The sequence below is a fragment of the Tenrec ecaudatus genome, chromosome 4 (assembly GCF_050624435.1).
Source record: "Tenrec ecaudatus isolate mTenEca1 chromosome 4, mTenEca1.hap1, whole genome shotgun sequence".
NCBI lineage: Eukaryota > Metazoa > Chordata > Mammalia > Afrosoricida > Tenrecidae > Tenrec > Tenrec ecaudatus.
The window spans coordinates 155209007-155280660 of NC_134533.1; the positions used below are offsets into that span (position 1 = coordinate 155209007).

General features: G+C 42.8%; 2 protein-coding genes, 1 long non-coding RNA gene and 1 other non-coding gene across 7 annotated transcripts in view; 1 reads left to right on the plus strand and 3 right to left on the minus strand.

The window, feature by feature from the left end:
- Positions 1–636, minus strand: part of LOC142447182 (uncharacterized) — a 3332-nt gene extending 2696 nt beyond the window's left edge. The window contains exons 1-2 of the long non-coding RNA XR_012784055.1: positions 370–636; positions 151–224 (exon numbers count right to left, since the gene is read on the minus strand). This is a non-coding gene — a long non-coding RNA (uncharacterized LOC142447182). The remainder of the gene's footprint in view (positions 1–150; positions 225–369) is intronic.
- A 17286-nt stretch (positions 637–17922) lies between these two features.
- Positions 17923–31027, minus strand: CCNL1 (cyclin L1). Of its 4 annotated transcripts, XM_075546960.1 has the most exons (11): positions 30621–31013; positions 30310–30384; positions 29683–29792; positions 23618–23738; positions 22390–22454; positions 20591–20690; positions 20375–20479; positions 20140–20281; positions 19706–19817; positions 19521–19619; positions 17923–18707 (listed from the first exon to the last, which is right to left on the minus strand). In XM_075546960.1, exons 1-11 carry the CDS (start codon positions 30930–30932, stop codon positions 18359–18361), a joined length of 1590 nt encoding a protein of 529 aa, XP_075403075.1. In that variant the 5' UTR covers positions 30933–31013; the 3' UTR covers positions 17923–18358. The 4 variants fall into 4 exon arrangements, 2 of the variants coding, with proteins under 2 accessions (XP_075403075.1, XP_075403076.1); XM_075546961.1 differs by lacking the exon at positions 17923–18707 and having other exon boundaries at positions 19517–19619; positions 30621–31017; XR_012784004.1 differs by lacking the exons at positions 17923–18707; positions 19521–19619; positions 19706–19817; positions 20140–20281 and adding an exon at positions 22146–22159 and having other exon boundaries at positions 20461–20479; positions 30621–31027.
- Positions 31028–39818: 8791 nt separating this feature from the next.
- LOC142445284 (uncharacterized) lies at positions 39819–42553 on the plus strand. Its single transcript, XM_075546962.1, has 2 exons — positions 39819–40678; positions 41638–42553. Exon 2 carries the CDS (start codon positions 41655–41657, stop codon positions 42465–42467), a length of 813 nt encoding a protein of 270 aa, XP_075403077.1. The 5' UTR covers positions 39819–40678; positions 41638–41654; the 3' UTR covers positions 42468–42553.
- Positions 42554–42649: 96 nt separating this feature from the next.
- LOC142447738 (small nucleolar RNA SNORA48) lies at positions 42650–42790 on the minus strand. The gene has a single exon (XR_012784395.1). It is a non-coding gene; the product is annotated as a small nucleolar RNA SNORA48 (small nucleolar RNA).
- Between the last annotated feature and the right edge of the window lie 28864 nt (positions 42791–71654).

A 71654-nucleotide genomic window follows, 5' to 3' on the forward strand; every position in this document is an offset into this window, starting at 1 on the left:
GTGGGTGGTGGCTACCGCGAGGTGCATTCACAGTGCTCATTGGGACGTCATGGGCCAAGGTCAGGTCAACAGGCCTGAGCAAGCCGACCTTGACCGGGCGACATACCAGTGCATTGATTTCACCATGCTCTCTCCCCAGGTCCCTCTCACCTGAGGCGTTGAATGGGATGGCTGAAGAAGATGAAGGTGAGCCTGCTCCAGCATGCAGCATTTCTGTTTACAGTCTTCATATCGAATGCAAAATGACACGAGGCAGTTTAGTTTTTGCTTGATTCACCCCTCCCCTCCCCCCCAGCCCCCTTAACCAGTGGAGTCAGCGAATGGCCATAGCCTGGATGTTGGGGGAGGAGTTGTTGAAATCAGCCTCACCCTGCTTCGATGGGTGCTGCTCTTTGTAAGCTCAGTCACCACCCCGGACTCCAGGAGAGTTGAATCCTGTGTTCTATTTCCGTCTCATCCCACGTGACCAGTGGAAGCAGACTTTTCTTGTTCAAAACTTGCAAAGGATCCTTTGGATCCTGCTTCAAACACTGGCCTTTCAAAAGGGTCCCATGAGATGACCAAATGGTCCCTTTTCACCACCGTGAATCTTTATGAGGTGCCCACACCAAGGTTGCTGCCAGGGCTGAACCCAGATAAGAGGGAGGGAAGGCAGGCTGCCCAGGAGGGGTAACCACTCAGTAAACTGCATTTCTTTCAACTTCTGAAAGCCTTCCTTTGCCTGGTGGGGTGGAGGGGGGCAGGGATGTCGTCTTGCTTTTGCAAATGAAAGAGTCAAGCTTTTGTTGACAGTGTTTCCCTCATTACCCAGTCGGCTTCCCAGACAGCTCTTGTTTTCTGAAACCCTCACATTCCCTTATTTCTGGGAGCTAAAAATAGTCAGAGCCAGCCACCCATCCACTGAACTCATGACTTGTGGAAACTTGTGAATTCAACAGATGGTTTTCATTTCTTTCTGACCCTATCATCCACTCCACCCAAGAACAAATCATTCAGATACCGGGTGGCTAGTGACTCACAGGAGGACGGTGCTGACTGTATTCTCTGCCTTCCTGGTCTCAAACGGACCCCACGTGGCGAGGAGAGCCGCTGGCTGGCTCCCAGGCTCAAAGTCTCTTCCTCCAGCTGAGACCAGCAGGACTGGCTTGTGAAGTCACTAGTGGCCCTACGGTCTGTGAGTATGCACTGCCGTGTATTCCAGGGCTTGGCTTTTGCCTCCTGTTTGAAACACCGTGAACTAGATTGCCTCAACAACCAAATAAATCATTCCTTGGGAATTAGGTGTTCAGAACGGTTTGTTAATTGTCCCAGGCCCTTGCAGAAACGTTTGGCCAGTTCTGTCAAGGTTACAGGGCTACTGAGGAGGAAGACCAGACTCAGAATCCAGGTCTAATTCAAGAACCTCCAGCCAAAGAGAAAGGGTCATGAGTCATACCAGATCCCAGGGGACCTCATGAGGAGCTGTTTCTTAAGCAAGCTGATTCAGCTTCTGAGAAGCAGCAGTACGCTCCGGCTCTCTAATGTAACAGAGCATGGAGTGGGGGCTGATCTCAGGACCTGGCTTCATTTCACCTACAGTGGGCAGGCTGGTGGAATGTGTGACCATCACATGACTCTGGCTCCGGTGGACAAGTTCCCAGCAGGGCACAACTGTTCGGCAGCACCCACTGCCAAGCTCCAATGACCTTTCATTTTCAAGTCTCCTTACATGGATGCATGACAAGAGGCCAGTGTTCCCAGAGTTTGATATGGAAAGACTTGAGTGGAGTGAGACGCTCGTGCAATAGACAGTGTAGTGGGTTAAACATACGGACTCTAGAACATACTGTCAGTGTTTGAATCCTGGCTCGACCACGATGTGAAGACACAACCTTAGGGGCCTTTTTTCCTATGGGATTTTCAGAATGCTATATGATTTGGTCCTTGTCCAATAGAATAGCGCATGCATCAATAAATCACGCTGCTAGCAGACTTTAGCAAAGGCACAAAGGTGTTCTGGTGGGACTGTGGGTAGGTATTGGGTTGCTAACCATGAGGCTGGCAGTTCAACTCCACTGGCACTCCAAGGGCTTTCTGCTCCCATAAAGATTTACACTCACAAATTCTACCTACCGTACGGGCACAATGAGTAAGAATCAACTTGATGGCAGTTCTGATGAAGCTTTATAGTTGCTATCAAGGGTTCAAGTCTGGAATAAGAACCTAAATGAGTCTCACATGGACCTGTGGAAGGAGGACAGGAGTCTACCTCTGGAGATGACAGAACTGCCCGGCTCCTGGCCTAAGAGAGCTTCAAACACATCCCTAGCCAAACAGTGACCTCTAGTGGTCAGAATACTTACTATCGATTTTGACCCTGACTGCTACTCCAATGGGCTCAAGTACAGCAACAACTCCAGGATCAGGCACATAAGTAAGAGCAGTTAATTTGCATGACAGAATAAAAGGGCCTGTGAGGGAAAGGGCTGGTTGGAGAACTAATCATGGGAACTAATCATGCAGGAAGCCCGTCCTGCGCCAAAAGTCAGCTGTTCTGGAAACGGGAAGCCCTCTACATCCACAGTGAAGTTACCTTGACCTTCGACTTCCATTCCTTCTAAAGCCAGTGCTGGGGAGGCAATGTTCTTGTTCTGCATGCCTACCGAGTACAGCTGGTGAGTTTGGGAAAGTCACTCATATGAAGAAACACCATGAAAAAGGGGAACTAGTCTTCCCATTGGCTAACTCAGGCCTAATGATTCTCTCCCTCCCTCTCCGCCCCACCCCCACCCCATGGAGTCAGTGCTGACTCATAGTGACCCCTGTGGGTGTCTGAAATTAGTGGGCAGAAGTATGACGAAAAGTAAAATATTTATATGGTCCTGAAGTATCTTTTCCCATAAGATACTTATTAATTACAAAGAGGGAAACTGATTTTTTTTTTTTAGTAGAGTGTCCTGGGAGACACCATGTAGACCCCCTATCAGCATTCCCACCACTAATCACAAGACAAATCAACATCATATATGTCCCAACACGACACAGCCAGGAAGTCTCCACCTCTCACTGTCTGCCTTCCCCAAACCCCATCAGACAGCGTGAATGAAGGGACTACCTGCAAACAATATTGCGGCTCACTCTTCAAAGTATCCAATCGATGAAAGGCAAGGACAGGGACTGAGGACCTGCTCCAGATGAAAAGAGACTAAAAAACATCACTGCTAAAGGCCACCGGTGCGTCTAGACTGGGTTCTGGATGAGAAAAAAGAGCATTAGTAGGAAATTTTGCAATTTTTGAATAAGATAAACAGGTGATAGCATTGTCGATTTCCTAGACTTGATGATTGGATTGTGGACATGTAAGGGAACACCCTTGATTTTAGAGACTACACACTGAAATATGTACAAGGAAAGGGGCAACATCATCATGAAATAGAGAACGATAGAGCAAAAGTGGCTTAGGGTTAACATTTCTAGAATGTGGCTGAAGGGCATTTGGGAAATCTTTGTACTATTTTCTTTTTAAAAATCATTTTATTAGGGGCTCTTACACCTCTTATAACAACCCATATATCCATTATGTCAAGCACATTTGTACGTATGTTGCCATCATCCATTTCAAACATTTTCTTTCTACTTGAGCCCTTAGATTAGCTCCTCTTTTTTTTCTTCCTTCCCTACCCTCCCACCCTCATGAACCCTTGATAAATTATGAATTATTGCTTTTTTCATATCTTACACTGTCCGCTGTCTCCCTTCATCTATGTTTCTGTTGTTCATCACCCTGTGTGTGTGTGGGGGGGGGGTATATGTAGATCATTGCAGTCAGTTCCCCCTTTCTCCCCCCCACCGCCCCTCCCCTCCCCTCATGGTGTTGCTACTCCCATTATTGTTCCGGAGGGGTTTGTTGGTCCTGGGTTCTGTGTGTCGAGAGCTCTTATCAGTACCATTGTACATGCTCCGGTCTAGTCAGATTTGTAAGATGGCACTGGGGTCATGAGGAATGTGTGTGTTTCATTGGTGCTATACTGCACCCTGACTGGCTCGTCCCTTCCTTGTGACCCTTCTGTGAAGGGATGTCCAATTGTCTACAGATGGGCCTTGGGTCTGCACTCCACCCCTCATTTGAATCCATATGATTGTTTTGGGTCTTCTGATGCCTTATACCTGATCCTGTCAACAGCTTGTGATCATACAGGCTGGTGTGCTTCTTCCATGTAAGCTTTGTTTCTTCCCAGCTAGATGGCCACTTGTTTATCTTCAAGCCTTTAAGACCCCAGATGCTATATATTTTAATAGCTGGGCACCATCAGCTTTCTTCACCACATTTGCTTATGCACCAGCTTTGTCTTCAGCTATCGTGTGGAGAAGGTGAGCATCACAGAAAGCCAGGTTATTAGAACAAAGTGTTTTTGCATTGAGGGAGGACTTGAATAGAGGTCCAATGTCTATCTGCTACCTTAATAACTAACATTTAAATATGTGTACATAGATCTATGTCCCTATCATTATATATAAATATGTTTACATATGTACATGCCTGTATTTATAACTCTATAAATATCCTTTGCCTCCTAGTTCTTTCCTCTATTTCCTTTTACTTTCCCCTTTTCCCACTATCATGTCTGACCTTCATTCGGCTTTCAGTAATGGACTACACTGCACTTGATCAAACCCACCAGGCATCCTATGCCCTCCTCATCATCAATTTATATCACTTATTCCCTTGTTACTGGGTTTATTGGCACCCCTCTTCCTTTCCCTCACCTCCCCCTTTCTCATGTACTCCCGGAAGCATCAGTCCCATTGTTTTCTCCTTGGCATTGTTTATCCTGCCTATACATTGTTCCAGGTCTGTCTGTTGACCTTTATGAACATTTTCCGATTGAGTCTGGTGAGGTGTCAAGCTCTGACCTTGAAATCTGTTTTGGGGATTCCTTGGAGACTTCGTTTGCTCCCCTTGCTGTTCTGCACTCCCTTCATGTTTGGCCCCGGTATGTGGAGGGTCAGACCGGGCACAGTTCCCACACTGTGTCTTTAGTGCTGCCCAACATAGCGATAGGAGTCAGTAAGTGTACTATTTTTCAAAATGAGGTTGGGTTTTTGTTTGTTTGTTTTTAAATGTTCACTCCAGTTTTTTTCAACCTTATTTCTCTCAAATCACTTACCTGCTGAAAACATTGGCTGTACATGATCTAAGTCCACACATCTTAGTCTGGCATTCACAAGCTTCTGATGATGCTAATAATAACTACAAGACTTATTGACTATTTACTATATGCTTATCGTGGTGCCAAGCAAAATTTTCTTTAGTCCTCGTAACATCGGAATATGCAAATAGTAAGTTCAATTATGGTCTCTTCACAGGGAGCAAACTAGATCATTGGACCATTGGCATGTGCTAGGTCACATAGCTAAGAAGCATTCAATCCAGGGAGTCTGAGCCCAGGTCCTCCCTTTGTTTGTTCCATTGCTTTGGTCCAACAGGCCCCACGCAGGCGCATGCCCTCAACCTCATCCTGCCTCTGTTCTAAGTCCTTCCCATCCCAGCCGCAAGCACATGGATCGCACACTCGAGGAAAACTTCCCAGGACCCAGCCTATGCCCCTTTTGAATTTTTTTTTTAAGCTTACCTCAGCGGACTCATTTTGTACTTGTCCTTTTGTGCTTGGCTTACTTTGCTTAGCATGATTTCCTCCAGTTCTTCCCACGCAGCGATGTGCCTCATACGTTCATCACTGCTTTTTAGTGATGCGTAGTACTCCATTGTATGTATGTACCACAGTTTTTTAATCCAATCGTCAGTTGATGGAAATTTGGGTTGTTTCCAACTCCTTGCGATTGTGAACTGTGCCGCAATGAACAATGGAACACAGATGTCTGGCCTTGGTTTGTTTCTTGCCTCTTCTGGGTATATGCCCAGTAGGGGGATTGCTGGATTGTAAGGTAACTCGATTTCCATCTGTTTTAGGTATCGCCAGATCGATTTCCATAGTGGTTGTACATACTGACAGGTCAACCAGCAGTGGATGAGAACTCCTGTCTCCCCACAGCCCCTCCAACACTTGTTGCTTTCTGGTTTTTTGAATTGGACTATGTTTGAGAGTGTTAGGTGGTACCTCATTGTTTTAATTTGCATTCTCTTATGGCTACAGATTGGGAACATTTTCTCATATGTTTGTTGGCCATTCAGATTTCTGCCCCTGTGAAACTTCTGTTCAGGTCCTTTGCCCACCTCCTCAGTGGGCAATTAGTTTAGTTTTGTTTATTTTTTGGAAGCCAGTAGAGTATTGTAGATTTTATTAATAAGGCCTTTGTCTGATGTGTCATTGCTAAAGATGTTTTCCCAGTCCGTGGACTCTTATTACTCTCTTGGTGAATTCTTCCGATGTACACAGGTGCTTTGTCTTCAGTATATCCCATGTATCAATGTTTGTGTCCTTCCCTATTTCTGTTAGCCTATGTATTCCCTGTGCCAAAGTTCTCAAGTTGGTCCCAATTCCCTCATTGATGGCCCTAATAGTTTGGGGTTTAACTTCAAGGTCTGTGATCCACCTTGAGTTTATTCTTGTGCATGGAGCAAGATAAAGGTCTTGCTTTATTTTTCTGCAGGTAAATATCCATTTTTTTCCAGCACCACTTGTTAAAGAGGGCATCTGCTTCCCCAATTTTATTTTTCATGTTGTCTCTCTAACCCAGTTGTAAGGAAGGACACTTGGCAGACCAGGAGCAGAGATGTAATCATTTGCCATTCTTGGTGGAGGACGGGCATGGAGGCCATGTTGCTTCCACTCCACAATTGAACACAAAGTTCAATGGTCACACAAGAAGTCAAGCTGAAGCTTCCAGATTGCTCTCCTGGGACAAGGCGATGGCTGCTCAGGCAATACACGTGGCTTCCCTGCCATTCTCCCATGCAGGAAGGGGTGACGCCTTCTCCTCATCAAAATCTGAGGAATTATGGCTCAGGAGCCCCACCTACAGGCACCCCGCACATACACACACAACGGAGTTCAATCTATCAGTTGAAACAGCAGCGATACATCCATGAAACACCTCAGGACATGGTGGACCTGGAGAACATTACGTGGCGAGAAGCTGGTCAACCACACAAGGACAACTATTGTATGAGACGACTACTACAATGATAGAAACAAGACAAACTTGCACACCAAAGGGGACAGACTTTGGAGATTCTCACGGGAGGGCAGGTCAGGGTGGAAAATGAACCAATGGCTGGAAGGTTGACAGGTGATGACTTGGGTGAAAGGGGTGATGGAGTTCCCTAAGAGGGAGGAGAAATCCGGGGTGCGGAGTAGAATCTGCTGGTGGAAAGTTGAGGAGTTGTTTGAATGACTGAATGCAGAGTTGGTGGTCTGAAATGTAAATCCCCACCCAATTCACAGTAAAAAAATCATTAATGAAATAATAATAATAGTTTACAAATTAACAAAGGTTCGTGAGGAAGGGAGGGTCGGGGAGGGAGGGGAAAATGAGGAGCTGATAACACGAGCTCAAGGAGAAAGCACATGTTTAGCAAATGATGATGGCAACAAATGCACAAATGTGCTTGACACAATGGGTGGATGGATGGATCATGATGAGTGCTATGAGCCCCCAATAAAATTATTTTAAATAAATACATAAGGTGTAACAATAGAGAAAATTATATACTATGATGGAAAAAATTCATTAAAATTTTTCTTTTTTTTCCTCTCTAGTTCTTTACTGTTCAAACATTATTTCTTCATTTTCAGCTACATTAAGCCTCTCAATATTTCTCTGCTTTGCATTAGATTTTTAAAACCTGGCCTTTAATAGTATAATAAGCTTGCCTTCATAGTGATCAACCATGGTTCGTGATCAGAAAAGGCTCAGATGATAATGCACATTTGATATTATGAACTTATCTTGCTTTTAAATAAGATTTTCAAAGGTAGCTTTAAGTTTCTTAGGTTATTGGTGTAGACTGTGGGTGTTTTGTTGGTTTATTTTAGGTTATTGATGCAGATTGTGGTCCTCACTCAGGGCAAACAGTAACAATAAAGTTTCTAAAGCAAAAGCTTAAAGCTGCAATTAGAGGAAGCAAATCACTTGGGCTGCCAACTACCCCTTCAGCAGTTAGGAAACTACAGGCAGCTCCTTGGGGGTTAGATGAGCTTTGGATTCCTGGAAAGAGTTACAGTCTGAGAAACCCACAGGGGCGCGTCTAATCTAGTCAGCCTTTACAGAGACGCTATGAGCCAGAACTAACTGATGGCAGAGTTTTGAGATTTAAATTGAAGCAGTCCCTAAGGGGTGCAATGAGGCTTTTGAATTGTGCTAGTGGAGACTAGAGCACCCTGAACTGGTCGAACACGAATTAATCTGTCTTGGAAGAAGCAGGCAGAATGCGCCTTAGAAGCGAGGGTGGTGAGGCTTCATGTCATGTACGTGCTTCATCACGTATTAGGTCAGGAGAAAGAAGAGGCCCCTGCATGAGCTGAATCGACACAGCGGCTCCAACTCTACGCTCAGACCTAACCATTTCATGAGGGGTGCAGCCTGGCCGGGGTCAGAACTGGAGCCCCGCTGGTGTGGTGGGTGGCACATTGAGCTGCTAACCACGAGAGCAATGGCTTGAACCCCCCCCCCCCCAAGCTCTGAGATGGAGGTCAGTGTGTCTGCTCCAGTAAAGATTTAAGTATCGGACACCCAAAGGGGCACTTCCATTCTGTCCTATGAGGTTGCAAGGAGTTGGAACCAACTCAGTGGTAGTTTGGTTGGGTTTGGAGGTAGCATAAATGGTACCAAGATTGGCACTTTGCACGAAGGGTACATGAACCATTTATTCGTTCATTTTCCACATTATGGAACATAAATTATGTGTAAGACATGGCATTCAGTGCTTTAAACCATATAAAACCCAGACCGACCATCCAAGGCAGAAAATGAAATGTTTTATTTTATAATTAATTTCTATAGTAATAAAGACAACCCTGATTCTATGTCATAAACCATGAAGTGAAAGAGTAGGTATAGATTCATATTAGAAGCCCTGGTGGCATAATGGCTTATGTATTGGGTTGCTAATCACAAAGTCAGCAGTTCAAAACCACGAGCCGCTCATTCCATGAGAGAAAGGTAAGGGTCTCTACTCCATAAAGATTTGTAGTCTAGAAACCCATTAGGGTAGGTCTACCCAGACCTGTGTTGATGCTGGTGGTTGGAATCTTGGCACCTAACTCCCCCCGTTCCCCCAGCTAGGAACTAAATGCATAATTAGTTTGAGAATATTTAACTTCTAGGGAAATGGAGATGACACCACTTGTAAACAGTAATATGAATCATGCCTGAAGCCAACATGTCCCCAAATGGGAATGGGATGTTCACTTAATAATCCTAGAATCCGCTTGGGCCTCCCAGACCTAGAGAATTCGAGGAATTGGATGAAATCATGTTGGCCAAGATGATGCCACCTTCACTGTACTTCCAGAGCCATCTCTCCACAGGGATACTCCACAGAGTCATAGGTGTGGTGGGAAATCTCAGGCTGGCTGCCAAGGGAACTTTCCAGTTCCAGTGCTTTAGCTACTCATAGTGTGGCCCTTCGGCTCAAGGCCCACTTCCATTTGGGTACATTTACGGGAGTTATATGTTTTCCTAAACATGTTTATTTTTATAACTAATTTAAAATAATTTATTTTTATAACTAATTTAAAATAATTTATTTTTATAACTAATTTCCTAAATTTATTGCAATAAATGTGCAAAAATCAAACAACTGTGGGTTCTACCCTTTTCATCTTAGTAGCAAAAACTTACATCTAGCAATGAAATCTGGTACCATCTCCATACAATATAGTATCTAGTGCAGAATCAGATTACTGTCCTCTTGTTGCTCAATAAAAGTTGTTGAATAGGGGTCTAGGGGAGGAGAAGAGCAGTCAAGGTGTGATGTAGCACTGATGAAAAATACAACTTTCCTCTAGTTCTTAAATGCTTCCTCCCCCTGTCCCCACATATCATGATTCAAATTCTACCTTGCAAGTCTGGGTAGACCAGAGGATGGACACTGGTAGGAACTGGAAACACAGGGAATCCAGGGCAGATGATACCTTCAGGACCAGCAGTGTGAGTGGTGATACTAGGAGGGTAGAGGGAGAGTGGGTTGGAAGGGGGGAACCGATGACAAGGATCTACATGTGACCTCCTCCCTGGGGGACAGACAACAGAAAAATAGGTGAAGGGAGACGTCGGACAGGGCAAGATATGACAAAATAATAATTTCTAAATTATCAAGGGCTCATGAGGGAGGGGGAAGTGAGAGGGAGGGGAAAAATGAGGACCTGATTCCAGGGGCTTAAGTGGAGAGCAAATGTTTTGAGAATGATGAGGGCAATGAACGTACAGATGTGCTTTACACAGTTGATGTATGTATGGATTGTGATAAGAATTGTATGAGCCCCTAATAAAACTATTTTTAAAAATTAATTTTTAAAGTTATTGAATAAAGTATATTAAAAAGTACTTTGAATTCACCCAGAGGTGTCTCTGAAGAACACTCTGGCGATCTGTTTCTGACACGGGTCAGCCGACTCACTGGTAATTGTACACTCAGTGTTCTCGGTCAATGACATGCATCTCCTCTTCCATGTTTCTCCAAAAGAGGGAATGAAGGAACAATAAGACTTTGAACACAAACCATTGACTGGTTTCTTAAACAGCTTGTTAAAATGTCAAATAGAAAATTTGCTGTTTCATTCCTGGGGTGAGGACCAGGTAGTATGGCAGGGGTCAGACCAAATCCAGGGATACATATGGTAGCCAACTAAAAGAGGGGGGGGTGGAGAAAATGGTAGTGGGGGAACAGAGCACTAACCCACCCAAAGGGAGATTATTGTTTATATCGCCACAGGGAAAGAGGAACCAGACTTCAATCCAGTGCTCCAAAATGTGAATGCAACAGGCCAGCTTGGAGTAGGGAACCAGTGGAGAGGCCTGAGGGGCCGGCCCCAATCCCCTCTTTACCCACCCCACCACCTACCCATCTTTCCCCTCCCCCCCCCCCACACACAAAGAACTTATTTCAGAGGACAGCACTGAATCTGCAGCTCTGGGAGAGGGACATGTCTGATCAGAGCACACGGGAGGAAATGAAGGGGGAGGAAGGGAGAGTGGAGCACAGCCTGGCCCACCAAGCCTTGAGGATATTCCCGCTCAGAGCAGCCAATCTACAGAGAAGACCATATGGCCAGCCCCACTATGAGACATCCCTCACTGACCCATAGCCCTATAGGGGACCACCCTGGAGACACAGTGTGGGAATTCCGCCTGATCTGATCCCACCACACGGAGGCAAAACACTAAGGGCGGGCAACAGAACAGCAAGGGGAACAGAGCAACTAAGTCCCCAGGAAATACCAAAAATAGACTTTGGGGCCATGGCTTGGCACCCCATCAGATGCTACTGTAAAACACTCCTAAAGGCCAACAAACAGTCCTTGAACTAACTACAAACTTTTCTTTCTTGTTGTGTTTTGTTGTTTTGTTTTTTTTTTGTCATTGGCTTGTTGTTGCTTGGTTTTGCTCTGTCTTGTTTTTGTGCATGTTATTATCTCCGCAGGTCTGTCTAAATAAGAAAGGCTGGAGGAACAATCTGGAGGAGAAAACAATGGAACCGACCCAGAGGGACATGGGAGAAGGGGAGGTGGGGGGAAAGGATGTGGTGTTAACCAACCCAGGAACAAGAGAACAACAAGTGATCCAAATTGGTGGTGAGGAGGGTGTAGGAGGCCTGGTAGGGCGTGATCAAGGGTAATGTAACCAAGAGGAATTACAGAAACCCAAATGAAGACTGAGCATGATAGTGGGACAAGAGGAAAGTCAAAGGAAAGAGAGGAAAGAGCTAGGAGGCAAAGGGCATTTATAGAGGTCTAAATAAAAGCATGTACATATGCAAATATATTTATATATGAGGATGGGGAAATGGATCTATGTGCATATATGCATAGGTTTAGTATTAAAATAGCAGATGGACATTAGGCCTCTACTCAAGCACTCCCTCAATGCAAGAATACTTTGTTCTATTAAACTGGCCTTCCATGATGCTCACCTTCCCGACCCAATTGCTGAAGACAAAGTGGGTGCAAAAGGAAATGTGGTGAAGAAAGCTGATAGTGCCCAGCTATCAAAAGATATAGCGTCTGAGGTCTTAAAGGCTTGAAGGTAAACAAGTGGCCATCTAGCTCAGAAGCAACAAAGCCCACATGGAAGAAGCACAAGAGCCTGTGTGATCACAAGGTGCCAAAGGGATCAGTTATCAGGCATCAAAGAACAAAAAATCATATCATTGTGTGCTCACCTCCATGATAGGATTGCTGAAGACAAATGGGTGCATAAGCAAATGTGGAGTTTTAAAGACTTGAAGGTAAACAAGTGGCCATCTAGCTCAGAAGCAGCAAAGCCTACATGGAAGAAGCACACAAATCTGGTGATCACAAGGTCTCAAAGGATCAGGTATCAGCCATCATCAGAACAAAAAATCTTATCATAGTGAATGAGGGGGAGAGCGCAGAGTGGAGACCCAAAGCCCATTTGTAGGCCACTGGACATCCCCTTACGGAAGGATCTCGGGGAGGAGATGAGTCAGTCAGGGTGCAATGTAGCAACAATGAAACATACAACTTTCCTCTAGTCCCTAAATGCTTCCTCCCACCACCCCCCACTATCATGATCTCATGATCCCAATTCTACCTTACAAATCAGGCTAGACCAAAGGATGTACACTGGTACAGATAGCAACTGGAAACACAGTACAGATTCCCTGTGTTTCCAATTCCTATCCCTTCAGGTCCAGTGGTGAGAGTGGCAATACTGGAAGGGTGGGTTGGACAGGGGAACCAATTACAAAGATCTACATATAACCTCCTCCCTTAGCAACAGACAACAAAAAAGTTGATGAAGGTAGATGTTGGACTATAAGATATGACAAAATAATAATTTTTAAATTATCAAGAGTTCATGAGGGAGGGGTGAGAGGGAAAGGAGGGGGAAAAATGAGGAGCTGATGCCAGGGACTTAAGTGGAGAGCAATTGTTTTGAGAATGATGAGGGCAATGAATGTACAGATGTGCTTTACACAATTGATGTATGCATGGATTGTGATGAGTTGTATGAGCCCCTAATAAAAATGATTTTTAAAAAAGGAACATTTGCTGTTTCTGAGTTAATCATAAAGCTAACAAAAGTCTGCAAATATATATAGGAGGATGGAGAAATAGATCTATGTGTCTATATTTATAGGTCAAGTATTAAGGTGGCGGAAGGACCTTGGGCCTCTACTCAAACACTCCCTCAATGCATGAATACCTTCTTTTATTAAATTGGAACTCTATGATGCTCACTCTCCCAACACAACGGCTGGAGCCAAAGTGGGTGAACAAGTAAATGTGGTGAAGAAAGCTGATGGTGCCCGGCTATCAAAAGAGATAGTGACTGGGGTCTTAAAGGCTTGAAGATAAACAAGTGGCCATCTAGCTCAGAAGCAACAAAGTCCACATGGAAGAACACACCAGCCTGTGTGATCGAGTGGTCCCAAAGGGATCAGTTACCAGGCATCAAAGAACAAAAAATCATATCATTGACTGCACACCTCCATGATAGGATTGCTGAAGACAAATGGGTGCATAAGCAAATGTGGTGAAGAAAGCTGATGGTGCCCGGCTATCAAAAGAGATAGTGTCTGGGGTCTTAAAGGCTTGAAGGTGAACAAGCGGCCATCTAGCTCAGAAGCAAATAAGCCCACATGGAAGAAGCACACCGGCCAGTGCGATCACGAGGTGCCCAAGGGACCAGGTATAAGGCATCATGCAAAAAAAAAAAGATATAAGTGTGTGTATGTATGTGTATATATGTGTATATGTATATATGTATGTGTATATATGTATATATATATCATATTAAATGAAGGGGGAAGTGCAGAGTGGAGACCCAAGGCCCAAGTGTCGGCCAATGGAGATCCCCTCATAGAGGGGTTTAGGAGAGGAGATGGGTTAATTAGGGTGTGAGGTAGTATCGATGAAGAACACAGCTTTCCCCCAGATCCTGGATGCTTCCTCCCCCCAACTACCATGATCCGAATTCTACCTTGCAGGGCTGGATAGGACAGAGGCTGTACACTGGTACATATGAGGGTTGGAGGTACAGGGAATCCAGGGTGGATGATACCTTCAGGACCAAGAGTGTGAGGGACGATGCTGGGAGAGTGGAGGGTGAGTGGGTTGGAAAGGGGGAACTGATTACAAGGATCCACATGTGACCTCTTCCCTGGGAGAGGGACAGCAGAGAAGGGGGGAAGGGAGACTCCGGATAGGACAAGATATGACAAAATAACGAGGTATAAATTACCAAGGGCATATGAGGGAGGGGGGAATGGGGAGGGAGGGGGGGGGAAAAGAGGACCTGATGCAAGGGGCTTAAGTGGAGAGCAAATGCCTTGAGAATGATTGGGGCAGGGAATGTATGGATGTGCTTTATACAATTGATGTATGTATATGTATGGATTGTGGTAAGAGTTGTTTGAGTCCCTAATAAAATGTAAAAGAAGAAAAGAGAAAAAAATGATTAGGGCAAAGACTGTACAGATGTGCTTTATACAATTGATATATGTATATGTATGAACTGTGAAAAGAATTGTATCAGCCCCAATAAATTGTTAAAATTAAAAACAAACAAACAAACAAACAAAAAGCTAACAAAAGTCAAGATTGGTTTTCTGATTATAAAGTTTCCTGCACTATGAATGCTATAAAACAGTACAAATAGTTTAACCCAGATGATCAATTATCTGATTAAATAACATGGCTCTGTAAGATAAAAATTAGGATGCTGTAAAGTCCTTCACTAGCATTGTAAAGCCACTTCTAAAAACACCTTTAAACATACCAGTCTCATTTTGCATGCAGATATCTGCCGCATCTTCATTTCTACAACCCTAACATATAGTGCTGATTCTATTTCTCACATAGCTGACGTACAACCAAGAACTGACAGGATTAAGAATTTAAAGCTAGTCAACAGGGCATTTGTTGACATTAATTTCTGCCTTTCTCTAATGTTTTTTTAAACAGGTTTTAGTTTTTCAGAACTAAATGCAGTATTCAAATAAGTATTCATGTTCCTAAGTTACTACCCTTTCAGAAATTAGATCACTTGGTTCCAACTATTTTAGCTTTTATGACCAAACAATGTGACAGAAGAGCTGTCACCCCAATAAAATGATTTATAAAAATATATTATTTTAGAGTTTTGGGCACAAGGCCTGGCTTTTTCAAGATTTCATTCTTTGAGGTCAGACTTTACTCATAACTTCTTTAGCCCTTTGACTAGTAGAGGTTTTTGAAAAATACCAACTCTAAACACAGTTGGAGCTCACCGACTGGCATGTTTAATTGTGCTTTGTTCAATAGCACAGGTTCATTTCAAAGATAGTACATAAAAAAGATCCTTTAAAAAAAAATCAAGATTCATGCAAAGTCCAAATGGAAAAATGGGCCATGTGATCAATCATGAGTTTCCAAGACTGTCAGACTAAACCAGCTGGTGCTTGGCTATCACTAGTAAGTGCTGGGAAAGAGATCATATTAGGTTTCTGATACGGAGGGATGGACGCCTGGTGGTGTGCACTGGGTTCACATGACCAGCAGTTCAAAAAAACCAGCAGCCTCGCTGGAGAAAGATGGGGCTTTCTACTGCTGTAATCTCAGAAACCTGCAGGGGTCGCTGAGTCAGCAGACTCAATGGCAGAGAGTAGTATTTCATCACAGGTAGTGGGATTAAAATGTGAAACTAAAATCACAATCTTAAAACCAGGCTTGCTGGTGAAACTCTTGACTGTGGTCCCTAGTCATCCTTCAATGCTGCATTATGAGCTCACTTTGGAGGTGAATTTTCAGGCAAACACAGGTTTATAAAGGGGACATTGATAAGGATGGAAGTAAACACACCTTAAAACAATCAACCCTTTGAAATGAAAAGTTCAGGCGAACAAAGTTGAGAAGGAACATAAACAGTAAATGCAGTAAGCAAGTGAGATAAGTGTTTATTTTGTGGGGACTATATAATGAGATTAAATTAAATGGCTATCAAGTGTTTAATGGAAAACTGATCTGCAGGTTCTATAAATCTTAACCCAATTCAAGATAAAGAAAAATCCTTAAAAGTAACCTCATGGTGGGGGAGACAGCAGTGATATGAAAATAACTTATAATTTATCAAGGGGTTATGAGAGTGGGGGAAGGTAAAGAGGGACTGATAAAAGTAAATGTTTAGAAAATGATGGCAACATAAGTACAGATATGCTTGATACAATGTAAGGATTGTGATAAGAGCTGTAAAGATCAAGCCCTACTAGGCAGGCATGCGAAGCGCTCTTCGCCATCGATTTCAGATCACTTGTTCTCTTGTCCCAGGGTTTGTTAACACCCACTTCCTTTCCCCACCAGGTAGGGTTTGATCAAGAACAATGTAACCGAGAGGAATTACTGAAACCCATAGGAAGGCAAACATGGTAGTGGGACAAGAGGAAAGAAAAAGGAAATGAACTAGGAGGCAAAGGACATTTATAGAGGTCTAAACACAAGTTATGTACATATGTAACTATATATAAAATGATAGGGAAATAGATCTTTCCATACATTTATCTTATCAAGGTAGCAGGTGGACATTGGGTCTCTACTCAAGTACTCCCTCAATGCAAGAACAGTGCTGAAGACAACATGGGTGCACAGCAAATGTGAAGAAAGCTGATGGTGCCCTGCTATCAAAAGACACAGCGTCTGGAATGTGTTACTAGTGATCTAAATGCAGTGATTCCATGTTACATGCAAATTACTTATACAACTGTTTTCTCAGTTACAAGTTTCACTTTTGTGCAATAAAAACAAAAGTAGGCTTCAGTCTGTGCCATGCTGATGTACTTTTTACAAGACTTTGATAAGACCTTTAAACTTAAAAAAATATATAGCATACAGCATCTGGGGTCTTAAAGGCTTGAAGACAGACCACATGGAAGCACACCACCCTGTGTGATCACAAGGTGTCCATGGGATCAGGTAAAAGGCATCAAAGACCCAGAACAAAAACCCAAAGCCCATCTGTAGACAAACAGACATCCTCTTACAGAAGGGTCACAGATGAGTAGGTGCAGTATAGCACCAATTATGAACATTACAACTTTCCTCTAGTTCTTTCATGCTGCCTCCCCGTCACTATCATGATCCCACCTTACGAATTCCGCTGCACCAGAGCATGTACACCGGTACAGGTAAGAGCTGGAAACACAGGGAATCCAGGACAGATAAACCCCTTAGTACTAGTAGTGATTCCAGGAGGGTAAGGTGTGGGGAGATAGGGGGGACACTAAACACAATTTGCCCAAAACACCCCCCTGGGGGATGGGTAACAGAAAAGTGGGTAAAGGGAGGCACTGATCAGTGTTAAGACATGAAAAATTAATTTATGAATTATCAAGGTTCGTCAAAGGAGGATGGGAATAAAAATGAGGTGGTAACAAAGGCTCAAGTAGAAAAAAAATGTTAGCAACAAATGTACAAATGTGCTTAGCACAATGGATGTATGTTATTACGCTAAGAGCTGAGTCCCCACAAAACATGCTATCTTTTTAAGGAAAAAAAGGAACCTCATGGTACCAAGTCATGTACTAATCAGACGTCCTCCCAGGGGATTGACCTAGCACTGCAATCTAACATTGACTGTTTCACTCCACGGGCCACGGATTCATCAGCTCTGGCACCCACTGCCCAAGAATGTCATTTGAACTCAGAACATATCTAATTGGGGAGGAGGAGTGAAAGCTATTGTCAGAAAACCAGTACCAGCCATTTTTACTATTAAAATCGAGTTAATTTAAAATAATTTATTTAAATAAAATATTTGAAGCCGTTTTAAAAAAACAAGATTTGTATTTTATTTTTGTAAAAATCTTTACACATGCAGACAAACCAGTGTTAAGAAAGTATTCACCATCATTTAAACAAATAACCACTTAAATAGAACAGTGTCTGCAATTTTATCTGTATAAAAATAAGATACATTTTTACAGAATTTTTGCTCCAGTTCTTATAGCAATAAACATTACACAACTCTAAGTACAATTGAACCTGACCATGGTTTCCATTTAGATACTGTTAGGGCATTTTAATGTGCAAAAAATTTAACATAGTTCTTTTCAAAAGAAAATGTCCTCAGTGTTTCTAGAGACCTAGAGGGCTTTAATAAATCAAATCCTAATCAGTTTGCTTTTAATGTTTTGATTATGAGTCCATACACCAGTGTAGAGGCAAGATGAGACTTGATGCTGGCTCCAGGGGAGAAGACGTCAGCGCCTGTGCCTGCCATGCCCTGAGCGACTGCCCCCATGATGCTTGCCTTTATGGGGCCTCTCAAAGGAGCGAGACCTCTCCCGCCTGTCCCTGTGATGTCCCCTATCGTGCCTGTGTTTCTTGGCAGCGTCTGAATGGTCCCGAGGCTTGCTCTGAGACCGAGAACGAGATTTTTTCCTTTTATGACCATGTCGATTTGAACTTTTCAAATCCTCCCTGGTATGCTTGGCCTTAAGGTGAGGAGAACCGTGATTGTGATGTCTTCGAGGGCTTTCACTGTGACTGCGAGACCTGCTTCTTGATCTTGAGCTGTATGTTCCAGATCGACTCCTCCTGTTATTGTAACTGAAAGTCAAAAATTCAAGGTTCAGATTGTTGTTTCTATTGCCAAAAGATCTTGGTGTTCACAACAGGTTCTAAATGAAACTATCTACTGTATCAAAGACTGACTGGAAACTAAAGATTGCCCCCTGCACTTCCCCACCCTCTCTTGATGCCATTTCACCCTAGTAACATATTCCATGACTCTTAGAGACAACACATATGTAACTAGCAATTTAAGCCAACATGCTGGGGGTGGAGCACGATCATTTCTCATGCTAAAGGGAGTCCTTAAAAAAGAGCACCAAGTAGCTAGCTAGCTAACTAGGGAATGTCCTGTGCTGTTGCCACCATTAGTTAATAAGAATCTAACACTAAAATAGTCCTAGCACTTGAAGCCACCAGCCACGACACAGGAAAAATAAACTGCAGTCAGCTTCCACAGAGTGCAGCCGGGCTAACCGTGTGGGTCCAGTTCTACAGGGTCCCTTTGGGTTGGAATCTACTCAATGGCAATGGGTCGGGGTTCATGTTCCTCACCGGCAATGCCTCTGCACCAGAAAGAAGGGATTATGCACTTTCACAGGAGCACTTGTGGCTTCTTCGCCCCTACACTTTTCCTCAAGCACAGGAGAAAACTAACTAAAAAATGTCAAAAAGAAACCAACAAACAGACTAACAAAAACCAACCCAGAGCACATTCCCAAGCTCCTTTCTCCTAATTTGCCTAGGTGAATAGCCTGGAATCAGCCTAATGGAAAAGCAGTCTACGGACTCAATATTAATAACCTTTAAGTTAAAGACTTGCTTTGCTAATAAAGAGAAATTTGTACTTACTGTCTTCTTGGAGTATGTGATCTGGAGCGTGAGCGTGTTCTTGACCTTGATCTACTTGCACTTCTGCTATTTCTACTTCGTTTGCTGTCTTTTCTTACACTTCACAAAACAAAATCTTAGTTACACACCTAGCATCAGAAACAGCACATGAACTAGAGGCCGCGCAGCCCAGCTTGCTAACTCACCCGTTATAAGGACTTTTGTTAGGCTGCTGTCTCTCCTCGGGCTCTTTTTTGACTGTCTTCACATTAATGGAAACTGGTGACTTCTCCTCAGCTTTCACTTCTCTGGGCGATGCTTTAAAAAGCAAAGGTGGGGAGGGAGGAGAGAAGGGCAGGGACGACACATTAGTAATCGGATTTAAAGCACACGCACACAATTAACACCTCAATTACCATTGAGTCAATTTTAACTTGTGCTCCCGTGTGTTAAAGAGGTAAGCTGTTCAATGGGGCTTTCTTAGTTCTGATCTCAAAGGAAGCAAGTAAGGATCAGTGGTGCCACCCAGACTACCCCAAATTATTTTGACATACTTCTTGAACCAGTTTCAGTCTTCTATGAAACCACTCCACATCCCCTGCCCACTCCCCAAGTCATTTCAATTCTGAATATATCTTACAGGGCTTGGAGGCTGGAGAAAATCCACCAAGAGTTGACAGGGCAGGAGTCCCATCCGGATTCAATCCCTTTGCTTTTAATTTAGCTTCTTGTAAAGCTACTTTTCTCTTTTCCACTTCTTTTTCTAGCATTTCGTAGTTTGGCTTTTGGAAGAAAATGAAGTTAGTAGCTTACAGAAGCTTAGATTCTTAGCAATAAGAATATCACCACAAAACACAGGTAAATAAAACAAGTACCTTTTTTCTGGTATAAAGCCTAAGAGTTTCGATACAGATTTCCTGGATCTCCTCTTCTGTGGTACCAAAAAGAAGGAACCAGTGGGGACGAGTTGGCAGTGGAATCTAAGACCAGAGAAAAGAGTGGTTTAAAAGAAATGTTTACTGATTCTTGTCAAAACCGCTAATCATCATGCTTTCTCCATCCTAAAGGACACACCAGCCACACACACTCACCTGAAGCGCTCTGGCTGCAAGGTAGATGCAAGCGCAAGCTATAGTCTCGGGTTGAAATCGAACAAAAACATTGGTTCGAAGACTGTCATTCATATAATTCCTGAAAAATAATCAAATTGTAAGCTTCATAGGTAAGCACAACAGTACTAGTGAAGCTTATACACACTGGAGACTCAATCTACTGTATTCTTTTTTCTCCTCAGAGTTAGTCACATCCTCAAGAGTCTAGCATAAAAAGGCATAATTCAAAAATCAATTGAGAAAATGATTTAACATTAGAACTATTTGTAAGCTTTCCAATATATGACAGAAGTCTTTTAAAAATTACTGCCAAACAGAATGTACTTTTAAAGTAACAATGCTTTGATAGTTCGTACATAACTAAGGTTAAGAAATGATCAACCACTCCAACAATACTTCAAGCCAGTAATTATTGACCATCTCTCCTTTATCCACAAAGAAAAGCAGGGTCACCAAGTTCTTTCAGAAAACTCAAGATGCTCCGACAGGGTCAAAAGGCACTCTCAGAAAGCACACACTAGCTCACACTTACATTAAGAAAATTGAGCTAACTGAAGGATAACCCCCCCCCCCCCAAACCACCTAGGTCGGTAAGTAAACAACAATGTACATAAAGGCCTCGTTTACATACCTTTTTTTTGGTAATATGCACAAAGAGAAGTGAAACTATTTTGGTTACTCAACTGCTGGACTTTTAGCAACACTCAAACTACTTAAAATATTTCACAAGTCATTTCAAAGTTAAAATGCTTAAGTGGACTATTTCTTTTAAAAGACTTATCAATTAAAATTGCAAAAATCTGGTTAACTATGAACACTTAAAATGTCATGCACGTGTTAATCAATTTAAGACTTTGCAAAATAATTGTAATATTTACTAAGTCCAAATGAAATACGGCAGTTATGAAAGTCAAGAACATAGTCCTGCACCCCATCAACACTGTTCTAACATTGTCGCTGTGGCTGGCTAACACGGATTTCAAACGAGCCAGCACTCCAGATCACAGGATCTGCATCTCACAAGTGCAAGTTCTAAAGTATTTAAATAATAACATCTCTTTTAAAACTGAAATACTTACTTCTAAGGTTGCCAGAAATAGCCTAGCAGTTAGAAAAACGTCATCTAGTCTGTATCATTTTAAGCCATGTTATAGGTTTTTTTGGTAGAATACATATTACACATACCAAAAACTTGCCAAACTCCTGAGCTTAAAATTTAAAAAAAAAAAAACAACCCCAAAAGACATTTAATTCATAGTGGCTGGACAACAAATCTATCAAAATTGAACTACTCATTTTGATAGTTACAGGAATACATTAAATACATAGGCATGTTTAATAGTTACTTCTAGAAGCAAATATACAAATCCTTTTGACACCCAGAGAGAACTAGAAGATGCTGCCAGATGGATATGGACCACTTCAGTGAATCTCGGATGAGAGCTTGCACTGGATTGGCTGGAGAGCAGGGCAGCCAATCAGGCCATCCTGAGGTCATGGGCTGAAGTGCAGAGGGCAGAGTTCTATGACTTACCATCATGGACTACCCTTTAATTAAAGAGTAGAAAAAAGAACAAAGTTAAATTGAGTTCTCCATTCAAAGTAATAAGTCAAGCCAAGAAAACAGGAAGCAGAAATAAGCATTATTTACCTTTTGGTAAAAAACAAAACAAAAAAGCCCCAAAACAAACATCTTATTTTGGAAAGAGAAAATGAAACTTACTTTATTTCTGCTTCTGTTTTCCTGGCTAGGAAAGAACTGTAAAAGAGCCACTTACCAGGCAGTTTGAACCAGGGTTTGATTACGCTCACACTCTAAGACTTGTAAATACACAACAATGATCTGAAGGGGGAAAAAAAGGCAATTTAGCATTTTGGTGATTCTTTTAAGCAGAATTCAGTGAATAAAATAGTTTAAAATATCAGTTACAAGTTTTATTCCTTCAGAAGCTACACAGATATTTAAAAGATTACACAACCTAAATTGTACCAGAGATTCAATCCATGTAGTTTGTTGGTTACTAGATTTCATAAAATTGTTTTTATGTTCTAAAAATTGTACAGAACAAAATGAATATTAATCAATTAAAGTGCCAAATAGCTAAGTGATGAACACTTTAGTATGTGCCCAGCCTGGTGCTAGACAGTTCATGTATACTAAAATCCAACAACCCACTGCCAACAAGTAGATTCTAATTCAGTGACCCTATATAGGGGCTGACAGCCTCATTCATCTTCCTCCTGCAGTGGCTGCTAGAGTTGAACCAATGACTTTCTAGTTAACTTACCCTGCACTTAAGGTACATTCTACAAGTCCAAATATCCTCACAGACAGACCAAAGTCACACAATGGGTATGATACAAATTAATATCCAATGTGGAAGTAACAATAAATAATCAGTCAACTACATCTTTGTGGTGAAACATCACACTAAACGATATAAAATTAACTTAAGCTTATACCAGATCTTTCTGGACCTGTACTATCATTATCCCCATATTAAAGCTGTAGATACTAAGGAGAAACAAGGCAGAAACAAGCTTCTCTCTCAGTCTGAACAGCCCCCACTGTTTTCAGCACCGAGCTTGTTTATAATGATCCCATGACAGCAAGAGCAACCTTTCTACACAGGAACCGCGGAGGGAGCAGCCTCCATACAGGGTATTCACGTACGACTTACTAGCTGCCAGGCAGTTTCCAGGGTCCTTTTAGAGACATTATCTATTACCTTGAAGGCAGAACTGCACTACCCCTAATTTAGGGGGTAAAAGAAAAGGACGGGGGGTAGGCATGACCGACAGGGGAAAAACCCCAAAACAACTGTCGAGTAAAGGTTAACATTTGAGCCTGTCTTTTTTAACCCCCCTTTAATCAATCACAACACCCCAAAAAAAGTGTGTTAAAAAAAAGATTAACTTTGTAACTAAAACATAGAACCACTCAAAAGAAAATTTTAAGAGAAACCCTAATACTTACGAATGTCACTTCTGTACTGTATAACTCACCTTATGGGGATGCTTGACATGAACACAAAATCCCAACTCCTTTAGCACCCTCCTTTCTGCTTTGATAACTTGATTTTTGGTGTTTATGTAGTTCTGATCAAGAATCAGAGGGCTTGGAGTCCTATAGTTTGTAAGAAATAAAATCAAAACTGTTTTGCACATCCAAAAATTTTTATGTGTGGCAGCTCCATTTTCCCTTCCAACCAACTATTGGCAACAGAAACCAGCTTTTTAAACTCCTGCAAACAAGTTAAAGCATTAATCTTGTGCTGTCCAAGTTATGCTAATTAAATAGATACATAAAGGTAAACATTTAGATTAAGTTTCTAAAGGAGCTAACAGACGCTAATGGGAAAGTCTTGAACACTCCACACGCTGGAACTATTCACATAGATTTCATAACAACTAGGAATGAAGGATGTGTTTATGTGTATATATTCACTTAGGTGACAACTTGATTTACTTACAATTAGCACAACCTCAGTAGTCTCAATAGTTAGAAAGCCTTTCCCCATAGACAATATTGGGTTCTTTAATAAACAGTTGTAGTACTACAAATAACTCAACAGATTAAAATGATTTTACTCATTCTATAAAATATCATCTCTTGGCTGGTTTATGGTCCAAGTAAAAATTGGAGGAAAATAAGTTCTTCTAAAGACTCACCTAGGTGGGCAATTTGTTACTTCTATTAAAATTTTCTATTTAAAACAAAATAAGAACATTCCTAAAGCTTTTTCTCAATTACCAAAGCAAATATGAAATGACGCACAGCTCACTGACCTGTGAAACAAAAAACAAACCAGGCCTTAATTTAGTCAGTTACATCATCACGTCATGTGGTTAGATCTGCCAGAGGCACAGCTATTAAGCAATAAATCAGAACTAGGGTCTCTATGGCAACCTCAATGGTTCAGACTACACATCAGTGGCTCAATGCTACAGAACAAGCCTGCTCAACTGATGCCTGGCCTCTAGCGGTGTTCTGTTTCAGTGGGTTTTCTGTTGTTTAAAAAAAAAAAAAAAAAAAAAACAAAGCAAAAAAAAATAAACTTAAACGTAGGGTAAAAGATACTTTAAGTTGTATTAAAATGGATTTTCTTTCTGCAAGTCTCCATTTAGGTAAAACTGTTAAAAGTGAGTACTCATGTTTTGAAATCCATATAATTTAATTTACCCATTTCCTTTTTAGAGTCAGAGAGACCAACACACCCCTCAAAGCAACTCCAGAGCACAAAATAGGACCCCCATGGGGTTTCAAAAATCTACCACTACTTTCTCCCACGGAGCAGCGGGAAGGGGGGCAGGGGCAGTCAAAATGCTTGCCCACTCTGTGTTACCAGGTCAAGCATATCAAAGGCATTCTTCATAATAAGCTAAGTAAATGGGTGGACCGTTTAAATATCTTCTTCCACACTCATGTTTCTCTTATCCAAAGTCTATTACAAATTTACAGAGCAGAATCTAACATTCCTTTTTCTACAAGACAGATAGAAAAGCTTGTATCTCATTTCAACATGCCACCCAAGTCCAGAAATAAGCAGGCAGGCATTTGAAAAACATACGTGAAGGCTAAAAAACAATCAATGGCACCTACATTAACTAAAATGTAAAAGAATACAAACTAACAGCTTCCCTACCCTTTTCACTCCGTTAAATTTTAAAACAGGAGTTTACTACATTGTTTTAAAATGACTTATTAAAATACATTCAGCAAAGCTAAATAAAGTTGCCAGAATTGACTTGACAAGTATCTATAAGTATCTATTACTCATAGCTGCAAAATGGTCTTACCTTCAGCTCACTTCATATCATAGCTATTCAATCACACCATGAAAGATGTGAGGAGGGAGGATCACCAGTTTAGATGGGTGGTCTACCCATAGGGCCCCTGGTGGTGTGGTGGTTACATGTTGGACTACTAACTAAAGAGCACGAGTTGGAAACCATAGGCTGCTTCACAGAGAAAACACGAGACTTTCTATTCTCTTAAAAGATTCAAAATGTTGGAAACCCACAGGGCAAGTTCTACCTTGTCCTATTATTTGGTCACTTACAGGGTCACCATTCAGAATCCAGTAAAAGGCATTAAGTTTTTCTTTATTTCTCTAAGTGCCAAAGGGGCCATGGGTTATGTACTGGCTCTAATGGCAAGGCTAACAGTTCAAAACCACCAGGATAAGTGAGGGTTTCTACTGAGAGCCTTGTAACCCACAGGGACTAGTCCTCTCTGTCCTACAGAGCTACTATGAGTCAGATCGACTCACGATTTCAGCTGTGTGCTTTCTACTGTAGAGATACAAAGAATCATCTTAATCAGGGCAGAAAACTGTCATAGTAGCTTTTAGAATCTTAGAAGTTTAAAAAGCATTCTCAGGTATGGTTATAGCAAACTTAGTGGGGTGGCGGGGCTATACTGATTACCACAATTGTGCCCCCTAACTCTTATCTTCTGCACCCAGGGGTTAACTATAGCATCAGAATCCCTAATAAAAATGAAACGGCACGACAGTATAAATTTTATAAAAGCTGTCTTTTATAAAATTTATAAAAGCTCTTCTAAATAGGTATCAATGTCACCTCTTTTTAAGAGTTGCTCTCAAATAGTTGGGATTCATTTGTTCTTTCAGTTACAAACCAGCTGAAGGCTTTTAAAATTATGGACTATAATCTGGTCCCATATCAGACAAGAACAATTCTGATTATACTAATCCTTTGTATCCATCTTAATCATATTCTGTACATTCCTTTATAAGTTTGCGAAAATCTCACAAGGACCAAAAGTGAGGCAAGCCAAACTTATTATTTTCTATAATTCAACAAATGTACTCAATTTTTGTTTAGGCTTGTTCTAACTTGCAGGAAAGTTAACTTTGAGAGTTCCACTCCCTTCATCAAGGAAGGCTAAATGGACACATAATCTACAAAGTACTGATATTGCACCAAGGAAAAATACACACGTGTCTCTGTAAAACAAAAAGACTCAGGAAAAGATAAGCAAGCTCTTTATTACAATTGAAAAGCATAAATTAGTACTCAAGGCACTAAGCATAAAAATAGAATTAAACTAGCTAGAATTTCTGCCTCCTCAAGCAGGTAAGTTTCGTACAAATCTGCCAAAAGTACCTACCCTAAATAGTTTCAATATCTCTCCTGTAAAACCATTAATTCAAAGAAATAATTTTCACTATCAACACCCACCCACTCAGTCCTGACTCTCTACCTCCCCTTCTTTATGTTACTGTCAAAGATTTAGGTAAACATGTAACAAAAAAACCAACTTCCGCATTTTAGTTTTAACAGGACACTTAGTTTTTGACAGCATATTTACCTTGCTTCTCAGAGTAGCTATTTTTCCTTTAGCAAGATTAATTACAATTGAAATTTAATTCAAAAGGGGGAGGAGATCTGAACAGGATTAGCACCACCCATGTGGTAAAAATACAGTGAAAATTTTTAAAGTTCTCCATAAGACAGTTTACCAGTAGCTAAGTTAATGCCAACTCAGACAATTAAGAAGGGAAAGCCGATATATCGACAGCAGGCTCAATTTTAAAAGTTTAAAATATACTGAAAACTTACAACACTCACTTCAAAGGAAGTAAGAATACTTATCTTTAAAGGTGGCTTAAGATTCAGGTCCAGTTCAGGTTGGCAATCAGTCCATTAAAGTATCAGTACTGAGCCAGTCTGAATCGCACAGCGCTATCTATCACATGCTCAAAGTGCCAAGGTATGGCTCCTTAAAACCAGAGAAAACGTAAATTTTCTGAGAACATTATTGGTCTCCTTCCCACCTGATTAAAAACGCATTCCTCCCCTTTACAAAGGCTCAGCCATACATTCTGAATCAAACAGTAGTTGGAAGGGGGTGGGAGGGAAGCGTGAGGAGTCAAAGCAACCAGACATCAGCGTTAGATCTTAAAGCCCCTCTATCACTCCCATGTGCAGGCAGGAGTGTAAGTCACGGACCTAATGCTACACATAAAACGAAGGCTTCTTTATTATCAGGGTCACAATACTGTTCAAAGTTACACATAAACTAGATGAAAATAAATTGCACCTCACCTAATTAAAGTATAGCATTACAAGTACTTTCTAGTAACATTAATCTATACAAAAACACTATACTATGGTTCGAATAACTTGGACAGCAAAGACAAAAGCTTGTAACAAGAAACAGGAGTTTTTCTAAATGGTTCACCAGTGGCCAACCTGTTAGTCCCCGATTCCAGTGACCTAATTCTCAGAACACTGGCTTCTCCTTGGGGATTTTCGATACTTCACTCACTGTTGCCATGACGACAGCTTCATCTCTATGTACCACTCCACATCACCCAGGCTTTGGTAAATGTAGCTGGTCGCTGTATAGTCGGTTGCAAGGGAAAAAAGAGTTGAAGTTAATAACATATACAGCTTATATGTCTGAGTAAACTTGTCAATGCATAGAAACACTTTTACATCCTGCTTAAAAGAGTCTTCCATGCAATTAACTTTTAAATTTCATTGTTATAATCAGACTTCTAAGACTGAGACAAAAAAAATTTCTCTGTAATGCCAAAATCAAAACAAACCCCAAAGGCACTGTGGCATCAGACACAACAGATGGGACATTTTAAGTTCCAAAGTTTTTATAGTTAGGATGACCTAACTAATGAAGGAAGAATCAGTTCCACAGAAAAAGTAAAAAAAGAAATTTATCACTGTATGTTATTATATCATAGTTAGGCCAATAGTTCAAAGAATACCACCAGGAAATTATTTCCTTTAAACAAACAGAATCCTTTGGCTAAAAATATATAGCCCCCTTTTGTATTAAGAGTGTGTTGCTTTGTTTTAAACAACCCGAAAAATTATAGCTACATCTCTAAATACAAATATAAGCTCAAACAATACAAAATACCTTCCCATTTTCCTGGGTTTTCTCAACAAAAAGCTAAAGTGTGTGTATATTTATGCTCACTGAATAAAGTTAGAACCAGAAATAAAATGTGGTAAAAACTAAGAAAACCAGGAAGGGAAAAAAAGCACCCACTACAGTGAAAAGTCTGAATAGTAATCCTTTAGGTTTTTTGATTAGATAAAATCATCTTATGACTATTTAACATTTAGTTGCTGAACCATTTTATTACTATTATCTTTAAAGTGAATTCAGCCAATAATAAGTATCAATGATACCTAACACCAGCCAACACCCAATACAGCTTAACTATTTCACAACTTCCTCCTTTCCAAACTCAGTATAAATTTGTCTAACATCACAATTCCTTGGAAAGATAACAACTCATCTAGACCAAGTAAATTCTTCCTTAGCAAGTACTAGAAATCACCTGCAACTGCATAATGGAAACTTAAATGGCTCCCCATTGTATCAACACAGGCTCAATGTCACGTTGTCACAACACACCTGCAATACTGTTTCTATCTCTGATAAACAAGCCTCCTCTAAATGCAATGGAATCCTTTGAGTGAATTACTTTTTCTAACCCACTGCAACTGATCTGACCCAAATACAAAATACCTGTTTAATCTCTTTGATTCCAAACTTCAAACTTTATCATCCTGCAGTCCTTTCAGATCCGGTATTACTCGAGTTCAGTGTTGAGAAGTATTCTAACAAAAGCCAACCTCAATTGGTACATAATTAACTGGGACTTCAAATAGGAAACCAACCTACTCGCCAATCGGTCACAGCCTCCACTGGAAGTGTATTGTTTAAGCTTCCAGCTTTCAGTGTTGGGGGGGGGAATGGGGGGGGTGAAAACTCACAAGAAGAAAAGACAGTCACACTGAAGCCCAATGTATTTATTCCCCTTCCTTTTCTTGTTTAATCTTAAACCACGGGACTGGCTTTCACCGCAATCACCACAAACTCAACCCTCAGAAAACGAGTTCGTTATCCTCTTCGCAAATTAGTATCAGCATGTTCCTATGTAAATGCTACCACCTAAACTAAAGTCGGTCTCCCTCTGCGACCTTAGTAGCTTGAGGAATGTTGTGATGTGGTGGCTGGTGCGCAGTGCAGAAGTAGCAGGAGACGCAACGTTCAATAAAGCCGTTCTTACCTTTTTCCTCTTAACTGGCGGAGGTGATGAAATACATTAATCACATCTCTTATTCTTCTAGGTGCTTCCTCGATTTTTGACGCAAGATTGATACAGGCCATGGCAACAATCTGAAACAACCACCAAAAAGGGGCAAAAACCGTTGAGTCCATGAAACAACTAAAATTTCTGACCCATCAAGGGTAGTTGGGAAGGGAACAGTGCCTCCCTGCAGTGTAACCAACCCATTTTGATTTAGCAACTTTCGGGCACACTCGGGACAAACTTTGGCGAAATAAAGTCATCATGATACGACTAGGTCCCAGAGTACCAGTTTTCATTGCTCAACGTCCTAAGCTTTTAAAAATTGCTCAAACTCCTGGCGCTGGATCCAGAGTTCCACTCGTTCCCAGAAGTTTGTGCTGCATTTACTTGAAAACGGTCACTCTCGGTTGATTGAGCAAGCGTCTCGAGTCAGAATCCTCTGAGCGTCCCAAGTACACTGCAGCGCGCCCCCCCCCCACTTCCTGGCCGGCCCCGGCGTGCTCGGTACAAAAGGCCTGAAGGAGCCACTCCCTTTCGGGGAAAGCTCGCTCCCCGCCGCCCCGCTCCCTCAGGAAGCAATCCCTTTCCAGGCTCCGCGCTTACCTCGAAGCTGTGCTTGACGAAGGACTTGGAGTAGAAAAAACGATGAAACAACACCTGCCCCGTTGCCATCGCCACCTGCAGACAAGAGAACGGAGCGCAGGGGTCAGACGGGCCGGCACCAGGCGCCGCCGCCGCCATTTTGTGCCGCCGCCGCTCGCCTCCCCCCCCCACCCCCCGCGAGGAGCAGCCCGCGCCCCGGTCCGCCCGCGGCCTCGGCCACCGCGGCCCCGTCGGACGGAGTCCACCCGGAGCCGGGGCACGGCGGCGAGGCGCGGCGGAGGAAGCGGGCCGGGCGGGGCCGCGGCACTGACCTGCGGCAGCCGGAGGAGGATGCCCGCGGCCTGGATGAGCTCACAGCCCAGGATGCGCAAGTCCGTCTCGCTGGGCAGGTCGAGCCCGTCCTGCATGGACGGCGTGGGCGAGAGGCGCTCCTCCGGAATCAGCGAGTGGTCGATAGTCAGGGACACTTCCGAGTACAAGCGGTCGCCGATCAGGATCCCTCCGCTCGTGGTGGTGGTGGTGGTGGTGGCGGCCGTCGTCGTCGTCCCGCAGCTCGAGCCGCCCGCGCTCGGAGCCGCCGACGAGGCGGCCGTGGCCGCGGCCGGGTGAGGCCCGGACGCCATAATCTCAGCGAGCTACACGCACGCCCAACGCAGCCGGAACCCAGAACGAGACTGACTAGCGTTCTGGGCGCGACGGATATTCCTGTGATCGCTGGGTTCGGAGACGCTGCACGTAGCGTACGCTTCCGCCGTGACGTCACCACGCCGGCCGCCGCCCGCCAACCAGGCCCCGGCCGGCGGCGCCCGCTCCTGTGACCGGAAGAGGAGGGGCCGGGCCCCAGTGCTGGGCGTTCCCACGGGCGGGCTCGACGTCACGCCGGGAAACTTGGCCCCGCCTCCCAGGCGATCCAGAGGCGCTTTGTTAAGCCAGCTGTACGCCCTCTCTTTTGTCATAGACTTGGCCGCAAAGTTCTGTAGCCCAGAGTTGCCGTGAGCAGAGTTGTTCCCAAGTCGCTGCTCCCCCGACTTTTGTCACCGTGTCGAGCTCGAGTCCCTGTGCCCCACTTCTCCCTCCGCCCCAACGGTTGGCTTTTCCACGGCGAACATCCCCCACGGACGGAGGGCGACGTCGACTGACTTCCAGCTGCCTCTGGGGAGCCCCACAATCGCTGGGACCCACGAGATCGCGTGGAAGTAGAAACTGATTCCACGTATGGAGGAGCTCGGCATTCCCTGGGACCCTCCAGAAGCTGGGAAGGGCTGCTGTGCGGGAGCTATTTTTAGGAAACGATCCCGTGGAGCGCGTCGGGGTCCAGTAAAAGCTCCCCGGGGAGCACGAGGCTGCCCTCGTATCAATGTAACACGCGGCTCGGCCCCCGCCGCTTGGCCACCACCACACCTTTCAGCAGTCTGGAAAATCCCTGGCTGCCAAAGTGAGTTCTCGGTCGGCCAACTCTGAGAGGTAATTTCATTACGTCGGGTGCGTGGTGGCCACATAGGATTGAATGGGGGAAACCATTCTTGTTATTTGTGACACTGCCTCACTCAAAAACGATCAAGTCGATTCTCACTCTTAGGGATCCCGCAGGACAGCACAGGACTGCCTTGGTGGCTTTCCCAGACGAATGGGAGTACAAAGCTTCGTCTTGTTTCCTGTGATGTGTACTAGAAATGTCGGAATTTTCCTCCTCATATGGAGTAAAAAACAATGTATAGTTCAAACAACTACTATCTAGACTTAGAAGGAAAATATTTGAGAGTCCTTCACGTTTTTTCACTCCATCCAGTTTTTGGTTTTTTTAAATTTCCCTTTCCCCCTGATTGGTTTAAACCTTAAGATCTGGGAATTCAAATCCCACTAGTAGCTGTTATGTGGGGGAAAGAAGAGACAGCATACTTCCCTAAAGATGGAGAGCCCGAGAAACCTTGCGGTTTCGTTACCTTATTACATAGTCAAGCATTAAGCTTTACATTGCTGAGAAAAAGTACCTGCTTCATACCTGTCCAACTTGGCTGCTTCTGGGGAAACTTCCCTCCTCTAGTGTTCGGAAGAGCTATTTAAAGTGCTGTATCAAGGTTTAAAGTTCCCTCAATTTAAAAACTAACGTTGTGGTTTGGTTTCCCCCCCACCCCCCCAGTTTCGATCATCTGTCGTTAAGATTATCAGTGGGGAAAAACTAGGTAAATGGAACTCCATGATTTTGGAATTTCATGGAACTTAAATTATTAAAAAGGAAAAAAACATTAACTGACCATATGTCTTTTTTTTTAACAATTTATTGGGGCTGATACAATTCTTTTCACAGTTCATACATATACATACATCAATTGTATAAAGCACATCTGTACAGTCTTTGCCCTAATCATTTTTTTCTCTTTTCTTCTTTTACATTTTATTAGGGACTCATACAACTCTTACCACAATCCACACATATACATACATCAATTGTATAAAGCACATCCATACATTCCCTGCCCCAATCATTCTCAAGGCATTTGCTCTCCACTTAAGCCCTGATCATATGTCTTATTGAAGCCTTTGGCTTCAGTGAAATCACCGCGTATGTTTGTAATGGCTTAAGTGCAACTTATTTTTAAGAATATTTCCCCCCCAAAAAAAGAATATTTCCCAGTAGAAAATGTCTTCTTTTTAAAGGGGTTTCTTTCTACTCTGCTTTTACAAGACTGACGAGATATTTAGGATTTATATATATATATATAATTTATTTATTTATAATTTTTTTAGACCCATGCTGATCCAGAGGTTGGAGAGCAGTGGGGGGTACGTGGCTCTGCTCCACAAAGTTGCCTGAGAACCAGAATTTCAATATAAAACATTACTCAATCCTTTCTTCTTCAGAGTCAAATCCCGAACAAAAAAGGAGCAGTTCAAAAACTTGTTACATCGTTTCTTTGTCATTTACTGAGAAGAGTTGTTCTTCCGAGTCTCTCCTTCCAAAATGTCAACATTAAAATGTGGAGAAGCAGAGACCTGTTCAGAGTTAGAAAGGATTGAGTTGGGGAAAGTAAAGCACGCCTTTTAGTTGGATAAGAGCATTGGTAGAAGTGAGTTCAGGCACGTTCCATCAGAAAGGTCCCATTAGAAACACAAATAATTAAGTTGTCAATCTAAGGGGGGCTGGTAATGATAGCAAGTCTAATTGGTGTGGCTGAGCATGGACAAGTCCATTCTGCCCCATGGCCACCTCAGGTGGACGAAAAAAACTGCCTCCTAGAGTTTTCTTGTCAGTGCAGGTAAACCCCAATTTACCATGTGTGTGAGTTACTTGAGTTATGACTAACAGCACTTATAATGTATGTTGTTTTGTTGTACATTATCTCATGAGTGATATGTACTACATACAATGTTGCAGCATGTAATTTACTGATGGTGTCATCCCTACCTGTTCACTCCCTGATGTTTATATGTAATGTTTCCTGTCTGCAAATTCAGATGAGATTTATAAAGATACTGATAATAAAAGAGGCAATAAAAATGAAAACTATAAAAAGAGAGCTTCCATTTGCATCCGAGCTGCTCTCCAGTGGAGTGATGGGAATGGAGCCCTTTTACACCAAGGGCTACTTGCAATCTTTATAGGAGCAGCTCTTCAGGTCTCTGGCTCTCAAAGTCCTTGGGAAAATGAAAACCACCACCGGTTTAGTTAGCAGTTGGCACTTAGCCAATTTACAATTCTATAGCATTCTTTTTCAGCCAGCAAAGGGCCTGATGCTAGTCCCTAACTTCATCTTTGTCCAAAAGGAAATCCAATGATAAGTTTTATTTTTACAGCTTCAATCACTGCAGGCTTAGTGACAATCGAAGGGACAAGTAAAACTTGCCAGTGCCTTCCTGAGGCTACTGAAGAATCATTCTATAATTTTCATTGCATTAGGTTTAGCAGCCTGTCAGGGAGCATGTGTTTTCATGATTTTGCTTCAGACTTTTTCTTGCTGAAATCAGTTACTACCCTTTCATTCATTTCTTTAGCAATCAGTTATTAATATGAGACCAGTATTTAACAACCCTGTCTTGTAATTTAAGCTAGGGAAAATGACAAGTAAATTTCCACCTGGAAGGTGCCACACTCTTTAACAGAGGAAATGATACACACAAGGAAGAATGCTAATAGGTGAGCTGTAAGTGAAAGAGCAGTCAGACAGGATGCGTCATTGTGAATGTCATCAGGGGACATAATCTTAAGTTGCTAATCAAGTTTCTGTTTGTAGCAGAAACTGGCGTATGTAACTATGAGCTGTTCATATAGTAATAGTGCCATTTTCATACAGCCCTCTAGCAGTTGTACGGCCACACCCATTCTCCGCATATATATCTGGTTGCTGTAATCATTGGAAGGTGAATCACCCTGAAATGTATTGGTAATCAACACACATGCTAGGATAAAGTCTCTTGGTAACATTGACTTTGGATTTATGACCTTTAGTATATATTTTGAAGGAGCCCTCATGGTGTAGGGGGTTACTCGTTGGGCAGCTGACTACAAGGTCAACAATTGGAAACTATCGCTAGTTCTGTGGGAGAAAGGCTGTCTGCTCCCACAGATTTACAGTCTCAGAAACCTGCTGGGCCATATCTGTACTCTGTCCACTCTACTAGGTGAGTGGCAGTGAGCAAGCAAGTGTCTTTGGACATGCAATTCTATTCATTGTCGCTTAATGGCTTCTTGAATGTATGCCTTGATTCCTTAAAAATGGGACCTGTCCCTATATATTTTTCATTTTCCATAGCACCTGGTAGATGCTGTGTACATCAAAACCCTTGCCAAGGAGTCAATTGTGACTCAGCAATCCTAGGTAGGGTTGCTGAGACTGTGACTCTTTAGGGGAACAAATAACCTCTTCTTTCTCCCCGAGTTGCTGGTGGGTTTGAACCACTGACCTTGCAATCTAACAATAACTGAAAGTGTCACAGTATATAATGGACACTAAATGAAAACAGTGGATTGAATCGCATTCTTTTTTCCTAATGTGTTGCATAGGCTGCCCGGTCTAGCTCTTTCCTTTCCACCCAGCAGCCAACTCCATCTACTCCATCCTTTGTATACCACCGTCCTTTCTCCCCATAGCCGCAGGAACTTTGTTCTCTGTAGCAGCTCAGGCATTTCCACGTTTTTCTGTATCCTTTTTACGGAGGCTAGACCACATGCAGGCATAGGCTGCTTATAACTGGAAAGCTGTGTCTGGAGGACAGTTTTGGGAGGTCCGTGCAGACATTGGACATGTGTTTCTGAGAAGAAACGTAAGTACTAATTTGAGAAAATGAACTGTCCAGATAATAGAAGTGCTAGTTTGTCTATAGAGTTAGGTTAAAGCTAATATTACCCCACCCGATCTCTTCTTACACAAAATAAACTAAGGTCAAGGGAGAAGGTTACAAATAAATAGTAGATATTCAATAAACTGTTTACTGATTGAATATAATTCAGTCAGGCCAGCCTTGGAGAAATTCATCCTTCATGGTATTTAATGCCAACCTCGTCTTGGTTTCAGTTAGCAATTCACGAGTAAGGAAACAACTTGTGTATAAAATAGATCACACCAAGATTGACATTGGTAGGCTGAATAATGGCCACTAAAGTTATACACAAACCTTCTTAATATACTAGTGTTCTTGCAAGATGGAGGCAGAGGAAGAGCTGGCACAGAAGTGCCTTTGGCCATTAAGGTCAGATGTGTCGCTTGCCAGCTTTGACGATGGCACGTGGCAGCTTCTTTTTTTGAGTCGACTTACTGCCGTGCTGGCTATTTCTGAAAAGCAAAATTAAAATACTGGATACTTTACTGTACACTTCATGTACATCTGATGCTTGTGAACTCTCCCATTCCCTTGAATCAAAGTATCCTCCTTCCTCACTTAGCTAAAACTAAGATCCCACCCAATAGCTTAGTAATGACGTGGTTCATTCCTTTTAGTGGTATTTTCTGTTCCAGTGGTCATTCAAAAGAAATAGAGTTTCACTGAGGAAACTTTCAAGAATAATAGTCAGCCTTTCTAAAGCTCCTTCTGCATTTTAGTTTTCTGATCAGTAAATAAGAGAAGTAACTCTTGGAATCTGAAGCACACGTTTATTAGTCATTTCAAGGAGCATAAAGTAAAAGTAGTTGAGCCCCACATCAAGTCTCCTAATAAGAAAAACGTGCTTCATGCGCTAGAGCACAATCCTAAGGAGCCCTGGGGATGTATTGGTTTATGTGTTGTACTGCTAAACACAAAGGCAGCGGTTTGAAACCACACGCTGCTCAGTGGAAGAAAGAGGAGGCTTTCTACTCCCGTAAAGATTTATAGGCTTGGAAGCCCACACAGGCAGTCCTACTGGGCCTGTAGGTTCTCTATGAGTCAGACTCCACGCAATGGCAGTGAGTTTGGTTTCAGTTTGAGCACAGTATGATAAACAGAAAGCAGTTCTATATTTCAAACATTGGTCTATCACAACTTTTTATCAGTATAACAGCATTTTTGCTTGAAAAAAAGTCAAGAATACAGTGAATATATTTGCCACTCAGATTCACCAGTTGTATTTTGTCACATTTGGTTTATTTAATCTCTGTATACTAATACACATTTTCTTTCCCTTCTCCCTGAACTGTTTAGGAGCTAATTGCAGCTATCATGAGAGTCCAAATTATTTCAGCATGTGAGCTGTAAGAACAAGAACAATGCCCCATGTAACCACCATGCATCTTTTATACCCCAGACATTTTAGATTGCCACATTTTTAAGAAGACATGGTGATACAGTTACTAAGCACTCAGCTGTTAACTAAAAGGTCAGCAGTTTGAACCCCCCTAGCAGCTGCAGGAAAAGAGCAGGCAGTCTGCTCCTGTAGTTGCCAGTCGATGGGCTGTTGTTCTTCTCCGGAGTCTGTCTGGAGCCCCTGGCACACAGCAAGAACACATTATGATCTCTGTAGAATCCATCCTGTCCCCCGTTGCCACACTCATGTCCTGTATCACTTCCTTCCTATTCCCACCCCCGCCAGAATCCAACCAAGGATGGAACATCATTTATTGTTGCCACTTCTCTATAGCCCAGAACAATTTCCTTACTGTTTGCGTTTTATGTTTTTCATAAATCCAGGCAAATACTCTTGAAGCAAATGTCTTATGAACAGATTTAATTAACCATTTTGGCAAGAATACCCCATAGGTGATGTTAGGTCCTCCATCTTTCACATCAAGGGGCACATTTATTGTCATCCTATTTTTTCCAGTTATTGGTTAATTTGGTCATTAGGTTATGGTAGTACCACTAGATTTCTCCATGGAAAAAGCACTTTTTATTGCATAATTAATAATCTGCAAGATGTTTCTTGAAGAATAGATCACATTCTTTATAAAAGCTATTATCTGCATACATTGTTTCAGAGAGGGAAAGTAGACCATAATGAAGCTTTGTTGAATTGGAATTACTTTAATTACTGGTAATGTAACACTAGAGTGACAAAGACTACCCAGGGAAGAATAGTTACAGTGAAAAAAATGCTAAAAGAACGAGCAAAATACCAGAAGCCATCATCCAAAGACCACAAAAAACATTTGGAAATGAGAGCTGGAAATATGATGACCAAGATTTGAGATCTAATGACAGAGGTGCCTAAGTGTAGTAGGAAGTAAGTAGGTTACCAGTCTCATACACTAGTGGCAAAGGTGAGATTAGAACTCTGATTTATCTGGTTTATCTAATGACTAGATCTGAAGCATCCAATAGCTCCACTGTACGCTTTCTTCAGAGAGGTAAATTTATTATGTTGAAGCAATTCATGATACTTTATTATGTAACTTAAAGGACACGATTTCTCCCAATCTACCTGTCAAGGAGCTTTGGAGAAAAATTTACTTGCGTTGATTTAAATTATGAGGTCAAACTCCTTAGGACCTAAATAGGATCTATCTAGTTTTGCCTCAGGGAAGTCTTTTTCCATTTCACAACCCTATTTGACTCTCTGCCACACATAAAGATAAGAGAAACAAGCCTTTTCTCCTCACATTCCACACACCAGGAACCCATAATCCCTTCAGGACCAGTGGTGAGAGTGGCTGGGAGGGTGGGGTGGAAAGGGGGAATCTTTTACAAGGATCTGCATATAACCTCCTCCCTGGGGACAGACAACAGAAAAGTGGGTAGAGAGAGATGCGGGACAGTGCAAGATATGACAAAATAATTATAAATTATCAAGGGTTCATGAGCGGGAAGGGAGGGGAGAAAATGAGGAGCTGATGCCGGTGGCTTAAGTGGAGAGCAAATGTTTTGAGAATGATGAGGGCAATGAATATATTGATGTGCTTTACACAGTTGATGTATGTATGGATTGTGAGTTGTATGAGCCCCTAATGATTTTTAAAAAAAAATTATTTACAGTTGAGACACAATTATCCTATAGTTTACAGAAATCAAAAGCGATCTAGTTAACCATTCAAGGGGAAGTGGAGGTTTGGAAGAGAAGTTGGTCTATTACCAGTTTGCCCCGGGTTTAGGCGTTGGGTTGCTAACTGCAAGGTTGTGGGGAAATCCAGGTGAGGGTGTCTGCTCTTTAAAGCTTTCGTCTTAAAACCAGGTATAGGGACGCTAGGAGTCAGCATCACCTCGTCGGCATTGGTTGGTTGTTTCGTACTTTGTGCACAGTTCTACTGACACTCAAGGGGTCACTATGAATTGTAGCTGGTTGGACAAATGCTGTAATATGTAGTTAATCTTTAGAAAAAGCTGTCGGGAGTGGAATAATCGAATCTTCACAGGATAAAAAGCTGTTGGGAGTGGAATAATCGAATCTTCACCACCACAGCTGGGCCTATAGCACCCTCCAATCGAAGAGTTGGACATCGAGGTCAGGTGCTAAGATCTCCCTGGTGCTCCGCTTTGGATTTGGAGACAGTGAAATTCAAACCCGATCCCTTCCGCAGGACGAGGTGGTGCTGGGAGAAAAAGGGAAAGAGAAACGTTGGAAAAGCTCCCTGTTAACCCTCGGCCATACTTTCAGGAAGTGATTTATAAGGTTTGTGTTTGTTTTTGAGCGGATTTCGATAAATGCCACGGAATCCTTTGATCTGTGCCCTTCACCTTTGCTAGCTTCCCGACACAAGTATTTTCAATGGGTTATTACGGCATTTCCAGTTTCCACAGGATTCTGGTGGTCGCTCCATCATCAGAGGCTCCTAAAAGAGAGGATTCCGGGCAGGCTTCTCTGCGCGGAAACGGCCGGAGGGGGCTGGCCTTTGGCCAGGGTTTCTCTCCTTGGAGCACCTCCGGTCAGAGTGCAGCCCACACTCGGTCAGACCAGCGAGAGCTGGCTCTCAGCGGCCACCGCCAACCCCCAGTCATCCGGCCCAGGGCTGACGCCGCAGCGGGGGCCCAGGTCGGAGAGCAGGGGACGCGCCCCTAGCGTCACTTCCGGGTAAGGCGGCCCCTGCCTGGCCGAGAGGTCTGACGGGAAAAGCCGCCCGCCGGCCGGAAGGGCACCCTGCCTGGCGCATTCTGCGCACGCGCGACGTGGCTGCTTCGCGCGACGTGGCCGCGCCGCTCCCTCCGCCTGCCGCCCGGCTGCCTGGTCCCTGGTTCCCTCTCGCTCGTCTGCCGGCCGGTCACCCGGGCTCGAACGTGACGTAACCACCTCTCAGTGACCCCTGCGCTGGCCTCTTGTGACGTAAGCAGCAGGTGTCTCCCACGTGCCGGGCCGACCTCGGAGGGAGTTTCCCTGCTCCTCCCCAGGACCCAACACACGTGATGGGAACGTCTTGTACTTTCCCGAAACCTCCAACTGGGCGTTGACCGTCCTTTTGGAATTCGGAAGGAAGCGCGGCAGACCCTCCGCCTCCTTTATAACCTCCTAACTTGGGATTTCTTTCAAACAGAAACAACTGCAAAATGTGGTTTTCCCGTTTGTGTATTTGGAAGTTTACTGCCGTTTTTACACGTTGTCGGTGTGAAAACTGGGAGAAAGTAGAGTGACCTCTTCAAGACAACGACTTTATCCAGTAAACACTGGGAAAGCCAGAACCTGTGTAAAGCGGAAACCTGTCAGAGAAGGAAAATAAAATATTTTCAATAAAATAATTACATCAGCCTAATAAACACTCTCTGAAGCTGGAGCGTACCCGACGGAGGAAACCATTGATAATGGCACTGCAGCTCGAGGATGAGCAGATGCTGGTGCCACGAGCACGGGTCAGAGACAGCGTCCCAGCCTTCCACTGACTCCGTGCTGTTGCTGCCTGCGCGTGGCGACTGCTCTGAGGACAGCTAAACGCTGCTTCTGTTTCTGTTGTTCGGTTGTTGTTTCTTCCCTCACCTCCACTGTATTACCCACCCCCCCCAGAAAAAGAAACACCATCCATACTATTGGCAAAAGGTAAGATATTAGATTTCTTTAGTAAAATTTAGCAAACCTTGGTCGCTTTTCTTGTCATGAGAAATTTTATTCTTTTTGCTTCACATTTTTCGTCATTTTGATGCACATTATAATTTCCAAAATCCCCTTCTTTCCTTCAAAAGGAATTTTTTGTTTTGCCCCCCCCCCCAAAAAAAATAGAGGAGCGAGACGTTTCCTCACTTCACAGTCAGTGTATGGTGGTGGTGGTGGTAGATGCTATGGATTCAGTTCTGACTCAGTGACAGAATCAGAGTATCATCTTTTGTGATGCTCACCATCCTGGCTAGCTGGAGCCATTGTTGGGCCTACTGTGTCTGTTCATTTCTTTGAGAGTTTTCCTCGTTTTCACTCAGCATGTTCCAAGCACGATGGCTTCCTCCAAGGACTGGTCCCTCCTGCCACCATGTCTAAGGCCATTTGTTAATTCTTCTGGCTGCCCATGATGTATTCAGTAATCTTCACCAACACCATCATTCAAATGGCTCACTTTGGTAGTCTTTATTCAGTACATTGCTTTCCTATGCATAGGAGGTGTTTGAAAACACCATGAGTCCATCAGGCTCACTTTAGTCTTCAAAGTGACGGCTGCTTTGAAGAGCTTTTCTGTTTCCTTTTGTCAGCAGCAGCAGAGTTGCCCCATGTAGTACATTGTTTGCTTATCTGCTGCTTTTTCCATGGATGTTGATTGTGAATCCAAAGGAAATGAAATCCCTAACTAAGCTCAATCTTTGTTTATTATGATGTGGCTTATTGGTCTTGTGAGGAAAAGCAAAAAGCTCTTACGATCTTTTTTACTTAAGTATTTTAAGAAAGTATACTAACTTTATTATATAATGGTGTTGATAGTTTTTGTGTTTTTGTTTGATATTGTCACATTTTCAAGAAGGTCTTACATTCCTTTATAAAACTATTTCCTTTTTGTTTCCTTTTTTAAAAAGCTTATTCCTTCACAGCCATGGACAAGAAAGTGAGAAATTTATCTCTGAAAGAAAAGCTCGATGTTGTCAAAATGATAACGGAGGAGAAAAAGACTGTCAAGGAAGCTGTAATTAAGTTCAAGTGCGGCAAATCACAAATTTACTCAATTATAAAAGAAAAGGATAAAATAATCGAAAAGTACATGAGCAGTGCCAACATAAATGTCAAGAAAGGAAGGGATGGAAATTATGCAGAAATCAATAAATCTGTTTTTGAGTGGTTTCTCCAAGCCTCAGCCCAAAATATTCCCATTTCAGGACCTATCTTACAAGCAAAGGCAAAGGAAATGGCGAAACTTTTAAAAGTTGATGGATTCTCAGCATCTAACGGGTGGCTTCAGAGCTTCAAAAAGAATCACGGGATCACCTGCAACGTGAGAAAATGCTTTAAGCACTGTGGTTTCTTATTTGGCAATGGCGATAGCATACAAAGCAAAACAGTTATTGAGCCTGAGAACATCATGCAGATTCAGGATGCAATAAAGGACATTTACAGCGGTGTTTCAGAAAACAAAATCAGTGCTGCACCTTGCATCGACACTGACAAAGAAACGGCCACCAAGATGGATCATAAAAACTTGCAAGAAATTGAGGACTCCCACTCTAAACATGCCAATGATACAGGTGCTGAGGATCCACCATTAGATGAGCCTAAACCTTTAAGTCAAATGCAAGTGTTCAACTATATAAAAGCTTTGAAGGAATTTGGAAAAGTTAAAGGAGACCAAGAGTTTTTTGATAAGGCTACAGACTTAGAAATTTGTTTTAATAATTTCATTAAAAAAAGCTAATAGTTGATTTTGGATGCCTTTATTAAAAAATAAATTCTACTTATATCTGCTTGAATAGTATATGTGCATATTTATACATAAATTGAATAAACATAATGAAAAATGATTTGGTTTCTCCCCGTTCTTTGAAATTGAAAAGAAACATCTGGATGTTCATGAGGTAGAATTCTTTTTTTTTTTTTTAATGTGCCCTAGGCATGAAACAGCTCTGGCCACAATCCAGGCATCAAGCTAGGATGAACAAAGGACAAGTTGGCTCTGTCCCTGGCTGATATAAGAGCACCACCACCAATCAGGTGTCTCTTTGCCCATAGCCAGGGTTGAGGTAGAATTCTTATTAAAGAATGGTAGTAGTAGGATTGCACCTTGTTAAAGGTGGAAAGCTTCCGAGACCCAGAGACACAAGGCAGTCCAGTCAACTTCTTGCATTTACAGCTTACCTTTATAGGGAGGCAGTGATAAAGGACACCTGGAGTCTTGGGCTAACTGCAAGGTGAGCAGTTTGAAACTACCAGCTGCTCCTTAGGAGAAAGAGGAGGCCCTAGAGTTAGAGTTTGGGAAACCCACAGGCAATTCTATTCTGCCCGATGGGGTTGCTGTTAGAATTGGCTCAGTGCCAGTGAGTTTGAGTTAATCTAGTTTGAAGAAATTAGTGAAAATTTAATTTTTCTTTAGACTATCCAGAAGTGGCATCGCCAAAGGCGGGCTGTAAAAAGGCGTGAGAGGTCTGAGAAGTGGTTCACTGTTTTGGAAGCCCAGAGGACAATCAGCCTGTCTGCCGTAAAGTCAGAGAAGGCCAGCTTGTACAAACTGAAGGCTTAGTGCACAGATACAGAGATAGACTCAGCTTTCCATGAAAGGGGTGGAATCTCAGCAGTTGCTTTGACTGTGCGGGGAGCCACAGCCAGGTTGCCGAAGGCCATTTGTAAAACCACGAAGCCTCAGTTTCTATTGCTCCTTCCTCTCTCCTTGTCTTCTCTCACTGGTCTCTTCCTTTCATTTGGATTTCCTCTCAGGCCCCTATGGCTCCCTTCCTCCTTCATTCCTACTCCTGCTTCCTCGCTTTAATTTTCTTAGTTGGGATACCCTTAAGTGACTATAAAATAAAATTTACAGCCTCCCCCCCCCCAAAAATTCATTTTCATAAAACTTTTATAAGTTACTTTTTCATAAGAGTTTATATTTTTTTGGGTGGGACAGGAGTTTATCCCTAATATAGATAGATTGATAGATAGGAAATTTCTTCTGATAAAAGGTGTTTTCTTTTTGTTACAACGGTTTGTTGTGCATGACGGGAATTTGGAGTATGTGTGAGTGGTGAAAGAGAAAGACTGGCATCAGAAGCAGGAGTTAACAAGTATAGCACTATCAAAAGGAGCTGTGGAGTCACACCGCGTTTCTAACCAATTCCTGCATGTGTATCTGTGATGGGTTTGCAGAGATGATTTTTATTTATGTCCTTTTCCAGAGGAAACTGGCTTCAGCCGTCCAGAAGTTACAGGAGTTTTATCTGTGAAATTAAAAAAAAAATCTGCCAATGTTTCCAAATTCCATAACTACTCATAGACTTTTCAGCATAAGTGGCAAAGTCAGCAGTTTGAAACCCCTCAGGAGGGAGATGAGGCTTTCCACTCTTGTAACGACATACAATCTCAGAAATCCCCAAAGGCAGTTTGACCTGGTCCTATCTGGGAGTTATGAGTGGGAATCAACTGGCTTGCAGTGAGCTTGATGTTGGGTTTTTATACTGAATAAAAATAACTAAAAAGGATTGCTTATTTCACTAACCTTTTGCAAAAAATGGCATGGAGGCAATTTCTGACCTCCTCCAGCTCCTTAATTCCATGCCAGCCTAATGCCAATTCCCACAACACAGGGCAGCCATGCTTGCCCTTCAACTTCCTCCTAACAACATCAACCCCTCCTTTCACGGCACTCTCCTTTCTTGGATTCACTGATCTGCACCATCCAGGCTTCTAAAACTCTGTGAGTACTGATAAATTCCCAAGGGTAGACCCCTGTAAGCCAGCCTCCTCCTCTGAAGGCACTCTGCTTTATTCAGGCCACGGGCCAGGAAGTCTACGGCTCTGTCTCAGGATCCTCTGCCACTCCTTTGGACGTCTTTACTCTTGACTCATCCTTGCTATCCTTGGGATTCTCTGTTCCTGCTTTGAAGATGACTATACCCGGTGGAATGGCAAAACATTGATCTGCTTATATTAGTTCCATACACCCAGTCATTTGGTGGGAGTTATGAAGACTGGATAGGAGAGCCATGCTAAGCAACTTTATTTCATATCACACATTTGGTAAATGGATAATGACAACAGAAAAATACATTACACTCTGATCTTAAATCCGAACCTTTTTGTTACCATAATTTTTTCCCATAGTGTCTCTGTAATGCTATTTACCCTGAAATCGACAATTCAGAAAAGCAATTATATATTGTTCTCTCATTCAAAAGGTCTGCCTTACTTTGCGGTGGTATTTTTTAATCATGTGTTACCATAAAGTTGGGAAACCAGATCCCAGGATGATAGAAGGACAAAGTTTGTTTATTCAAGGAAAATTTGATGTACTTACATGACTTTGTTATTGTCACACACAGTATTGTAAGACCAAAAAACCTGAAACCATCCCATCACACACACAAAAAAAACCCAAACCAGCCAGGAACATTGAGGGTAATTTTATTTCTGTGGCTTCAAAATAAAAACTAAAAATCTGCCACAGAGTCTTGTGTTGAAATTAAGAGTTTATTGAAGGAACACAATATCCAGGATTGGGCAGTCCCTTGTAAGAATTCACCAAAGTAGTACAGCAAAGGGGAATTTTCACACAAAATGATCCAGGATTGGGCAGTACCTTGTAAGAATTCACCAAAGTAGTACAGCAAAGGGGAATTTTCACACAAAATGATCCAGGATTGGGCAGTCCCTTGTAAGAATTCACCAAAGGGGAATTTTCACACAGTTTAAGTGCAGCGAATCCAGGAATTTACAAGGAGAAAATTTAGATCGACATTTACAGAATCATGTTTTAATAGACTCAGAGCACCTTGAACATTCTTTTGCTATTTGTAAAGTTAGTCATTGAACAGCTTAAAACAGGTATTTCCAGGGCCACTGTGGGTGCATGCTCCTGCTGAGAGGAAGGGAATGGGAGGGAGCAGCACACCTGCAGGTGCCCTGAGAGATGCTGCTAGTTAACATCTGAAAGCTCAGAATAGGCAGTGAGACCCCCTCCTGCTCTCTAGGACAAGAGCAGCTCTTGTGCAGGCACCTAGCTCTGCTGTAGTTTTGAGTTCCTTCACAGATCTTAGCATGTCAGTAACAATGCTCGGATTTTTACTGCTAGGACTGTGGAACATATAGGCACAAAATAACAGCATAAGAAAACGTTAAATTATAAATTATCAAAGGTTCATGAGGGAGGGGAGAGGAAGGAGGGGGAAAAACGAGGAGCTGGTACCAAGGGCTCCAGTAGAAAGAAAATGTTTTGAAAATGATGATGGCAACAAATATGCAAATGTGCCAGACACAATGGATGTACGTATGTATTGTGATAATGACATAATGATTAAATATAATGATTAAAAAACATGTTAATAAATTATTATTAGGAGAATTGAGGATGCGTTTTACTAACATCTGTATTCATAGGGTAAAATTTGAAATAGGGACTCAGCAAAGCTTCATAATTTTATCTTTTCATCTTATAACTGAGGTAGAAGCCAATTTGAGAAAAGAAAGAAAGAAAAAACAACAAACAAACAAGCACTGGCAAGACACACTGTATGTGTTCCATTGCCCTGAAGCTGTAATGAAACATCAAATGAGACCATACTTTGGTGCAAATATTACTTCAGATAATTTGGGGAAAGTATTGTTCTAAAAAACTGACCTTCTAGTCTGCAGTAACTCAGCTGTTCTTGGATTATGCGTTTATTCTTATTGCTAAGAAATGAATGTCTCTGACCCTCCTACTGTTCTAGATACTGTTGTTACATTGACCCACATTTAGCTACTTGACGTAACCATTTTATTGTGCTCATGGATTTTGTGGGTCAGAATTTCAAATTGGGCATTGCCTGTGTGTTAGGCAAGGTTCTTTAGAGAAATGAAACCAGGACACTTATGGTTTTACATATACATGTATGTGTATGGATAGGTTTATACAGCAAGAAGGAATACAACAGCTAATTAGTCCACACAGCAGTACAGAGGGCTCAGTTCAACCTACTTCCTTGAAGCAGTTATCCTGGAATCACGTGGGCTGCTGGGCCTGAGGTCAGGGAAGCAGACAGCAGAACCTCCCTGGAACAAGGCGAGCAGAGCCTGCCCGGGCAGCAGGTGGGTCGCCAACAGTCATCAACTCGGGAGCTTAGTGAAGCAGGTCGGGCTGGTATATTGAACACAAGCAATGCAAGGTGACGGAATTCACCAGCCTCAAGCTCAAGTGATGAACGCCCCAGCTTGGCGAAGCAGCCCTCCAAGGAGCCTCAACTTCTAGCGACAGGATCCTCAGATCGGCCTGGCCCACAGGTAGTGTAGCTCACAGTTTGAGGCAGCGAACTAGTTACAGCAGCAGCACACACACTCCAGCCCGCTCCAGCATGATCACCAGAGAGCAAGAGAGAGTGGGCTGGGCCTTGCCGTATATCTCTTTGTCCTCCCATCAAACTGCGACCTGATGAAACCCACATGTTCCCATCGGCCAGGTTGGCACAATAAACTGTCACAGCAGGGATGATTTCTCTTTCCCCATTGGGCAGGAACATCTCAAAGACCAGAGTGCCTATACATGGCTTTTCATTTATCTACCTGTTTTTTTGTGTGTGATAAATATGTATGTAACAAAACATGTTCTTTTTTTTACCATTGCTTATCTGTATTATATAGTGAATTGTGACAAAATTACCAAATGTGGTGTAATGTATCACTTTTAGAAAGCTTTGACAGTTAATGGGTGAGATCTGAGGCTGGGTTCAGCAGAGAAGGAAAACTAGTGACATTTGTATACACAAGGAGGGTACCCCTCCCAAAAGGATTTTTTTCAAAGCTATTTAATTTTTTGTACAAAGCAACCTTATCACCTTCAAAGTCTTTTCCATTACACTTACGACTTTTGTCATATATGTAGTTTCATTCTTGGAAACATTTTTCAAATTCATCTGTGTGGATGACTGACAGACAGCACCTCCCTCGTTTTTTCTTTACCTCTTCTACTTCATCAAATTGCTGTCCTTTCATGTCCCTCTGTCTTCTCTGAAACAGAAGTCACACAGAGTGAGGTCAGGTGAGTAAGGTGCATGGGGCAAGAGAGGAATGCTGGTTTTGGCAAAAAATGTGCACTGAGATGGTTCCTTGAATAGGTGAATTGTCGTGGTGTCAAAACCATCTCCTCACCCCGCTGTTCCTGGTCTGCCACAAATCAAGCCCCCCCCCCCCAACACACTGTTATGCAATCATTTCAGAACCTCTAAATAGAAAACTTCAGTACAGTTTGACCTGGGGTAACAACTCTAAATTCACCACGAGTCAACATTTTGTCCATTCAGGAAGCTGACATATATCAAGGTTTGTCATCAATTGACATTTCACCGTTTTTGAGTTTTCCCATAGTGTTGTCTTTGTAAGCTGTGTTCAACATCACAACACTTTCTGCGGCATTTTTCCCAAGCAGGAAACAAAATTTCACAGCCAGACACTGTTCTCTTAAATCAGGCATCACCAAAAAACGAGCAAAATTGCTTTTACAAAAAAAATTCACTGTGACCAGAGAGAACCTTCCTAGGTGACACCACTGTGTGCACCAACTTAGAGTGAGTTGCTCAATGCTTGCCTAGTGGGAAAAGTGCATACTATGAAAGCTCAGCCCTGCCCAGAGTAATTCCATTTTTTTTGGGGGGGGCACCCCCTCATATATAAAAAAATAGAAAAATGATTATCAAGAAAATGGCTCACAATTATAGAAGCAGCAAGTCCAAGTTTAGGTAACTTCTAAGTTTGTGGGTCAAATGTTAAGCTGGAGGCTCCTCCTGACTCCTGAAACAGGTTTGTTGAACCTAAGATTGGCAGGAAGACCACATGCTGGTGACTGTAGAGGTGGATGAATCCAAGGTTGACAGGTCAGATGGCAGGCTGCTGATGACTCACAGGATTAGCAGGCAATATAGCAGACTGTTTACTCAAGTTCAAAGAACAGAGGTGGATCAACCACAAGTAGGATCCACATCCTTTGGACCCACGGTCCCCACACTGAGAAACTCCTAGAACCAGTAGACAGTTGTAACATCAGAGATGTAAAAGATTGCAACAAGCAGTAGTAGAGACACAGTGGGCTTTCATGGCTCACAAAGGAAGAGAGCTGAGCACCTTCTGTCAGGACGTTTTCTGGTAGAATGCGGTACCTTCAGACATTTACTAGGGGTGTTAAAGGACTTTGTAACATTTGTTCAAGCAGGGAAAATCTGGGTTGACCCAGGATGTATGGGAGGTTGGAAGACAGGGCCTGGGAGAGGCCTGCCTGAGGATACATCTGAGAATAAGCCTTGTCCTAAGAACTGTATCCTGTCAGGTATCAAGCATCAAAAAACAAAAAATCAAGTCATTGTGAATGAGGTGGAGTGCAGATTGGGGACCCAAGACCCATCTGGAGGCAACTGGACGTCCCCTTACAGAAGGGTTGTGGAGGAGATGAGCCAGTCAGGGTGCAGTGTAGCAATGATGAAACATACAACTTTCCTCTAGTTCCTAAATGCTCTTTCCCCCACAGTCCCCTATCATGATCCCAATTCCACCTTACAAATCTGGCTAGATCAGAGGATGTACACTGGTACAGATAGGAACTGGAAACACAGGGAATTCAGGACAGATTATCCCTTCAGGACCAGTGGTGAGAGTGGCCATACCGGGAGAGTGGAGGGAAGGTGGGGTAGAAAGGGGGAACTGATTACAAGGATCTACATATAACCTTCTATCTGGGGGATAGACAACAGAAAAGTGGGTGAAGGGAAATATCGGACAGTGTAAGGAAGATATGACAAAATAATAATAATTTATAAATTATCAAAGGTTCATGAGGGAGAGGGGAGCAGGGAGGGAGGGGAAAAATGAGCTGATACCAAGGGCTCAAGTCGAAAGCAAATGTTTTGAGAATGATGATGACAACAAATGTGCAAATGTGCTTGACACAATGCATGGATGTATGGATTGTGATAAAAGTTGTACAAGCTCCTAATAAAATGATTTAAAAAAAAAGAACTGTATATTGATTCTTTCCTGATCTTAAGTTGTAATGCATCACCTTCCCAGTTTTTTGTCTCATAAAAATCTACTTTTCAGCCAGGTTCTATAATACATTGCAATGGCTACCCAGAACTCATAGCCAATGCTCATAATTATGGGGTTTATTATGGAATTCAGGTTGAAGTGCTCAGGGTACAGCCGTTCACTCATAAGCTCTTTTGTTGTGAGTTTTAGGTTCTATGGAGTTGGCTCTGACCCAAAGCAACCCTGTGCACAACAGAATGATACACTGCCCAGTCCTGCACCATCATCTGAATTGTTCCTACACCTGAGCCTATTGTTGCAGCCACGTGTCAATCCATTTCCCCGACAGCCTTCCTCTTTTTCACTGCCCTACTTAACCACACATGATGTACTTCTCCAAGGATTGTTCTCTCCTGGCAACATGTCCAAAGTACATAAGATGGAGTCTCGCCATCCTTAACTCTTAAGGAGCATTCTGACTATACTTATTCTTGACAGATTAGTTTGTTTTTTTGGTCGTCCATGGAACTTCAATATTCTGTGCCAGTACCGTAATTCAGATGCATCGATTCTTTTTCGGTCTTTGTTATTCAATATTCAACTTGAACATACATATCAGGCAATTGAAAACACCATGGGTCAGATCAGGCTCACCTTTGTCCTCAGAGGAAAAGCCTTGCTTTTTAACACTTTAAAGGGATCTTGTGCAGCAGATTTGCCCAATGCAGCGCAATGGGAGAAAGACTGGGAGATTTGTGGGATGCAAAAGAGATTTTCCCCAGGTTGCGTAAGATCTCTCTCCGGGCTAGAGTTACACCTCGGTCCTTGGCTCCACACGAGAAAGAATTCACGCTGAAGCCTGGCTCATGATCCAAGTGAGTTTAATGAGAGTTAAAAGAAGTTTCAGGTTTTACGCGGCACCCATAGGATTCCTTTTGATCATGCAGCCTGGCAGAGACTGCTCGGCATCACACAAAGACCTCTCTCCCAAGTTCTCCTCCAAAAAAGACCTGTCTCAAGTTTCCTCAAGTTCTCTCCCCAGTTCCTCCCCCAGTTCCTCCTCCCTCCCCCTCGATCCTGCCTTTTCAAGAATTCCAGGGGGAGGTGTGGTGAACGACCCCAGGTCGACCCCATTGGCCGAATTGCAATCACCTGGCCCAGGTGGGCTGATCCAAGTTTAACGCCCACCCCACCCATACCCACAGGGGAACCTAGGTCTTTGTTCTTGTGATTGGCTCTCTTGGGCATGCGTCAATGGACATCCCATCCCTGCCTATCTGCCTAACAGTTGTCTTCTGCTTGCTAGCTCATTGTGTAGTCAGCAGCCTTGAAGTTTTCTCTCTGAAGCCATCAGCCATCCAGAGCAGTCAGACTATCCTTTGTCCCACCATGGGAGGGGCTCACTCCCTGCTGATAAGAATAGTGGATTGCTTTCCTGAAGGAGAGCTCAGGATAAGTCAAGCCAGCTCAAGGACGACCAAGGTCAGGCTGCCATCTTCAATCTAGGATCTGCCCAGCTTGTCACATGTGTACCCCTAGTCCAGAGGTTCTCAATCTGTGGGTTGCGACTCCTTTGGGGTTCAAACCACTCTTTCACAGGGGTCATCTAATTCATAACAGTAGCAAAATTACAGTTATGAAGTAGCAACAAAAATAATTTTATGGTTGGGGGTCACCACAACTTGACAACTGTATTAAAGGGTTGCAGCATCAGGAAGGTTGAGAATCACTGCTCTAGTCCCTCCCCTTCCTATTGCATGTACACCCCAAGATTGTCCCCCTCCCATTGCTTGTATTGCCTGTGGTACAACCCCTTCCTGTAATGTATGTGGTTACCTGTAATCAGGGAGGCTTGCATGCCCCTAAGTATATATAGGTCTTGGTCAGAAATAAAAGGGGGTCTCTCCTCCCTCCTCCTCCCACTCTCTGTGTGGACTTGGCTGCTGAGATCATGGCCATCCTGGAGGTGAGCATGCTACTATGAAATGTGTCTGGCTCCTTTATTTTATCTTCTCTCCTACCTTTCCTATCTTCTATGACTTTGCTATGATCTCTCTAGACTATTGCCGTACAATTGCTTCTCCGGACCCCCCACGATTGTCAGAGGCTGGTTACTCGGACGTCTGTTTATGCAAACAGCTACAGCCTAGAAACCCACACGGCGTGACTGTGACTCAGCATTGCCTTATGGCAGTGAGTTTGGTTTTGGTTTGTCCGTGACACTGTGGATCCAAGCAAAATGAAATCCTTGACAATTTCAACATCTTCACCATTTATCATGATGGTACCTGTTGGTCCAGTTGAGAAAGTTTTGATTTTCTTTACATTGAGTTGTAATTCATACTGAAGGCTGAAATCCTTGATTCTCATCACTTTTCATCATCTGCATATCACAGGTTGTTATTAAGCTTTCCTCCTGATATAGTTAGTTTATTGTGCCAACCTGGCCGATAAACACATGTGGGGCTAATTGAACATAATTGACAAATAATTGGCTCAGTGAGCCTCACATTTCTAGTTCTTGGGTGTCTTGGTTTGTGATAGTTGTACCAGGATGCAGTTTCCTTTGCCAGTTCCCTTCTTCAGCTGGCAAGACTTACTTCCTGCAAGACATTCCCAAGAAGATGCCTCATGGACCTACCCCGATGCAGCCATGGGTTCTGGAGAAGCCATGTGGAGACCCCTGCCAACGCTGAAATGCTTACACATTCACTGATTCGGCTTTCCTCCTGCAGTTGGCATCATAGTGTCTGTTTTGTGAGATGGAGGAGGACTTTGTGGATTGGTGTTAGACATATGGGTTAATGTTGGACTTGTGGGCTTGGGCAGCACTGGGTTGTGATGTTTTCTTGATGTGCACTTAACCTTTATATGAAACTCTCTCTTAGACATATGAGTTTCTGTGGATTTGTTTCTCTAATGTACCCAGACTAATCCACCTCTTATCCTGATGCCACATTCTTCTTCATATAATCCAGTTTCTCTGATAGTTTGCTCAGCACACAGATTGAATAAGTATGGTGAGAGGATACAATTCTGACACAAACCTTTCCTGATTTCAAACCTTGTAGTTTTCCCATTGACTTCCCTGCCCCTTCAAATATTTCAGCATGATGAAATTTTGGATACCGTCTAGAAGTCTGCTTAATTCTACAAATCCTAACAGGTCTTTATTTTTAAACCATTTTATTAGCACTTTATTCACATCACACAATTCAATAATTCAGTCATATAAAGAAGAGTCGTACAATCATCACCATATTCAATTCTAGAATGTATTCTTCTTCGTACTCATTGTTATTCATGTAATTATGTTTTCCAATTGTGGCAAAAATATACACAACAAAACATTCTCCAATTCAGCAAGTTCTATATGTACAAGTATACAGGTAATTTCTTAGCTATACCTTACACAGCAGACCCAATAACTGCACTTTCATTGCATCTTCATCAGTCATCGGATGTAAATTATGGCTGAGTCATCTGCTCCCTCCAGACAAGCAGAGTCTCAGTATTTTCCATCTGCCTTTCCGTTCATGTCGGACGAGGAATTCCCTATGGTTCTTATTCTTGGAAACATGCACCATTGGAATTGCACTTCTATTTGCAGTGATAGCAACCACCTTTCTAGGGTACCAGCTTCCATGCAGGACTCCTGGGGTACTGCACTAGTTACAGATCGCCTTTCAGCGAGCCCTTACACTGGAACAGATTCCGTAGAATGAATCTGAGGTCCGTTTTCAGTTGATAAAGCTACACTCACTCACTTTTCCCTTTCCATTGTATCCTTCCTTTTATTGGTGCAGTTCCCACAATAACCCGCCTTCTTTTCTCCCGTGACACAGTCTCCAATCACCCATCAGGACCAATCTCCGACTTTGACAAAATGCCCTTTCACGCTTATTGTCCTATTCAAGATCTCCTTGCTAGCACAAGTCCTCTTTGCCCCTGATGTATTATGTGACCCAGATGACTGCCCCGCCATCCCCCCATTCAATACACCACCACACATTCAACCGAATGATACTTTCTATCTGCATATGCCATTTTAATCTGCTCAATACTCATTTTAGCAATCTCTCTACTGGTCCACACATCAAAACGATCAAGTCGACTACACTGCCCGTTAAGTCAGTTTCTATTTTGCACCAGCTGCTGCTCCACTGTCGCTCCTCTGGTGTCAAAGCTGTCTCCTGGACCAACGAGGCTCACTCTGTAGGGATCTCACCTTCCAGAGGACTTACTCTACTCCTGGCTCTTGCGTGTAGTGAAACACCCGTCTCCTGCCTCTGAAATGGCTTATTTTATACCCAGCAAAATGACAATCATAACGAATCCTGTTAACAATACTCACAATGGAATCCTCTCGCGATCTTCCCCCACCTTCTCTTACTCAGACCCATCAGGAAAAGTTTGTCCAGTGGGAGTTACAGAGACTATGGCTAGAAAAGCCACACTACATAGCTCAGTGTCCCGTGTCTCATAAATTGTAACTATTGTTTGTGAGTTTTATGTGGCCCTTTCAATTATTTCAATGAATTATTGAACGCAGCAGAGAAATAGGAGAAATGTCTGGTATCAGTACTGATAAAAAAAGTGGGAGAGAGGAAATGTCTGATCTTCAGAGGAATCAGCTTGGTGTGGTACTGATGGTAATTCTCTTTCTCATGAAGCTGGAGGAGTTCAGATGACTGCCATGCCATTTTTTATATACGTTGTTCAACTATCATCATTCTTCACTTCCAGATTTTTCTGTCACTCTGAACAGAGCTCAGTATCCCTAAAACAATGAGCATCCCTTCCCACTCTGGTTACCACTAATAAACTTTGGTTTCTATATGCTTGCCTATTCTAGATATTTTATATAAGTAGGTTATAGAGTATTTGCCCTTCTGTAACTGACTTAGTTACACCTGGCCCCTGCCTGTGGCTTGGCTGCCTAACAGTTGCTCTTCTCAGGGGAGTCAGTCTTAATTACATGGCAGCTCAGGGCCCTGAATGTGCCTGCTCTAGTGAGTGAGAGATGCTGCAGTGTCTTTATGACCAGGATTCAGTATCACATTTGCTGTAATTTAGTGGCTGACACAGTCAAAGCCGGTGCATGATCAAGAACTGTGGCCAGAGACTCCACCCACAACCTGTCCAGCGGAAAAAATGGAAAAACTCTGTGGCCATGTTTTCAAACTCACTCTATAGCCACTCTCTCATACTTATGCATAAGAGAATTTTCCTTAGATATTTTCTCTAAGTGAGTATAACATATTCATAAAATCCCCTATAAGATCTTAGGCCACTGAAACTGTTATGCATTGCTATTTCGTTCTTAGTGGAAGTAGATGGAATTAACAAATGGTGCCTCTTATTTTTTCAGAAGGTTTGCTAGTATTTGTGTATCCCTTCAAGAGATGAGCTGAATTTCTTCTAAGAGGAAATCATTTGTCAAGAGAAAGTAGTTCTATGTAGAACTCATGCTTGTTTGCTTGTTTTTGTTTTTGCTTGTCTCCTCTTTGGCTATATTAACTGCTTATTAGGATATCATTAAGAGTTGTTAAAATGTCCCTCATGGCAAGGTTTAGGGTAAGAACAATGAGGCACTTACTTGCTCTAGGTGCAAAATTTAAAGGTATTCCCCCAAACTCAGGAATCAAGATAGTTATTTCAATGCATTTTTTTTTAATCTGCAAGGCGAGAAACCCACAATGGAAATATAAAAAATTTAAATACAATAGATTTCCAAGTACCACACATTGGGTGGCTTAAAACAATGGAAATGTATTCCTTCACAGTTTTGAAGGCTAGAATCGGGCAATCAGGGTGTTGGCAGGATAGTTCCTTCTGGAGACTCTGAAAGAGGCCTCTCTCTTAGCCTCTGGCAGTTACTGGCAAGCCTCAGTGTCCCTTGTTTTATAGCAGTGCCACTTCAGTGTCTGCTTCTGCTGTCACATGGCCTTCTTCCCTGTGTGTCTCTTCTTAGATGAAACCTCCTAGGTTGAATTTAGGCACCACACCAATCCAGTATGACCTCATCTTAAACAGTTACACCGGTAAAGACCCTGTTTCCAAATAAGTTTACATTCTGAGACTCTAGGTGCCCATGCATTTGGGGGCGCACTCTCCAATGGAAGAGATAGGATTACTATTATGTACTTCTTTTTGTTTTTGCCTCAGGAATCAGTATCGCTCCGCCATGCACTCCCAGCATACCCCAATCCCCAGCTGTCCCCTGATCAAACCTTTTACAGGTGTAGAAATTACATATGTTTTGGATCAAAGTGGACAGTGAATTATAAGATCAGTTCGAGTCTTTGGTGTGGGCTGACCACAGCCAAGTTAATTTCTATTGCATCAGGGCCAAGACGGGATAGTGTTGCTCTCTCGGTTCGTTCTTTCTGACAAATGTCACCTGCTCACATGTTTCATTTTCCCATCTTTTGATTATGACTCCTAAGTCTATCTCTTGAGTTCTCGACTCCTTTTTCCAGAGGTTCCTGAACACTCCATTTGCTAGCTAGCACTCATCTCAACTTTAATAATTTGCATCACACTGAAGCTTGTCTATATCTTTTGTTGGCATTCACTCTGGCCCCAAAGCAAACCCTTGAGAGTAGTTCTCAACTCTGATCTCCCTCTGCTCCCCAGCACCCCACCTCGTTCCGCCTCAGGAACGGTTCTTGATCTCATAAGTGCATTTCCGTGGGGACCAGCGTGGGTGCACAGCGGTTCTTAGAGCAAGCATATTACGATCGTTATAAACTACTTGATAATGTGATTATGTTTAAAGTTTAGCGATAAGTATATTTAGTTCAGAAAATACAATGAATTACAGATAACTCTATAGTTGTTAGCATGACTCTGATAGTACATTTTGATGGCTTAGTATTATTAAACTTGGTCAATGTGTTATTCTGGGTAGACTAGAAAAACAAATCCAGAGAGACTCATATGTGATTAAGAGAGTTTTATATAAAGGGTAATTGTACATTAAGAAAGCATCCCAACCCAGTCCAGTCCACGCCCACAGGTACAATATTAGCCCATATGTCTGATCCCAAACTATAAACTCCTCTTCAGAATCACGAAACACATGCAATGACGCCAAATGCAGGACGATCACAGGACAGTGGGTAAAAAGTCGTTGGATCCAGTGGTGGTGTAAGCATCTCAGCGCTGGCAGAGTCTCTAAGTGGCTTCTCCGACTTCAGAGGTTTGGTTGTATCAGGGGAGGTTCATGTGGCTCCTCCAGCTCAGGGCACTAGAGTAGTTCCATGTGTCTTCTCAGCTGCAATGTCTCCCAGGGAGTGAGCAGGGAGAGAGAGGTGTTTCCTGCCTCCAAGGAGGAAAATACAGGAGTTCCCAGAATTCTTAAGAGAAGGTCACGCCCACATAGAGGCCTCATTGGTTATATCTTGATTGACAGGCCAGACTCCACCCCTTCATTTGTAATCCTCTCAGATTGACACCCGATTATGTAACTACCACAGTCATCCTAGGTAGATGACTACATCCCCACTGCTCTGCTTGGCTCTTAGGAGTAGAAAGCCAAGTGAAAGACGAATCCCTGAGGTACTGCCCTTAGAGAAGGTGCTAACCTAGTGAGGCGCTGATTTTGTTGTGATGGACAAAGCCAGGCTGAAGATGGAGTTGGTAAGGCCATTTTTGATATCTGAGATCTAAAGATGAGAGGCTTCTTGGGTCCTATTGTGCTTGTGTCGGTACACAATGTCAATTAACACACAACGTTACCTTTATGGATGTCCTTAGGAGAAACAACTAAAACACGGCTTGAAACGGTCACTTCTAAACGTCACGTCACATCTGTTTTCAAACACATCTATCCCTGGGTTCTGCATGCTTCTGAATTTAAAGCAGCTGATAATAGGTCTTTTTTCTGTTTATATAGTATCTCTTATTTTCCTAATACGGAGTTTTTAAAGAAACTTTTAAATTATGAATTGGGTGGAGGTTTACAGAGCGGACCAGATTTCTATCCAACAATTCATACGCATTTTGTTTCATGCCCATTATTTTAATTACCATAATGTAACATCATTTATCCCCTGCTTTCCTATGTTTCCTGTTCATAGATCTTTCCTAGCTTTCCTGAACTTCGTCTTTGGGTAAATGCTGCCGTTTTGATTTCAAATGGTTGCTCATTCTAAGGTGTTTGTACCTGCCTGATGTGATGGTTCCACTAGGAACATCTAGGTTCTCAGTTTTGTTCCACTGGTTTATGTATCTATTGTGGGGGCCGCACCAGGCCTTTTTGACTACCATGGCTGCAAGGAGCTTTTGAGGTCAGGAAGTGAGAGAGCTGCTTTGTCCGTCTTTAGGAGGAGTCTGCTTATCTGGGTCTTTCTTCTTTCCAGGTAAACTTGACAGTAGGTTTCCCATCTCTTTAAAGAATGGTGTTGGAATCTAGATTGGGATTGCGTTACATCTGGAGCTTGCTTGGGATGGTACTGACATTTGCACCATGCTCCTATCCACAACCACCACACTCTTTCATATGTAGATCTCTTTTGGTTTCTTGTAGTTTCTTTGTGTAGGTCTTTTGTTTATTTGGTTAGATTTATTCCTAAGTATTGTATCTTTGGGGTGGCTCTTGAGTGATATTATTTTCATGATTTCCCTTTCAGAGACCTCTTTGTTAGCATGAGGAAAGCAGTTGATTTAAAATAAAAATATTTTATTGGGGGCTCATATACAACTCTTTATCAAAATCCACACATCAATTGTATCAGGCATGTTTGCATATATGTTGCCCTCATTCGCTTCTAATCATTTACCCTCTATTGAGCCCTCAGTACCAGCTCTTTTGGGGTTTGCATTTTTTTTTCCAATGGAAAAAAATCATTATTTTTTATAAAACATTTTATTAGGGGCTTCATACAACTCTTATCGCAACCCATGCATACATTAATTGTGTAAAGCACATCTGTACATTCATTACCCTGATCATTCTCAAAACATTTGCTCTCCACCTAAGCCCCTGGCATTAGCTCCTCATTTTTCCCCTCCCTCCCTCCCCACTCTTCCCTCCCTCATGAACCCTTGTTAATTTATAAATTATTATTTAGTCAGATCTTGCTCTGTCCACATCTCCTTTCACCCCCTTTTCTGTTGTCCACCCCCCAGGGAGGAGGCTACATGTAGATCCTTATAATCGGTTTCCCTTTTCCATTCCACCCTCCCTGCACTCTCCCAGTATCGCCACTCACACCACTGGTCCCGAAGGGATCATCCCTGCTGCATTCCCTGTGTTTCTGGTTCCTATCTGTACAGTGTACATCCTCTGGTCTAGCCAGATTTGTAAGGTAGAATTGGGATGATGATAGTGGGCGGGGGGCAGGGGAGGCGGAGGAAAGGAGGCATTTAGGAACTTGAGGAAAGGTGTATGTTTCATTGTTGCTACATCACACCCTGATTGGCTCGTCTCCTCTCCGAGACCCTTCTGTAAGGGGATGTCCAGTAGCCTACATATGGGCTTTGGTTCTCCACTCCGCACCACCGCCCCCTTGTTCACAATGATATGATTTTTTGTTCTGATGATGCCTGATACCTGATCCCTTTGGCACCTCGTGAGCACACAGGCTGGTGTGCTTCTTCCATGTGGGCTTTGTTGCTTCTCAGCTAGATGACCGCTTGTTTATCTTCAAGCCTTTAAGACCCCAGATGCCATATCTTTTGATAGCCGGGCACCATCAGCTTTCTTCACCATATTTCCTTATTCACCCGCTTTGTCTTCAACATTTGTGTTGGGAAGGTGAGCATCATGGAATGCCAGGTTAATAGAACAAAGTATTCTTGCATTGAGGGAGTACGTGAGTGGAGGCCCAATGACCATCTGCTACCTTAATACTAAACCTATAAATATATGCACATAGATCTATTTCCCCATCCTCATATATAAATATATTTACATATGTACATGCCTTTATTTAGACCTCTATAAATGCCCTTTGCCTCCTAGCTTTTTCCTCTCTTTCCTTTGACTTTCCTCTTGTCTCACTATCATGCTCAGTCTTCATTTGGGTTTCTGTAATTCCTCTTGGTTACATTACCCTTGATCACGCCCTACCAGGCCTCCTACATCCTCCTCACCACAATCTGGATCACTTGTTGTTCCCTTGTCCCTGATTTTGTTAACACCACTTCCTTTTCCCCCTCTTCCTTGTGCCCCGGGAACTGTCAGTCCTGTTGTTTTCTCCTCCAGATTGTTCACCCAGCCTATCTTATTCAGACAGACCAAGCAGTTGATTTTTGTATGTGTATCTTGTACCTTGCCACTTGGCTGAGTCTTTCAGTTAGTTCCAACACTTTGTTTTTGTTTTTGGCTGAGTCTTTGGGGTTTCCTATGTATGGGATAGTGTTTTTACTTCTTCTTTTCCGATGTAGTGTTCACTTAGGTGGCCGTGTGCTTCTGGGTTTGCAAACTTGTTGGGGTACAGTTAGGTATGGCAATCTGTTTTCATCCTGCTTGTATCTGTCGGCTCTATTATGACATTGCCCACTTCATTTCCTGCTCCCGTCATTTGCATCTTGTCCTTATCTTTGGTAGATTTTTGTTTTCAGAAGCTTGTCAATTTTGTTAATCCTTTGAAATGATTAACTTCTTGTCTTAGTCATTTTCCCGTTTTGTTTGTTTTATTGCCTTCTGTTCTAATCTTCTCTAGTTCTTCTTTTTCTGGTGGCTGTAGGGTTATCCTGCAGCTGTTTTTCTTATTGTTTGAGATGCTGGATTGCGGTGTTGATTTTGGTTGTAGATGAAGCTCCCGCAGGATGATATTTTGTCTGGGGCTAGGGTACCTAATCTGGAAGTAGTTCGTGCTGGCTCAGATGATGGCAGAGGTCAATTCTTATTCCTGGAGGAATTATTTCAGGCTCACAATGCACCTGAAGGCAGGACAGCTAGTATGGCAGGAGTGCCTCTCTTTTCAGGGGTGGCTAGGGCCCCACTACGCCGTGGAGCTCATAAGGAATTCAAGTGTCTCCAGACACGGTGGTAGTATGTCTGGCTAAGCAGAGGTTGTGCAGGCTTTGCGGGAAGGGGTCATTGGCTGTTCCGTGGGAGTTGATCATGCTTCCTGTCCTTCCTTTGTCATCACCAGTCACTGTTGTGCAAGGCTGCAGTTTGGATGGAAAATTGCACGCACAAATTCAAGACGGCGGCCCTGTGTCAGACTAGCTACTAATTCACCCACTGTCTCCTCTCCCTGTTTTTGTTCAGTTTATTCTTGTCTGTGTTCAACACACCTCTCTCCCCTTTCCCCTGAGCTCAGAGTGCCAGCATTATCATCTTTGGTCTCTCACATTCTCATGGCCGCAGGCCTGGTAGTCTGACAACTTACTTTGACATCTTGCCGGAAGTGCTTCACTTGGTTTTTACCTGTTTTTTTTCCTTTCTAGTCTAATGTGGGGAAGCCTGGGTTTATCTTTCCACACTGTTATATAGTTTTTCTCTTATTTCCTTTTAAAAAATATTATGAAAAGTTAAAAATATAATTTACAACTTTTCCTGGAAATTTCTATTCTGCAATTTATACTTTGAGTTTCTAAGAGCTCTTTCTTATTCTCTGATGGTTTGCTTTTTCTTATTTTTTCTATTTTGTAGAAAAAACTTATTACTGCTTTATGAATTCAATACTTCTCTTTCTCAAAGAATGTTAATTACATTTAAAATGCTTCTTCTATTGTTTGGATTGCTTTGGTTTCCTCTCAGTGCATTTTTTTCATTTTGCTTTGGTCTATATCTTTTATGTTGAGGCCTTTCTCAAAATGTCTGGTGAAACTTGACTGTTTTTATATTTAAGAGTGAATATCTAAACAGATGAAATAAATGAACAAATAGACAAATGTAGTGGAGAGAGAGTATTCCAGTGGCCAATAGTCTTCCATGGAGGATTAGTGGATATGAAGGATGCCAAATTCTAGCAGGTTTTCTAGTTATCAGTGTCCGAGAAGGATCCATTATTTTCCAGCATTAGGAAAAGCTCGTTTGTCTGGTGGTATGGCTTCCCGGAGATGAGTGAGGAGGCTGGGAGGATTTTCAGGCTAGTGTGTACATGTTCCTCTAGTTTTGTTTCTAGGCTCTGCCCTCTCCACGTGAGTGCCTTCTGGTCCCTTAGCCCCAAGGGTTCTGACATGGGCTTGGCTTGCTTCTCATTATTTGTCCCTCTGGAGGTATGTAATCACTGCCATAGAGTCGATTCTGATTCCTAGTGACCGTGTAGGCCCGACTAGAACTGCCCCCGTGGGTTTCTGGGACTGATGGGAATGGAAAGCTGGTCTCTCTGCCGAAGGGCTGGTAGTTTTGAACTGCAGACGTTGCAGTTAGCAGCCCAACAGAGCTCCATTGGAAGTACTTGGGTTTCAGTTTCTCCTAGCCCTTAGTCATAATTTGCTAACTTTTAAAACATACATTTTTGTCTTTTGTTTTTCTTTAAAAAATCAATAATTGGGGGCTCATCCAATTCTTATCACAATCCACACATACATCCATTGCGTCAAGCACATTTGTTGCCATCATCATTCTCAAAACACTTGCCTTCTACTTTAGTCCTTAATATTGGTTGATCATTTCCCCCCTCCCTTTCCCTCCTCCCTGAACCCTTCATAATTAATAAATTATTATTATTTTGTCATATGTTACACTGTCTGACATCTCCTTCCACCCTCTTCTCTGCTGCCCATTCCCCAGAGAGGAGGCTATATATAGATTCTTGTAGTCAGTTCCCCCTTTCTACCCTACATTCCCTCCTCCCTCCAGGCTTTGCCACTCTCACCACTGGTCCTGGAGGAGTCATCTGTCCTGGATTCCCTGTGTTTCCAGTTGCTCTCTGTACCAATATACATCCTCTGGTCTAGCCAGAATTGTAAGGTAGAATTAGGATCATGATAGTGGGGGGTGGGGTGGTGAGGAAGCATTTAAGAACTAGAGGAAAGTTATATATTTCATCATTGCTACCCTGCACCCTGACTGGCTCATCTCCTCCCCACAACCCTTCAGTAAGGGGTGTCGGTGTCCAGTTGCCTACCGATGGGCTTTAAGTCTCCACTCTGCACTCACCCACATTTACAATGATATGATTTTTTTTTGTTCTTTGATGCTTGATACCTGATCCCTTCGACAGCTCGTGGTCACACAGGCTGGTGTGCTTCTTCCATGTGGGCTTTGTTGCTTCTGAGCTAGATGGCTGCTTGTTTATCTTCAAGCCTTTAAGACCCCAGACACTGTATCTTTTGATAGTCGGGCACCATAAGCTTTCTTCACCACATTTGCTTATGCACACGTTTGTCTTCAGTGATCATGTTGGGAAGGTATGCATCCTGGAATGCCAATTTAATAGAACAACGTGTTTTTGCATTGAGTAAGTGCTTGAGTGGAAGCCCAATGTCCATCTGCTGCTTTAATACTAAACTTCTAAATATATGCATGTAGATCTGTTTCCCCACACTCATAAATGTATTTACATGTGTACATTCCAGTCTTTAGACCTCTATAAATACGGTTTGTCACTTAATTCTTTCCTCTATTTCCGTTTACTTTCCTCTTGTCCCACTATCATGCTCAGCCTTCATTTGGGTTTCAGTAATTTCTCTTGGTTACATTGCTCTTGCTGAATCCCTACTATACTGCTCACACCCTCCTTGCCACTGATTTTGGATCACTTGTTGCTCCCCTGTCCCTGGGTTGGTCAGTACCACCTCCTTACCCCGCCTCTCCCTTTCCCATGTCCCCTCCTTCCCCCGAACCATTGGTCCCCTTGCTTTCTCCTCCAGACTATTCACCCAGCCTATCTTATCTAGATAGATCTGCAGAGATAATAATATGCACCAAAAATCAAGCCATAGCAAGATAGACAATGAATGAGAACACAGCGATGACAACAAAAAAGGAAACCAATTACCCATAGAAGAATAATTTAAAGAAAAAAATTTTAAAAAGAAAGAAAAATCTGTAAATAGACCAAGGTCTGATTTTTGATCTCTAGGCATGTCCTTCACTCAGGTCCAATGGGGTGCCATGCTTTGGCCCCAGAGTCTGTCCTTTGTACTCCCCCAGGGGCTCCCTGCTCTGCTCCCATGGTTGTTCTGCCCCACACTTTTAGTGGTTTGCCTCAGTGTCACAGGGTCAAGTCTGGGCCAGTCCCGACACTGAGTCTCCATTGATGTCCGTTTAGGGCCCTGGGCCACTGGGATCGGCCATATTGTCCACTCTGTCCATTGGCTGTTCAGAGCGGGGATATCGTCCTCCAGGCCTGATATGCCAGGATGTGCTCTACTCTCTCTTCCTCCCCCTTCATTTGCTCCCATTTGCTCTGATCGAATATGCCCCTCTCCCCTAGCTGCAGCTTCAGTGCCGTCCTCTTAAGTAAATTCTTCTGGGGGGAGGGGTTGTCTGTTGTTTTTCTCAGTCTTGTTTTCTTGGTATTTTTACACCGTTTTCCCTGTCTCTTTTCAAGTGTGGTGAGGCGATTTAGGAGGGAATAAGGACAAAACATGTTCAATTCTCCATGTTATTAAGAAACAAAAATTTGGTATTAAGCTTTTTAGATGATCACTGAATGGTTTCCTGTTTGAAAATAATGTTTTTGATCATATTTTGAATTAAATAAAATATGCTGTAATTGATTGTATCCTCTGAATAAATGTTCGAGTAGTGTATGAGCTTTCGCGCCATCTTGTGGGAAACCATGATGACGAAGGAAGATGAATAAGGAAGAGTGAAGAAGAGCTAATGCATTTGCTAATGGTGTTGACAAAGAACATTACATTTACCATGGATTACCAGAAGACTAGACCATCAACAAATCTGTCTTGGAAGAAGTACATCTAGAATGCTCCTTAAAAGCAAGTAGAGGGAGAGCCTATCTTACCTACTTTGAACTGGTTAACCAGTCCCTGGGGCAGGACGTTACCCTTAGCCAAATAGAGGGCCAGGAAAGAAAAATAAAATAGGAAGACCTGCCACAAGGTGGATTGACACAGTAGCTGCAACCCAAGAATGACTGTGAGGATGGAGCGGGACCAGGCAATGTTCGGTTCTGTTGTGCACTGGGTCCCGTTGAGTTGAACCACGTGATAGCACCTAGCACTGCAGTCAGCACCAAAGGCTAAACAAAGAGCGAGGCTTGAGTCAGTTGCTACGTGCTTGCTGTCTCTACACGGCATTTCTGGACTAGAAGAGTGTCTTTTTTTCTGTCACAGGGAAAGAAAACACGCGTTCGTTTTGTAGGTTGTCCTAGTGTCTATCTCATTTTCATCCTTTTGGCTAGGCTAGTCATATTGTTGAAATCTAAAATCAGTTTCTGTCTTAATATCCTGTGGGAGATGAAAAATAATGGGCCCAACTCTCTCTCAAACAGCCTTTTTATATAATGAGGATTTAGTTCTATTTCTCTGTCCACTGGGATGTTACACTCCTCCACGACTGGCCTTTCCCAAGGAAGTAATTGAAAAGGAAATGTCACATATGATGAGACAGCTGGTCCTGGTAGAAAGGTAGAAGCCAGGCTCGGAGGTTCCCCTGGCCAGATGAGATACGCTGCCAGTGAATTATACTGCTCTGTGGTTATTAAGACTTCATGTTACACTATAAAGTGAATTAAAAAGACATAAGTTATCCAGCCTCTCACTCTTTCAGTCTTACCCTTAATAATTTACTTAAAAAAAAACACCTTGTCTGAAGGTGTCAGGTAGAAATTTAAAATTACGTCTCATTTATAACTCTAAAGGGACTGTATGTCTGTAGCTGAAGAGTCTGCTGTGGTTATTCCTAAGCCTCAATTCAGACCACTTGAGGGTTCCCATAATGTCAAAACAGATGAACGGCAGTGCTTAGGCCAAGTGCAAGCCAATTAAGGTTTTCAATAGATCAAGTGTGAGTTAAAAGCGGCTACATAATTTAAATGCCATCTAGTGGCCAAATGTAATTGTCAGACTTCAATCAAAACCGTTTTGGTGCCTCGTAGGATTTTTTTCTTTGGGTGATTGAGCAAATAGTTGTGAGACCGTGATATCATAGCTGTTGGAGGGAAAGGCAATGGGAATATTTCCTCATCATACAACACGATTAGCAGCCTGAAATGGACGCACGCCTCAGCTCTTACTCCAGGTCCATCTGTTTATATGGCTGCAAAGTGAAAATTGTGGCTGGGCTTGGCTAACATTCCTTCAGCAATGATAATATATTTCTTTGTAATTAAATATATACACATAGCTTGCCAGGAAATTAATACAGGAACAAAACCTCTAAAAATGACTGTCCGGAGACATAAAGGATTAGCCTCCGGTTCTCAAAGAATGAAGAGCCACGAGGGACGGACACATCAGTTGTCCTTAAGTGAATGCTTTGACCAAGCAAATCAGTGTGATGCCAATATATTATAAGGTCAATGGTAGTGTGGCTAACAGGTGTTGGGTGTTTATATGCCAGAGATGGTTCTAGCACCTTCCTCAAATGGATTCATTTTATCTTCACAACAACCGAATCAAGTAGGTACTATTGAGATACCCATTTTAGAGATAGCATGGAGAAACACAGTGATTAAATTGCACATCTCCTAATGAGAGAAGCAGGTCAAGAAAGGGAATACTTGGAATGTCCTTAGGTCATTTTGCTGATTTGGATTTTGGTCGGCATTGCTTTCCTTGAAGAATCCTCAGGGAATCACGAAAGTCCCTTTCCTGTAATCAGGACACAGTGAGCTTACCATCAGCCTACAAACATGGCGGGGGGTGGGGGGATGGCGGGGGGCCGGGGGAGCTGGCTTAAGGATGAAGCTGAGCACATAGGGCTCTCTCTGGGTCCCTAACCAGATCAGCTTGGGCTAGACACCTGCTCATGTTGGCTTTGTGAGGTTACTCTGTTCTTGGAGAACTGAAAGCTGACTTTCCTGTGTAACTGTGCTCTGGGGTTGTTTATTACCTTTTTCCCATTTCTGTACTTCAGGTAGTAGATAATTGATTGATTTAACTGTGACCAAACAAGCTGTGGTCATTTAATAAATAGAACTTCATTAAGCATTATTCTTCTTATTGGTCACAAATATGGTTATCCACTGCCCTCTCCACTTCAGCCATGCGACCATTTAAACCATTAAAGATAAATTATTTTAATATTATGCATAGTGGGTTATCTTTGATTGAGTTCAGTAGGTGTCACAAGGATTTTTTTGAGATTGACAGCAAAGGATTTATTATCCACAATTTACAGATACATACAATTAAGTGGTTTGGCCAAATTCACATAAGTATTAAGCAGTAGAATTAAGAATACTAGAATTTAAACATCTTATTATATTTATTCAAACACACATATGGTACATTTTTTCCAAGCATGTATGCATATATAAATGCAGATGCCAATTGAATGTTTAAATATTTAAGTTAGATAGTACTATATCAAAATAAAAATCTACTAATTTCAATATTACCATCTATTTTCTATTTCCCCAGTTACTGTTAGGAGCTCTTTAACAGTAGAAAAATCAAATAATCTATATACAATAGTTTAAGTGTTTTACTATGCCCTAAACAAAATATGGGTAATTTCTTCAACTCATTTTAGTTCTATACTTTACAATTTGTAAATTAACGGAATTCTAATTCTATTTTTGTATCTCCACATTCCTCTCGAGACTCTCTACTGTAGTTTCACAAGATTATACAATTTATCCAGAAGGAGGCAGCATTTTACTATTAAATCAATGCTTTAGCAAGGGCTTCAACAAGTTATTTTTTTAAAGATGTAGATTACCTAACACATATCAAAAAATCGTCCAGGGTAATGGTTCTTCGACGCCACTGGGAATTTGCATATAAAAGCAAGTATAGGATCCAAATCCTTCTCAGATTAAGCACATCTAAAATTTCAAATAACATACACAGCGGCCAAATTCATTGGCAGGAATTGTTTTTGCAATGAAGACACTGATCAAAATACAGAGCTGAACAGAAGATGGAATGGAAACAAGGGGAAATGATTTAATTACCACTGATAGAAAGTAAGCATTTTATGTTATGAAGAGACCAACTTTTGGAAGATGAACTGTAATTGACTCAAGAATAAGTGTAACTAATAAGTTCCAATCCTCTATTTAATGCTTATTTTATGAAATGCACCTTGCTTAGAGCTTGCTCTTCCCTCATTTTCACAGACTCCCTATTTCAAGACTAGAAGGGCTAGCGATTGCCTTGTCTTGATGGTTGCAGCTTAGAACTCATTGTAACCACCCAGGAAGCATGAAGCTATTTGCTTTCCAAGGTGTAGAAGAGCATTCCAGCACAATTGTGGAAACGAAATGACAGGAATGACAGGATGGCATGTGGGACTTCTGTTTCCTCATAATTGACACAAGAGCCCAAAGATCTTACCGAAGCTGCACATTTCCTCAGAGTTTTCCTAAGATTTGGCTGAAGAACTGAGCAGAGAGCCCCCACCCACATCCCCTGCCTCCTTAGCACCCCAATTCTGTATGTGGAAGCAGCCCGGGGAGGGTTGGGGTGGGACCCTTCCCTCTCTTCCAAGAATGGATGCCTTTGCATTGTGGTCCTGGAGAAGGATGTTGTGAGTACCATGGACTTCCCACAGAACCAACCAATCCGACTCAGAAGAAGTCCAGCCAGAATGCTCCTGCTCACTGCCATTGAGTCAATGCTGATGCAAAGTGACCCCTTGGGGGTTTCTGAGACTCTGTCTCTGGGAGTAAAAAGCCCAGTCTTTCTCCCACAGAGCTGCTGGCGGGATGCCATGAAGACTCCTTTGAATTTTTGGGGAACAAGGGGGGTCACAGCAAAGACCCCAAACCCATCTGTAGACAATAGGACATCCCCTCACAGAGATGAGTCAATGAGGGTGCAGTAGGGCACCGATGCAACATACAGGATTTCTCTGATTCTTTGAGTCTTCCTCACCAACCCGCCCCCCGCCCACCATCATGACCCCAGTCCAACCTTTCTGTTCTGGCTAGACAGGAGCATGTACACTGATACAGATAAGGGCTCATGACACACGGAGTCCAGGTCAGATAAACCCCTCAGGAACAGAAATGGGAGTAGAGATACCAGGAGGATAGGGAGAAGGTGGGGGTGGGGGGAAGAAAGGGGGGATCGAAATGATAGATGCATAACCCCCCTACTCCAGGATGATGCACAACAGAAACGTGGGTGAAGGGAGAGAGTGGCTGGTATCAGATGTGAAAGCAACAATAATTTATCCAAGGTTCACAAAGGTGGGAGGGTGGGGGAAGAAGGGAAAAATGAGCTGAAACCAAGGACTCAAATACAAAGTAAACGTTCAGAAAAGGATGTTGCCAACATATGTACAAGTGTGCCGGATACATTTGATGTATGGATTGTTATAAAAGCTGTAAGATCCCCCAGCAAAGTGATTTAAAAAAAAAGTAAATCCAAACATTTTTCCAAAGGAGGAAGAATGTCGAGACTTTGTCTCATGTACTTTGGACGTGTTATCAGGAGCGACCGTCCCTGGAGAAGGACATTGTGCTTAGTTAATAAAGTCAAAGGGCAAAGGAAGAGGAAGGCTCTCAAGGCGATGGATTGACACGGTGGCTGCAACAATGGGCTCAGACGTGACCACTGCGAGGATGGCGCTGAAGGGGCAGTGCCTCGTTCTGTCGTACAGATGCACTGGAAGCCACCCCGGGGCCCTAACAGCAACATTGGGGAGGAGCTGCTCCCAGCAGCCACTGCCAAGTGCAGAAGAGATGCTCCAGCAGAACGTAGACACGGCTTCTGGTCTGACCTTTCTGCAGGCAGCAGACTTGCACGGTGCCCTCTTCCTACTCCGCCTCAAATGAAAACAAGAATACAAGCAAACAAGAACGCCATGCCCACAGAGTTAATTCTGACTCACAGTAACCCTACTGAACAGAGTAGAATCGCCTCGTGTTGTTTCCAAGGCTCCTAAGCAGACTGCCACATCTTTCTGCCACAGAGTGGTCGTGACTTTGAATCACCTTTTGGTGAGCTGCCAAGAGCTTTAACCACAGATGAAAACTAGAGGAAGATGACTGACCAGAAAGAAGAGGCTACAGTGGAACAGCAGCTAGTTAGCCAACCACGGAACATGGCTAGGGTATGAGCCCTTTCTTCGGACAAGAGGACACATGCGTCCCCTTTAGGCAAGGCAGTCACTCCTTCTGCTTTGCATTTGGCCAACCGAAACAGCAGCCTCACTTTCCAGAACTCTCCCACGCGGTGGCCCCACCAGTGGTGTGAGCCTGAGGCAGCCCTGTTCTTCCAGCTCCTCCTCCTCACTGGTCTGCTCGCTCTTCAGCATGCTTTGCTTTGAAATCCACAGGTATTTGGAACCAAGCTGCTCCACTGGCCCATTTCCTGACCATAGGATTCCAGGAGGCAGACATCTGCCCTTTGATTGGCATGATCTCTTTCTCTTTCCTTCTAAGTGGATGGACTGTTTTGCTTTGGTGGTTGAATGAGTCAGTCCCAGGCTTAATGGCTTGCTATGATCCAAAGATTGAATCACCACTTGAGACCTAGTTACTAACTGGCCTTTGACCACCTAGGTCATTTGCTCCACTCAAATGGGGCCGTGGACTCTGTTCTCTGGAGGCACACATCATCCTTCATAGGCCACCCCAGAAGGACTGGGTGTAGAAACCCCACTAAGTGAACTGGGCTTTGCCAAAAACTTCCCCAGGACCCTTGGTGCGAAGGCTGAAATTTCTTAGGGTGTCAGAACCAGATGTCTGTCTTCTGCAGCTACAGAACTGGATATCGTTGGAGCTTGGTGTGGAACTCTGACCTTGAGAGTCCTCAGTGAATGGTGACCTGAGACTATCATATACTTACTATTTTAATGCTCTCCTTGCTTTATTAGGACATCTATTAACCTGATGGGCATGGTTTCACCTTTGTGAGTGAATGCTATGGGAAGTTTTGATCTATCACCAGCTCCTACTGTGTGTGTAAACAGCGTCCAGTCCCTTACGAGTGTATTCTGTACAAGTCAGAGATGCGCGGATTGAGGCGCATCTGCACATTGCAAGTTGTTAATGAGCTGTCCTCTACTCCTGACGCCTGGCTTCGTCACCTAGTCCAGCTTCTCACGTTAGCTGCTCAGCAGACAAATGGAATAACTGTGGAGAAAGAAAACAACTCTGACACACAGTTTTCGTGATTTTCGTCCCTGCAATGTCCCCCTGTGCTGTCTGAAGGCCCTAACTCCAAGGACCCCACTCCTGGGAAGAGTGGGTGTGTGGGCGGAGAAAGAGCCTGAGAGGATGGAAGGAAGGGCAGAAAGGGAAGAAATAAAGGCTAGGAGGCAGAACAGGCGAGAATTAGAGGGCCGAGGAGGAAAGACGGAGAGAGGGGAAGAGAGGGAAGAAGAGAGAGAAACCTGGGGGTGGGAGAGAGAAAGGCAGAGAGGGCACTTGGAGGTGCCTAGAGCAGGAGAGTGTGTCTAAAGAACTGGAATTGGGGGGCTGGCAAGGGGGGTGAGGGAGAAGAGGGATCACAAAGGATTCCTATGAAGTCTTATTCTGTGACATGTGATGGGACATCCTTCTGATCTCAGGAAAACTTGTGTCAGGAACCGCATTCCGGCTCCACCCTTTTAGAGTAGTTTCCTGTTTTCATTCAAATTCATTTTTGTGTTGGAACTGGCCTCAGGGCTTGGGACCTAGGAGTTACATACTTTTCATACAAGGGTAACCTAGGCTAAAGTTTAACTGAGCCCGCTCTCCTGAAGTTCCGTCCCCGATGTTAAAATGTATGACACCCATTCCTCTTCGTCCCATCGGAGAGCAGTGAGTTTCTATTAGAAGTTGAGTTTTTAACCCCTCCAAATATATATGTTGGGCCCTGGACCTTGAACTTGTGGATGCAATCCTATTTGGAAACGTTTTTCTTTATTGTGCTTGTGAAG

Bases quoted from the DNA above. Each gene is read 5' to 3' on its own strand.
- LOC142445284 (XM_075546962.1), top strand. From the start codon at position 41,655: ATGGACAAGAAAGTGAGAAATTTATCTCTGAAAGAAAAGCTCGATGTT.
- CCNL1 (XM_075546960.1), bottom strand. From the start codon at position 30,932: ATGGCGTCCGGGCCTCACCCGGCCGCGGCCACGGCCGCCTCGTCGGCG. The intron at 23,739-29,682 runs GTAAGAACGGCT...TACAAACTATAG, and splicing joins CGCCAGTTAAGAGGAAAAAG to GACTCCAAGCCCTCTGATTC. The intron at 18,708-19,520 runs GTAAGTACAAAT...TTTGACTTTCAG, and splicing joins TCACATACTCCAAGAAGACA to TTACAATAACAGGAGGAGTC.